The following is a 72,089-nucleotide window of genomic DNA, read 5'->3' as shown; positions in this document are numbered from 1 at the left end:
TCCCCGAGTCTGTGAGTGTGTGTATCCCCGAGTCTGTGAGTGGGTGTATCCCCGAGTCTGTGAGTGGGTGTATCCCCGAGTCTGTGAGTGGGTGTATCCCCGAGTCTGTGAGTGGGTGTATCCCCGAGTCTGTGAGTGTGTGTATCCCCGAGTCTGTGAGTGTGTGTATCCCTGAGTCTGTGAGTTTGTGTGTGTCTGAGTGTGTGTATCCCTGAGTCTGTGAGTGTGTCTAAGTGTGTGCCTGAGTTTGTGTGTGTGAGTTCTGTTGACCTGCCTTATAGGTGCAACTCCATGAGTAACCAACCCCCCACATGCAGTCACAGGCAAATGAAAATAAGAAAATAAATACATTTTCATTAACTGAACATTCTGCCTTCCACTGGTTTGAGGGATCATCTGATGATTATTTAGAAAAGGCTTGATGAGGCTTGATTCTGCATTATTTCAGGTCTTACACTATATTTGGCTTTGGGAATAAATACCTACATTTCTCCTCTCATTTTCCAGCTGCTCCTAGTTATTATTAATATTCGTAGTTGGACAGCTACCAGTAGTCACTTTAGCTACAATACAAGTGCTACTGTCTCACTTCATAATATACCTGCAGAAAAAATTTACACAACACAACAAAAACATAAGCAATAAATTATGTCTTATTTCTGCTGAGGCATATATTGATCAACCAAAAGAATGCTCTTTAAAGTGGGCATTCTCGCCATAGCCCTACATTTTTCTATCACAGAGTATACTCTATGACTAGGCATGCATGAGATTTGGCAGTTTGGCACAGCCCACACACAAAACACAAAGGGGTCCTGTTTCAAGATGGCAGCGCCTATGAAACACTTTTTACATATAGGATATTTTCTAATCTGTTTCGGATATAGACAAAAACAGCTGACTAAAGGGTTTAACTAAGGAGGGAAAGCTATATATTACTCATGTCTCAAGGTAAAGGTCCTCTTTAAGGCTATAATTTACACTTTGGTCAATGGAAAGTTTAACAACTCAGAGCTTATATAGTGAATAATGCACCTCCAAAGGCCAAGTGTTTTTATGCAGGTCATGGAACTCAAAGGGGACTTCTAATATCCTCATATTTTGCAACAGGAGGTACTTTATTTATTATAATACCAGTGAGTCATGTGACAGAAATGACATCCCTAAGCTCCAATTATAACGGATGACATCACTGAGCACAGTTTATAAGGATATAATTTACAGAATATTCATGGCTCTTGTGCATTGTATTAGAATTAAAAATTAAACACCAACTGAAAATTGTCTCACAAAGCTATAGTCTATAGGAGGGGTATGCAACCTTTTTCAACAGTGAGCAACATTCAGATGTAAAAAGAGTTGGGGAGCAACACAAGCATGGATCATGTTCTTGGGGTGCCAAATAAGGGCTGTGATTGGCCATTTGGCAGCCCATATGGATTGTCAACCTACATTGAGACTCTGTTTGGGAGTACATATGGTTTTTAGACAACTAAAACTTGCCTCCAAGCCTGGAATTCAAAAATAAGCACCTGCTTTGAGGCCACTGGGAGCAACATGTTGCTCATGAGCTACTGGTTGGGAATCACTGGTCTATAGTCTACTTAAAGCAGTAGGAAAGGTGAAATCACTGGGGGTGCCATGTTAAGCACCCGCAGTGATCACTTACCCCTGGCTGGTGCTCCTGTAAGAAGAAAATTGAACCAGCCTGGGATACTTCTGAGCAAGAATCAAAGAGCAAAATTGTCTTCTGTCACCAAGTTATGGAACATGCAGTAGAGCGGAAAAGGCGGCTTTTTAATTAAAGCCGTCAGAAGAAGCAGAAAGAAGATCGATTTGTTGCGCTCATTAAGAAATGCCTCAGGCTGATGCAGTAGCTATTTGGTAGCCCTATGTGGACCGACAGCCTACAGGATACTCTGTTTGGCCAAAGATCTGGTTCTTGTGCGCAACTTAAACTTGCCTCCAAGCCAGGCCACTGGGAGCGACATCCAAAGGGTTGGAGAAAGGGCGCGAATGGCCCGAAACAGGACGTGTATGGTAGTTAGCAAATAAATACTTTTTCACAACATTTTGCTTGGAAGTGCTCTCCTTGAACCAATTGTTTAAAGGTTGGAGAGAAACATGTTGTTCACGAGTCACTGGTTGGAGACCACTGTGCTAACAGGAACAACAGCCCAGGGTATCAGGTAGCCGATTATAATAATTGGGGGGAGGGGGGGCGGCTGTGCATAACATTTGGCACCCCAAGCAATCTCACTTTTCCTGTTCAGTACATTTTAAGATGAGCTAACCATCAAATATATACAATCACATAACTTGAGAATAGTGCTGTGTAGTTTTGTGTATATACTTGACTCTCACTGTACTAGAAACCCACCCCAGTACATTAACAATAACATTTTACAAATAACAAACAGCAAGGTAACAAAAATCCATACAAACGGTATTAATGTTTTCTTCATAAATGTAAAATATTTGCACTGAATTACAAATGATTCCTCTGTTTGTATTACAAGGACATCTCACCTTTGTCTCTGATCTTAACTTGCTGGTTTCTTCAACAGATGCCAGGATTTCTTCCCCTGAAACTAGTAAAAAGGGAAATAGGAGACACTGCGTGTTATTGACATATCACAGTAAAGTTGAAGGGGAGCTGAGAAAACAATCAGCAGATTACACAGGCAATCCTGGCTATTGGGCACCAGGTCATGTGTTCTAATCATTGCATCTTTGCAGAACCATTAACATACCACACAACCGACATCCACATTTCATTGTGATTGTGATTGCAGCTGCATATGTTCATGTATTTATTAAAACATACAAATTGTACACATTGTTAAAAACACTATTTGTAACAAAAGCAAGGAGCTACTTCCACAGTCAAACACAAACTCCTGAATTGACTGCATATTCTCACTCCACCATCTGCAAACTGATCTCAACTCCCTATAACATTCAATACTGTCATTGCTTTCCAGTTAGCCATAACAAGTGTGCAAATCTTGTTATTTAGAAAATAAAATGTTTCTTTTTTACATCAAGAGAATAGTTTGGGAGAAATTGGGGTAGGTTGAAACTACAGTGCAATGACTTTCCTCTTAATTCTACTCTTCTCATTGGCAGAGCCAGAGCTGGTCCTTCATAATATAATATATATATCCGAGATAATCGTGGTCTCACAATGAAGATCGGATCTTTTAGAAATCTCAAGATCTATGGCAGGCATTACTCTTCTCATTGGCAGAGCTGGTCCTTCAAAAACAGTCCCTCAGTGAAAAAACAGCGTTCAACGGACATTGATTACAGGTAATGCTAAAATGCACATAAAATATAAAACAAGTTAGGGACCGCCATTCGGGGTTTACCTTGACGTGGTTTGGTGGCTTATCAATTTTATGATCATAACTTTGTAACAAAATAACCCCTGTTTTGGGTACATATGCAATAGCATTTATTATACTTATATATATATATATATATACTTTAAAGCCTTTAGAGTGCTCCCACAACCCCCGTTTTGATATTGTATATTTAGCCAGGAGCTGTGGCATAGCTTCAGTGGTTGTAGCACCCCATACCCCCCCCTTTAAACTAGTGGTGATCCTATGCTTTAAAATTGGGCGTTTGTTTTGGGAATATCTCTCCTTTAAAAGCCTGATTGCTGGCTGGGGAGGATTTAGCCCTCAGTGAAAAAACAGCGTTCAACAGACATTGATTACAGGTAATGCTAAAATGCACATAAAATATAAAACAAGTTAGGGACCGCCATTCGGGGTTTACCTTGACGTGGTATGGTGGCTTATCAATTTTATGATCATAACTTTGTAACAAAATAACCCCTGTTTTGGGTACATATGCAATAGCATTTATTATACTTATATATATATATATATATATATATATATATATATATATATATATATACTTTAAAGCCTTTAGAGTGCTCCCACATACATATATATTTATATATATATTTTTTTTTTTTTTTTTAAATGTAATATTTCAGATGGTTTCTTACCTGGATCAATATTTCTGTTTTCAAGGATAATCATATTCTTTTCTAACCGCCGGTTTAATTCTTTGAGCTCATTTTCCAGCTCTGCTTGACGTTCAGTCATCACTTTAATAGTATCCTATCAAAAGTAAATTTGAACAGATTTATATGGAATGACATTTCCACAACTAAAAAAAGTTATATATTTATTAGTCAATAGCAATCCCATATTTGGTATGTTGGCAAAGTTTTTTTTTTTTTGAAAATAATCTTTATTCAATTTTCAAGGAAATACAGAAAGCAAAAAAAAAGGCAATGGAAAGAGAAGAAAAAAAAAAGACAGTTGGCAATATGACAATATCCAACAAAATGCAGTATAAACAGGGATACACATTACATCAGTACAGAGTCAGCATATCAAGTCAACATAGCCATAATGGAACAATTGCCCTAAGAAACTTCCCATGCCATGGAAAGAAGAAAGAAAACAAGGGACAGTAAAGATAGAGAGAAAAAAAAAAAGAGAAAGGCAAGGGAGAAAAAAAACAAAAGAAAAAAAAACCCAAAATATAGTCTCAACTCTTACAGCGAACCATCTCAAAGTAGTAACAGCCGTGGTGGTATACATTGTATAGGCTTGATATAGGTAAGGTGGTATTTAGGTCAAGGGCTGTTTTTTCTAATAAAGGGCGACAGGACTGGAGTCAAATAGTAAGTCCCCTATATCGGAGCCACGGGTCCCAGATCCCATTAAAAGTATCCATCTCGTCACTAGCCAGCATGGTAAGCTTCTCCATCACCATGTAACCATCTAATCTGGACTTAACCAAAGGTATATCAAGAGTAGGTGTTTTCCATGCTTTAGCTATAATTTGTTTGGCGGCCGAAAAAATACGGCATATCAATTTTTTCACATATTTATTACATCCTGTAATTCTGCCGTGAAGCAGCGCCACTGCAGGAAGCTTAGTTAAAGTGAGCCCTGTGATGCTAGTGATCATGGTATAAATACGTGTCCAATATCTAATTGCTTTGGGACAGGACCACCAGACATGTAGGTAAGATCCCACCTGTCCACATCCCCGAAAACAGGTGGGAGATGTAGCAGGATACCATGCGGAAATTTTCTCAGGGACCAGGTACCAACGTGACATAACCTTTTGAGAAGTTTCTTGAATCAAGATGTTGGCAAAGTTTTACTCCAGAGGCATAACCTCATGGGTCTGAGGCAAATTGGAGTTGCTTCAAATGGGGTTTGTTGCCTTCCTCTGGATCAGGGAAACAATCATACTTATGAACAGCAGGGGGAGCCCCCGTCTTACTTTCCAGCCATGCAGAACTGGCAGCTTTGTTTGTTTCCCTGTAGAGCAGTCGTCGGCTGTGTAGAGATTTGTATTGGATTTTATTTTGGCTTTACAACCCCTTTACTGTTTCCAACTGCAGCTGTATGGACAAAGATCAGGGATCCAGATTTAAACAGAAACTGGGATTATATTTGGAGGATTATTTCGCTGCAGCCACTGGTTCTGCAGAGCTGGAGGAATTTTGTATTAAACAATACAAAAACTCTACATTAGATTACATGACAACACAGGACCCAGTGCAGTCTGTATATTCTGATTATTAATCAGTCTTGCTGTATCGGCTTCTGGAAGATGTTATTTGACTTGACTTGACAAACATGTTTAACAAAGTTACAAGATGGTGACCCCCTGTGGCCAACTTTGAAAGCATAAATCATTTGTTTGATTAGGCTTGTGGTGCAGTAAGTTCATGTTTAGTATACAAAATAAAGCATTTCTAGCCTTATTCTATTTTAGGCTTTACTACCCCTTTAAAAGGTTGAACTTGATGGACGTGTTTTTTTTTCAACCTAACTTACTATGTATGTTACTATGTAGGTTACAGTGCTATGAGAAAAAAGGAAGTGTCTGTTTTATAATTCAAGTGGCATCCAACATGTGATAAAATGAATTTACAGAAACCAGGGATAAATCCTTCCTTCAAAGGATTACTTCTTTATATACACATACAACAGAGTTAATGGGAATGCCAACAACGTATGTATTATATCTGACCTGTGTGTTAGTCAGGTTGGCATGCAAGCTGACATTGGCTGCCTCCAAAAGCTGATTCCGGTCTCGCAGTTCTGCTTCCATCCTGTAGCGATTAGTGACACTGCAGAGAAAAGCGATCCATTAGGAATTAAGGAAAGCCAGTATCCCAAATTTTTAAAAATGATTTCCTTTTTCTCTTTATCTCCAAATGGCTCAATGGACCGTTGCCATTGTCGTGTACATGAACTCGGCAGGTTTTAGGTGATGAATATTCGAATTAGTAATGTTTTCATGGCCAAGATGTGATAAATCTCACATTCGAATAGGGGGATTAAAATTCAAATGTGAATTTTAACATTCGAAAATTTGAATTTACTATTCGACCATTGATAAATCGACCCCATAATGAATCCTTATTGGAAGCAAAACCAGCCTGCTGGGTTTATTTAATGTTTATATGATTTTCTAGTAGACTTATGGTATGAAGATCCAAATTATGGAAAGATCCGTCTGGAAAACCCCCAGGCCCGAGCATTCACATAACCCAGTCAATAACAGACTGAATGCTCTCTACATACAGTAGTGCCCAAGATTAATTAACATCCACTTAAAATGCAATAAAATGAAATTAATCTTACCCACGGGTTGGAGCAGAAGGTTTCTTAGAAGCAATGTTTTTTTTCCTATAATAAAAAAAAAAAATAGAGGATTTATTTTTTGTGTGTAGACATTTTCTGTGCTATTACATCAGGATAAATGGAAGCAGGGCCGACCGGCACTCAAACTGATCCCATAGGACCAGAGAAGATTACTTAAAATATATTTTATTATACAAAGTTAAAAAATGTGTATTCACTCCATCCGTCCTACTCGTTTCGCCTAAGTGGGTGCGAAACGCGTAGGGTGGATGGAGAGGATACACATTTTTTTAACTTTGTATAATAAAATATAATTTTAACTAATCCTTTGCTGTACCGCTCCCTAAAGCTGGGGGTCTGGGGCCACATTCGGACCACATTCACGATTTGGAGTCATTTACTAATAATTCTGGAGCACCATGTTTCACCTAACCATTGTATTACAACAGCTAGACCAGTGTTTTCCAAACCGAGAGGTGTGCAGCTGAGAGTGGGGAATGTCATAGTGGCCCATACATCAGGAGGAGAACATGGCTGAGAATCAAAAAGCTAAAACAAGGCATAAACTTATGGTTGACTTTCTGCATGGAGTCAATTGGCTGTTAAATGCAGAGAGAAGCAAGAAACTTTTGAAGACCAGTCAGTGCAATAAAACTCACAGCCAACTCTAACTGCAGTGGGGGCTTGAATAGGCTGGAAAATGGGTCTTTAGAATTTCTGGTTTCACACCTCCTTAGCTCAATACAAACGTATTACACATGGCAGGTACAGCCACTCTACTATTCATCTGGTTATATACAAAACTGCAGAACCACAGTTCCATAGGGAATGCTTTGCAGTGCACATAAAGTGGAATGGTGAAGGCCAATCAGCTGCATGGAACAGCTGTTATTTTAGAGGTGTGTGTGTGTGTGTGTAAAAATTGATTGCATTTAAACAAGCTAAAGTTATTAATGTCGATAAAATTATAAAGATCGCAGGGTTTATGGGTGGCTTATTGGGAGGGCAGTGACAGATAAAAGTGACAGGTGAAGATATAAGAGATTGAGAAATGTTTCTACTGTTGATAGTTCAGGGGATTCTCCATCTTCTGATTGTGACAGAAGATGGAAAACGGTGAATACCCCACCTGGAGGTCATGTGCAGGATCGTTTTTTGGAGATCCAAAGGGGAAAGGAAGCAAATCTGGTGGGGCGGTGGGGGCTCGCAGAGGCAGACCACCAAGGAAACAGACACTGTAATTTTTAATTTAAGTAGGCATGTGCTTACACAGGGTGAGGTATCTCTGCTCTCACGTGGTCTATCTTTTGTGCCAGTAAGTAAGAATGAAGCATTTCATTTGGAAGTGGATCAGTGTATATCTATATCTATATATTTTTAACATCTCTTTCGACTTTTTCAATTGATAATCACTGGGAAACCAACAGTGATTCTACAAGGGTGCTGTGACTTGGTGGGGGCTCAAATAGATCTCAAATATCAAAGGTAAATATCCTCTGACCTAGACTCTCTCAAATCAAAGCTAGATTTGCTGTATTAGTAAACTCATATTTGTATGATTTATTATTCGAATTACATTTGTGCAGGATTGTCATCGCACAGCAGGAACGTTAAACTCACCCATGACTAACTGCTTTAAACACACCAACATCAGGTGCACTGGCTGAGAATACAATGTTTGGATCCTTGTTGTAGAGAGGCAGAGTGGGTTTCGGAGGGCAAGGCTTTTTGGGACATGGTGCAGTTTGGTCTGTGAAAAAGAAAAAAGTAGAATAACTGTTGTGGTGAAGTCACACAGTCCTTCAAAATAAATACATTTCTCTATGCTTTTTTTTCAGTTGTCTATATAAACACACTGTAATTAAGAATTCTTTTTCAATTCCTTTTAATGTGAACTGCTATTATCTAATGCAGTGCTGTTTATCTGTATTGCAGATAATGGGCTAACGTTCTGACATGAAACTAAAACTAAATTACAATGTTTATGAAGCCAATAATTATGCTAATAAAAAAGCAGTCTTTGGCCCATAGGCCTCATGGCTTGGCTTGATCTGAAGACAGTTGCTACATTGCAGGGTGAATACCAGGCATCATATTGAGAAATATTTCATGCACGGATCAGTGCAGAACAGTGAAAATTAAAGCCGTTCATTTCCCAACCTCATTGTTCACCTTCAAACAACTAGTTGGTTTCAGATAGATCACCAGAAATAACTACTTTTTCCAATGACTTTCTATTTTCTATGTGTGACGGTTTTTCTAATATTGAAGTGTAAAGTGTCATTTCTCTCCTTCTGAAGCAGCTCTAGGAGGGGGGTCGCTGACCCTGTAAACTGTTCTAAATTGATACATTTAGTTGATACATTTCTTATCTTTGTCCCTGCTGAGCAGAATCTCGGAGTTTCATTACAGACAACTGTTAAGACTTGATACAATAGTTACTAATACTCCAGAGATGCTGCTGAGAAATGTATCAACTAAATGTTGCAAAATTGTAACAGTTTAGAGCAGGGGTCAGCAACCTTTACTTTGAAAAGAGCCATTTAGCCCGCTCTTCCACTAAAGAAAAATAGTCTGGAGCCGCAAAACATAACACAGCTTATAAACTTTTAAAGGTTTTAACCTTTTTTTAATTTTAACTGTTACAACAACAGAATACAACAAACAAAAATGTAGTGTGCATGTGTAGGCCTACATTGAAATAATTTAAACACTGAATATCCCTATTAAATGCTAGTATTCTCATCTGTTTAATGTGACTTCTGTTTCTGAAGCTCCATGCTCTATTTTCCCTATGTCGGGAAGATTTGACTTTGATCTTCACACAGGACTGTAGGCTCTCATTTCTTAAGTGGGAGTGATATTTGGATTTTCTGAAGTTCATGTTCGAGAAAACTTGCTTGCATATGTTGAGCCAAAGATGGACAGGACTTCAAATGCATACTTTTTCATGTACATATATACATGTCGGGAATGGCACTCCATGTTTCAAAAACATGTTTGTCGGGTTTGGGGAAGTTTTCAATATCATTCAACTTGTGCTCTTTAGCGAGAGTTCCCCTTCTGTTGAGTGATTTCTTCGAGATCCGCTGTCAGGCTTTTGAACTTGGACACCCATAACTATAGTCTTTATCCGCTATGTCGGCCAATTCAATTTCAAGATTGGGCTGACTTATCCTTGTGAATGCGGATATGTTCAGCAGGGATGGGTCGATGTTATGTCTTGAGTGTGCGACCCCCTGTCACTCGTGGGATGACTATACAGCCCTCACACTTGCTGGCGGCTTCCTGAGTGTGCTACCGTGGTAAGCTAACCATTAGCTTACAACAGTTGCACACTCAAGAAGCCGCTAGCAGGTGCGAAGGCTTTATAGACGACAAAGCCATAAGACGCCAAAGGCACAAGACCGAGCCACAGCAAGGAGGATAAAGAGCCGCATGAGGCTCTGGAGCCGCTGGTTGCAGACCCCTGGTTTAGAGTCTACACCTGAATTACTGAGCTGCCAGACTCAAACACCACAGACATTCACCTTTAAACTTAGATTTTGGAAAAAACTTAAAAAATAAATGATGGAAAGTAATTGAAAAAAGTCTTTATTTCTTGGGAACAATCTAAAAACAACGAAATTAAAAAAAATGTTTGGAAGGTGAACAACCCCTTTAAGTACTTTAAAGTCGCAGGTATACTTTTTTTTTCATATTACACCAGTTAATACTGCTGCTCCAACAGAATTCTGCACTGAAATCTTTTTTTTTTTTTAAAGGAGCAAACTGATATTTTTATATTTAATTTTGAAATTTGGCATGGAGCTAGACATATTGTCAGTTTCCAGGTGTCTTCAGGTCATGTGACTTGTGCTCAGATAAATTTCAATCACTCTTTACTTCTACACTGCAAGTTGGAGTGATATCACACCTCCCTCCCCCCCAGCAGCCCATCAACAGAACAATGACAGTTAACCAAATAGCAGCTGACACCTCTGCTGAAGGATTTGTTTGCATTGCTATTCTCTGATGAATGGACTAAAGGTGGCCATACACGGGCCGATAAAAGCTGCCGACAGACCGAGTCGGCAGTTTATTGGCCCGTGTATGGGGCCCCCCCCCGACGGGCTTTCTCGATCGGATGGGGTTAAAAATCCCGTCGGATCGCGGCTGCATCTGTTCGTTGATGCGGTCCCGTGATCCGCCCGCCCGTTTGCGAACGCTAAGATCCGATCGTTGGGCCCTAGGGCCCACGATCGGATCAGCCCGATATTGCCCACCTCAAGGTGGGCATATCGGAGGGAGATCCGCTCGTTTGGCGACATCGCCAAACGAGCGGATCTATCCATGTATGGCCACCTTAAATCTGTGCCTTGGATTTATAGATAATTATGTGGACTAAGAAAGGACTGCACCAGGTCAGAAATGCCAACATGTCTGGATATGGACTAAGGGTTGAGACACATTGGCAGATTCGGGGAGATTTAGTCGCCTAGCAACTAATCGCCTCTTCTACTGGGCGACAATCTCCCCGAACTGCCTTTACATGTCTTCCCGTCCACTATAATGAAAAGTTGCCTGCGCTAAAGAACACGCGGCACTTCGTTTTCCGAAGTCACCCAAAGTTTCTTCGTGAGGCAACTTCGGAAATCGATGCATATCGAGTGCATTGGCGCTGGTGTTTTCGCATTATAGCAGGCGGAAGGCAGTTCTGGGAGATGGTCGCCCAGAAGAGTAGCCAGGCGACTAAATCTAACCGAATCTGCCCGTGTGTCACAACCCTAAGAGATCATATGGAATTCCCCTGATTCTACACTCCAATAATTCAGCCCTAATTTATACTCGGCCTCTTTGACCCACATTTCTTATACCTTATCTGCTTGTCTCTTGCAGATCCCCTCGTAAATGACTTTTGACACCTGACACATAGATTGATATTTCTTTTTGTTTGTCATTTGACCTATGAGCTGAATGTTGTATATATACACCAGAGAACACCACTGATTCATTGTAATCAGCTTGAAAAAGTAACTCAAATGTTCTGAAAGCTTGCTATGATTATATTAGTTAGCCAATAAACGTATTTTTTTTTTATTTCAAAAGGGTTGCCCTGTAACATGTTTACTGGCTAACACGGTACAGCAACTTTACCTGCATTTGCATTAGTAAAAATCCCTAGTCCAACCTAGTGGTAGGCATGAGAATAGCACCAAAGAGGAAAACCCCTGCTATATTACAATGGGGAAGGAAATAAACAATAGCTGCCTCAAAGCAGCTCCATCCTGAAGTTCTGGCTGCTTCTCAAAGCTCAGGATCAGGCACAATGCATGGAGATGGCTGCCTCCACACTAATATTACAGCTAAGAAAAAATACATTTGTTGGTTCAAGAATACTATTTTAAACAGTAGAGTGAATTATTTGAAGTGTAAACATTGTAATTTAGAAAAAAAGTAAGCCATAAAAATCATGACAGAATTCCTTTAAACTTTCCTTCCAGAGGGTAGAGGAAGGGTGCGAGTAAGGGTAAAGGAAGGGTGCAGGTAAGGGTAAAAACAAATCAATCATTTGGTTCCCTATAATAAAATATGGATGTTGTTTAATTATAAGAATAGGCAGAACATCGCAAACATTATTTATTGTCTTAGTCCTAACGCATGTAGAGTTCAGCATACCACTGAGCAACTGAGATCGATGGGCGAATTTTTGCTCATAGTGAGCAACGAGTTCTGACTGTCAAGATAAGGGACCACCAAAGGGATTGGATGGGGGTGATAGCTTTTGAAATCCCATGTCAATTTCAATCAATGTTTACATTGCTCCCTCCTTCACTCAGACATCTGTATTAGTGATTTAGACCAAAACACCCTGCACTGAGAAACATAGTGGGGCCGAGCTGGCCCACCAGCTAATGTACAGAATGACATTCCAAGTTCTCAATCAGAATGAATGAGTTCTTTCGGTTTTAGCAAAATTCTTTCCACAATCTCTATTCATTCTTTGACCTGTCATTCAAACATCTGGCTGATACTATGTAAGTGAAAACTTAGCAACTAGCTTTAGTTTTTAATGTTGAATCGCAAAAACCCAAATGATTAAATTTATAAGCCAATAAAGACCAACTGCAACTTTCCACGGGTCTCACAAGCTTTATGCAGTTAGGTGCACAATATGTAAGGACATCTTCGGAAGTGAATACAAGTTTATACTTACCACTGATGTGTGTTTTTTCTGGATTATGTGCTCCTTGGGACTTGGGAACAGGAATTTTGGATTTGTCCATGCGTGCTTGTATCTGTTTCAAACCAAATGGAAGATTACGTAGAAGATTGTGAATGAAAATAGGTAAATTGAGACATAAAACAATTGCACTATTTGTGTTGCTCAGTTATGCATTTACCACACAGAACAGAATTTTGTCCCAGTTATGTTAGAAGTGTATGCAGCTGCAGAACTCTTGATCTTACAGATGTAAATGCTAAAAAGGCATTTTCTCCTTTGGCAAAAGAAAACACCAATTTGTCATGAGTTCTGTGAGGGCAACTGAATTTCTGGACTGAAATCGGACAGGCAGATGCCGTTTCTATCAACGCTCATACAACATGGGGCAGACTGATAATTTCTCTCCGCCAGTAGAGAAAAAATGCCTTGCCTGAAACTAGCCTTTAAGCTAAAGTACTTTATCAATATCCACAATATTACACTGAACACCAAATACAAACACAAAAGATTTGCCTGATTTTGCAGTGGTCAAAAGTTACACAATATTTCAGATTCATATTTGGTTCTGCCAGTTTGGAAGCTAAACTCTCCCCCTCTGAACTTGCCTTATACATAGGCATTTTTTTCAATTTCTATTATACAGCTTCTTTATGGTTCAGTAGAATTTAGAGTTCTGCATGAGTTCATTAAAGCAGGATGCAACCCCACTTACTGGCTTCTTCCCCATTCCAAACCTACAACCCAAATGTACACGCAGGAGGTTTACAGTACCAAGGACCTGATCGTTAAATTGGTCTGGGAGTTAGCCAGTTACAAAACAAAGCAGTTACTTCATTTGGAGGGAGGGCTAATTCCCCATATTAGAAACTGCAGGTTCCAGGCGATTAGGGGAATAAAGCAAAATACGACTACCCGACTGAGCCCATGACTAAAGGTGACCATACACTATAAGATCTACTTGTTTGGAGAGGTCGCCAAACGAGCGGATCTTTTCCCAATTTGCCCACCAATGGCAGGACGATATAGCGTTAATCCGAACGTTTGGCCCTAGAGCCAAACGATCATATCATACTAAAGATATAGGCCCCATTGGGTTATCAACTAGCCGATGCGATCCTCGATTGCAGGAAAAATCAAACCTGGCTGATTTTTGGCCTGATCTTGATCGGGGAGACCCCAGACACTGCCGAATCATTCTAAAGGACCGATAGAGTGCCTGTAGAGCAGGGATCCCCAACCTTTTGAACCCGTGAGCAACATTCAGAAGTAAAAGGAGTTGGGGAGCAACACTAGCAGGAAAAGTGTTCCTGGGGTGCCAAATAAGAGTTGTGATTGGCCATTTATTAGCCCCTATGTACATTGTCAACCTACATTGAGACTCTGTTTGGCAGTACATCTGGTTTTTATACAACCAAAACTTGTCTCCAAAGCCTGGAATTCAAAATTAAGCACCTGCTTTGAGGCCACTGGGAGCAACATACAAGGGGTTGGAGAGCAACATGTTGCTCACGAGCTGCTGGTTGGGGATCACTGCTGTAGAGCATGAAACGCGTAGGGCCAATGGAGGTGTATACGTTATAAAATGTTCTACAGATAAATATTATTTTACTTTATTTTTTTGGCCCTGTGGTTTCCTTGAGTGCCAGACGGCTTAATTTTTCTTATTGGTCTCATCTAGCATTTCCCTAAACTGAGGGTCTGGGGCTGGTGCATCTGGACCACTTTCTACATTTAGGGAGTTCTTGTGACATTTTTTTTTTTGTTTGATTGATGGCATTCCAGGGTTGCCAAATTGGGCTACTAATTTGAAGTCCAGGCGGGTTTTGAAACTACAAATTGCCAAGGTACTTTTTGGGCCTTTGGCTGGTTTTTACTTTGGAAACCAGCCAGTTTTTTCTTGCCTGTGTCAAGCCTGCGTCTCCCAATGCAAGTTGGGTAATGTAGTTTTTGTTCAACAATGTGCCTACTGCCAAGTTTATGTATGACTACATTACCCAGCATGCAATTGGACTGACTTGTGTAGAAGTTGGGAATTACCAGATTTTGGGCTCTGTAACTTTCCTGAATTTCAGACAATTTTGGGGCAAAAATCTGCAGGCCACCAAAATGTCTAGATGGTTGAATTGTTTTCCTAATATTTATTGAAATTGTATATGTATTCGGTCTTATGGTGCCCGTATACCTCCTGAGCCCCCCTTTGTAGTTATGGTTAAGGGGGCAAATCTTTCCCATTTTGCTCTACAGAAAAAAATGCAAATCAGTGCAATTTTTTATTTTTTAGACTTTTTTCACTGCACATGTGTTATTTTGGGCTACTTTTGAAGTGCTTCTGTGCTAGTTTTGGGCTGGTTTTGTAGCGGACTTTGGCTGGTTTTAAAAATTAGACCTGGCAACCCTATGGTAGCGTCTTAAGTGGGTCCATTTTTTGGAACCCGACCCGTACCCGGCAATCCGCGTACCCGGCAATCCGCATTCTTACCCGCTTGGACCCGCTACCCGACCTGCAAGTACCTTATCTGCAACCCGGACCCGCTGACCATCAAGAATCAGGAAGTGCTGTCATTGTAAACCAGAAGTGACATCATCGTAAGTAGGCGTGACCAGAAAAAAGGAGTAAAGATTGCTATTGAGAAGACCCGCGGCCCACAGAACTGCATTTATACCTGCACCTGGAACTTCTACCCACAACCCGCAGGGTACCGCAGGTTTTTGCGGGTAACCCACGGGTACCCGACCTGCTGCAGGACTCTACCCTACGGCCTTCTGTGGATGAGTAACCCAAGGCAGTGTTAGAGAGCTGATCTGAACTGCATGTGCAGCTTCTCTGTAAGTGAGGACAGTTATGAGGTAAATGATAGAGGTTAGAGTTCTTAATCCTAAAACCTGCAAAGTGACAATAAGGCACAGCGTATATTGACGAGTCTTCCTTATCAAAAACCATGATACCCGAATCCTCTGCAGAGACAACAACAGTGTCTGTGACAGGAGGGGTAGAACCACTCAATTGCCTCATCAGAAATGCATTCAACATCAAACTCTGAATTGAAGGGTGTACTGTATGTTCCAAAATTAGAGGGGAGCCTCCTATCAGTGAAATGTTTAACAAATGCAGGGTGCTCTGTTTATTTTAAAGGCAACTGTGGCTTGTTTTCTACTGGTCCAACAGGCAGGGCTCTAGTTAATGCAACTGTCCCTTCTGTGTCAAATTACAGTTTTTAATTATGGTCCATAAACACCAATAACCATGAGATTAGTGGCACCAAGGTGAAGCCCACCTGAATAACATCTTAGTTCCAGTGTCGGACTGGCCCACTGGGATATCAGGGAAACTCCCGGTGGGCCAGGTGTCAGTGGGCCTCTTGCTTTTAACCATTTGGCCTATTTCATGGTTATTCCCTATTTCTTTATGAGAAAAAAAAAAAAAGAGAGACTTAATGTTGGAAGTAAGTACATAAATATAAAAGACTAGGAGAATGAAGAGGTTGAGTGAGGAGAGGAGGAATAATAGTTTGTAAAGTGGGCCATTAGCCTAAGGTTTTCTGGTGGCCCCTGGTATCCCAGTCCGACACTGTTTAGTTCTGTTTATAAAGCCAGATCCTACAAAGCACTTATTTCTTTTCCCTGACAAAAACATGACACATAGCAACCTCTGCAACAATAACAAACACATATGATTATATCCCACAGCAGCAGCACGTGGCAATCTCTCCACACACACTCAGCACCTCCACGGCTGCAATTTACTGCATTGAAACAATATCCTACACCTTCCTTCCCATAAGCCACTGCAGCAAGTCACCCTCCCAGAATTCCACGCACCTCAGGCAATGTTAGGAGCAGTATAAACCCTCAGTCTTCCCTCCGGGCTCGCGAAGAAAACAAGCTGTCAGCTATAGGAGAGATGGGGATACATACATGGGAAGCATTCAGTTTCCAGGCTCATAAATCCGACCCGCCAGCTAATTCAAACTTAAACACGTCACTTCCGGGTGGGCGGAAAATTCTCTCGCTATGTTTTACACTAACAACAAGCGGGGGCAGGAAGCGAGGACTTCGCGCTTGTCGGGCTGGACTGACTGCGCATGCGCGAAACAGAAATGGGATACAGGCTACAGCAAAGCTGTCACTGTAGAGTAAATCGAGCCCTCCATGTGTTGAATTGTACTTGTTCTTTATCTGGCAGAACCTGTCCTCATTGAGCTAATGGACTTCCTTTGTTTGGGGTTGCCAGTTTTGTATCCCTGCTCTTATACGTTGTTACTAACGTATTTATGATCAGCCAACAATCTATTCAGCAGTACTGTAGAATCCATGTAGAAACTACATACAAAATACCAGCAACAATTAAATCCAGAGCTTACTAAAATCTGAAGGAAAAGGGACATGAGACACAATGTGTGGGGTGGGCAATATCAGGAGGGCATTTGGCAATATTCATGCCTAATTAATGGTGGCAATCATTTTTACTGACAAAATGCCAATGAGGTGGTGGCACTCGTAGTGCTATGGTGGGGTTCAGAGGGCATTTGACATGGGCCCAGGGCTATACTGGCAGTCTGTGGATTTTGGCAAATACCTGCAAAGCCAGGTCTGGGATTCAGAATAGGCCCTGGTATTCCAAGTACAATGAGGCCCAAACACCCTCACCAGTCCACTTAAAAGTGACTTCCAGGGGTGTAACTACAGAGGAAGCAGACCCTGTGGCTGCAGGGGGCCCAGGAGGTATAGGGGGCCCCATGAGGCCCAAATAATGGGCAATTTCAACATATAATGGTTAAATATGGCAACCTCTGGATATGTTTGGGGCCCTAAAATTAATTTGCTGTGGGGCCCAGTAACATCTAGTTACACCATTGGTGACTTCCTATGGCATCTTACAGCAGCCCCTCAGCCATTTGCCAGAAACCGCAGATTGCCAGTCTGCCCTGAGCAGAGATGTCAACTCCAATCCTATGTTTTAGTGAGTTGGTCGATTATGGGCTTCGTCTCCCATAGGGATGCACTGAATCCAGGATTCAGTTCGGGATTCAGCCTTTTTCAGCAGGATTCAGATTCGGCCGAATCCTTCTGCCCGGCCGAACCGAATACTAACCCTAATTTGCATATGCAAATTAGTGGTGGGAAGCGAAATCACGTGACTTTTTGAAGTAAAAAATGTTTTCCCCTTCCCACCCCAGATTTGCATATGCAAATTCGGGTTTGGTATTCAGCCTAATCTTTCATGAAGGATTCGGTGGTTCGGTCAAATCCAAAAAAGTGTATTCGGTAAAGCAGGAGGCGGAGTCTGGGTGGAGGTTGGGCGGAGTCCAGACAGGAAGTGGGTGGGAGGATGGGGACCAGAGTATGCTGGGCCCCTATGAAGATTTTTTTGCAGGAGGGCCCGGTGCACTCTAGTTATGCCACTGCATTCTCCTATCACTATTTAGCATTCACACGATTTTCTGCCAAAATCAGATGTGAGCATATGCAGAACATTTCAGTGACATCATGTAACTTACATCCATATTCAGGCCCAGATTTGTCACAAGGCTACCAAGGCCAGGGCCTAGGATGGCACATTTGTAGGGGTGGCATGCTGCCCAGCTGCATCTATATTTCAGGGTTCCTACAGGAAACCCGGAGCAGAGTTACAGTGGGAGCAGCAGACCGAGTGCATGAGTTTTCAATGTGAGCTGGTCTGTGCATGTGTCGGTGATATCGCACGTCAGGGGTAAGGGGTGCAAGATGCGCCTGGCTTAGGGGTGCCTTCTTTGCAAATCCAGCTCTGTCCATATTGTAGCAAATGAACCAGAATTCTTGCTTAATGCCTACCTACCTTGAAGCCTACCAGTATCTCTGGGTTAAAATATGTAACACTGTACATTTTTGGAAATATTTAGATACACGTCATTGACATGTAATAGCAAATGCGGTTGGAAACAGACACAGCTCCTTTAAGTTAAACCTTTTGTTTTAAATGAATCCTGCTTAATTGTTAGTTGATCCAGCTTTGGCCCTTCAGCTGTTGTTGACATACAACATTCAGGATCCTACCCTCCTACATTCTTCTTATTTTTTTTGTTTCATTTTTCTGTTGAATCTCCTTGCCAGACCCACAACCACCATACTATTATAGCATATATATATATACAGGTATATATATAAGTTTTTAATAAGGAAAGATAAAAGAATAAATATATGATTTTTTTAAGAGAAATTTTATTGTTCAAAAAAATTACAAAGATTATCAATCCTGCCCCCAATTTCCTTTCCTCTCCTCACCGGGACTTAACAATGAATTACAAAGGTATTTCAGAGAAACTGGTAACTTGGGGAAAGTCAGAGAGAATTAGGAATGTATGAGCGGATGGTGATAATAAGGGATCTGTGATATCCCAAACTGAAGAAAGCTGTCTTACTTCTTTCCATGCCTTCTAAATCATATGGAATTTTTGCGGCTTACAGAGACCTGAGAATCTCTATCCAGTCAATGATTTTATTGCAGTGAATCTTGTAGGTGTGTATAATCACTTTCTGGTCAGGGTTATTTAACCTGGAAATATTACAGGACAAGAGACTCGAAAAATACCACTGCAACTGGAGAACATGCTCCACCACTTACACCCTGATTTAGTAGCAAATTATTGTAATTTTTATCTTTACACTTTTTTCAGCTTTTGACCTTGAATTTAAGTTTTAGTAGGAATCAACTTCTCCTGTATATTGAATTCTCCTAAATATTGAATTCCCACATGGGGCGGTGCAGTTAGATACAATCTTCCTTTAATTAAGTGTGGGAGGACACTTAATTGATATTGTTTTTTGTTCTTAAAATTTCTGTGCAGCCAGCACACCCTTTCTCTTGGCATAAGACACTTATTCCCTCACACGTGGTGCTGGGCCCACTTCTCCTTCTGTCTGGGTATTTAAGCATTAATACAATATAATGAGATGTCTGTGATATAATCACAGAGAATAAAATACGTTTAAGCATGTATATTTTTAAGTGTTAAGATGCCCATCAACTATAAGGGGCTTTTTTCTCCAACATTGTGATGCAATAGCTTTGCAATATTCAAGTTTTCAAACAATATGGTAACTCATTTTTCAGTAACCCATACATGGATTTCACAGTCCCCCTACAAAGGTAAGGTCAAACTGTGCTTCCCGAAGCTGCTGTTATGGCACCTATGTAAGCAGCACATGGCCCCAAAATTGTGTGCCTTTTTTGGATGGACTCTCTGAAACCTCAACTTGATCGAATTGTCACTGCAACAACTCTAATTTATCGGATGAAAACCAGTGCAGAGTTTTTTGAGTTTTCCTCTTTAAAAACTAGATCAGAATTCGAGGTTTTATAAATACGCCCCATAATCACTGAGTGCAGCTAAAATGAAGTCAGTGAGGAAAGTGTATAATGTACTGTTAAAATGTGTAGGACAAGAATACCATTAGGCGCAAAAAGATGCTGCACAGGTGCCTTTATTCATGGAATAAAGGCACCTGTGCAGCATCTTTTTGCGCCTAATGGTATTCTTGTCCTACACATTTGAATATTGGATTTATGCTGTGGATGGAAGCTGGGATTAAAGATACCTAAAGGAATTACTTCAAATGGTGACTATACCAGTTCATGTGATTGCCTATAATGTACTGTTGTCATGCACTGGTAAAACTGCTGTGTTTGCTTCAGAACAGTGTCGGACTGGCCCGGCGGGACACCGGGAAAAAACCCGGTGGGCCCCGACCCTCGTGGGCCCCCGCCGGGCCAGACCCCCTCTAATAGTATAAAAAAATTTTAAAAAGTTTTCGGCGATGCGCATCGCATCACCGCTTGCGCATGCGTATCGGCGCTTGCGCGCCGAGAAGTGCGCTCGCGCATGCGCGCAGTAGGGGGGCGGGGGCCCTGGACCAGCAGTCCCGGTGGGCCCCGGTCCCCCCAGTCCGACCCTGCTTCAGAAAGACCACTATAGTTTATATAAGCAAGCTGCTGTGTAGCAATGGGGCAGCCATTCAAGGCTCCGTTGTATTCTATAATAGAGCTTATCTGTTATATGCTAAATAACCTGTGCCTTTTCTCCTTTTTCAGCTTAAATGGCTGTCCCCATGGCTACATAGCAGCTTGTTTATATAAACTATAGTTGTCTTTCTAAAGCAAACACATTACTTTTTCCAATGCAGGGCAACAGTACATTATATTTTAATTACTTTAAATGCTTTTTTTCTTGGTGTTACTGTTCCTTAATTACATTTTCTGGCATCATTTAACCTACACATGGCCATTGATGATGCATAAATCAGTTCCATAGTATATCCCAAATGGCAGAAGAACTGGCAGGTTATATATTTTTCTGAAAATAAATTTTAGGATAGCACATTTGACAATTTCAGATAAAAGTGCATTTTAAAAACAGACAAGGAAACCACATTTCTGGAAAATGGTCACAAAAGACATTAAAGAGCATTGCCTAACAAAGTTGATCTATTCTGTTAATTATATACAAGAGACAGCTAGTAACCACCATGATATCAAGAGCAATAATGATTGTACCTAGCTGCAGAAGTGCATATTGTTTATCGATATTGGATCGATTATGGAAACCCTTTCTTCCAATTTAGCTTCTCATAGAAATCAGTGAAAAAAGTTGCGTTGGGGACAGTATGGGCAAAAATGTTAGGGATGGGATGTATACCATTGTATAATTTTTTTTCAGCACAGTAAGGCCTTATGTGCAAACATTGTCACACATTAGGGGGTACGCACAAAAACATGTACATTGTACAGTATCATAAAATTCATACACCGCATCACTCAAATAATAATTGTCACTTTAAAAAAAAGAAATTGTGTTAAATGCTTGTATCACATACAATTTGTGATTGTTTTATTAACGAGAATAATATCTTAACACTAACAGGCATTTTTATTTTTAAAAAACTATGGCTTATTATAACAAAGACTGATTTATTATAGTTAAAGATACTCATCTCCGTAAAGGAGGTTGGTTCCTTTACTGTCTGTTCATTCCACTTGTACGCTGAATAGTGTCATTCTGAGTATGTGGTTTGGCCACACAGATGAAAGGCCAGATTGCCAATGAATGAACCAAACAATGAATATGCCACTTCTGGGTCATCTTATAAGTGTGGGAAGCATCTAGAGGCCAAATTGTGGGACTATGCACAATTAATTGCATAATAAATGCAACTTTTTCGACAGTTGTGCCCTGTTTTACTATAATTTACTGTTTAAAATTTTACAGGTGACCCCCACACTTAGCAACTTATCTTTTTAAGATTTTGTGTACAGATGTGCTGCTCCTGTACTTATCCTCTATACAAGTTACTTGACTTGTTCTCTACTCTTATCTAAGTGAAAATACAATATATTTAACACTTCAAACTTACTAGGAAATCCAAAAATGTCAGCGTTACATTCTTGACTCTTCCCCATTAGAAGTAGATTCCCAGGATAATTACAGCACTTCCCCAAGTTCATAAAAAGATGATGTCGAACGGACATACAATATGTTGGGGGTGACCAAGTTGCTGGGGCAGTGTGAGCTCTTTTAACACATGTGGACAACTGGATTTACCAAATCCTTTAACTAAATTCTACATTCTCAGTTGTATTTTAGTTATGCCGGCTTTCAAATGAAATAACGAGAACTTACAATTGCCAGTGCTCATTAAACAACAAAAACAGAACATGGATGTGGCTACTGACATATTTTCAAGCATGCTGTTTTTTTTACTTTTTTTATGCAAAATTAACGATCAGAATAATTTCCATGGTTCATTGGACTAGATGTGCTTTTTCGTGTATTGACTTTTGAGCAATTTGGTTTTGCATCTGAAAGCTGTCTTGATCATACATTGCTACAAAGGTCTTTCCATAAGTAAAAATAATGCTGTTATGTATTACACACGTGATTATGACTTAAACATATATTTGCTTACACATAATTAAAATCTGCTAAATGTTTAAAGAGGTATCTAGCCACAAATATCTAAATATAGTATTAGCTACAAAAATTAAACAAATGAATAAAGTATTTGCATCATCCTCCTGCTATACAATTTTGCTGTTTCATATGAGTAAAACCAGATTTATGCAAAATAAAACTGAGATTAAGTTCCAGTTTATGTAAAAAAAAACACAAAACAAAAAAAAAAAAACCTTCAGACATTTCTCAAGGCAAAAGTTCAGCTAATATAGCCAGAATTATATTCATTTGGCCTCTTTATCCAGACGTCAGGCATATCTGGTTTACTGTTTGGTAGAACAACAGAGTTTTCACTGCCTTGCCTTGATTGGACTTTCCATGACGTGCAGGCCTGTCTTGAAGAAGCTGAATCAAACACCGTTTCCTTAAGAGCCAGTCTTAGTGTTTCTCTTTTGCCATTCAAGTGACCCCTTTCATCATGGCATGGGGAATTGGGGACATCAAGAAAATCAGGAGAGCAGCTCGTTGTTTCGGCCAACTTTGAACTCTGCTCAAGCTCACTAAGACATGTTTCATTTGAATCAAGGACATCAAACGAGCTACCCATAGAACAAAGGCACCTGGAATATTCGTACATTTGAATGCTTTTATTTTCAGAATAGAGCACTGTCTGTATTTCACTGTTTGGCTGTATTGGACAGTGCATATTGCCTTCTTGGTTATGGTCAACTACTGAACCATTCCAGTTCTTGCTGTTCATATTTTGGCAGATGCAGCTTCTGCAAGATCCTTCTTGTGCTTCTGTCTCATTGTCAAAGCTACTCTGTCTGTATGGGGATGAGGTTTGCAAAGCTGGGCAATCACTAAATACTGCTTGGTGGGTAATGGTGTTGGCCTCTAACGCTTCGGATTCTGCATTCTGAGTGTGGTGGCTTCCAAGCTTGGGGTATTTATATTCTGAGATTTGGATATCCTCAGACACCATAGATGGTCGTTTGGAGAGTTTACTAGTGCATGTGCTGTTATCAAAACTGTCACTGAGGTTCCTAGCTAAAGGCTGAAGCTCATATTGTTCATTGTCCGTGTTGGAATCTTGCATTTTCCGTATTCTGTTATGCTTCTCTTTTCCACTACAAACAAAAGTACCATTTAATCTTGAGTCATTTGGATATTCTTTAAACGCATTGGCACAGGGCCATATTATCTGTCCACAGTTCATCTCTGGTCCGAAAAAACAGCACAGTGACTGGAAAAAGAAAGTGGCAAATCCACAGCTTATGCATTTTATCATTATTATAAAAATGCCCAGTTTCCTGTAGGCCAGGACAGTAGCAGGCAGCATTATTATCCCAGCAGAAAACATAGTGGAAGCCCCCATAGCTGTGGCACAACTCATTTGTTTTAAAGAAAATGCTACTCTGCTTAGGCGGTCTGGATGTGGGCAAAGGTGGTATGAAATACAGTAATTGACTGTAAAGTCAACAGAAAGACCAACAGCTGCTGAAATAAGTAGAGATTCTATTACATTCAGCTGCCATTCTAACAGAACCAAAAGTCCAGTTGTGACCAAAACAGATCCTCCGATTGCAGTTACACCAAAGAGACTAAGGAAGACATTCCATGTAGTAAGCAGAAGAACCACAAAGGAAATTGCAATGGAAAAGCTGGTTACCACCATAAGTTCAGTACTTAGGGTGTGCTGAAGATTATAAAGTGAAAGTTTGCTTGTAAACCACCCATTCTGTAGACCTAAGGGGGCATTCTTCACTTCATTCATCAGCCACTGGTTTAAAGTGTTGTAAAATGTCTTGGTTTTGCTGTAGTTGAAGCTATAATGATACACAGTCTGAAATTCCAAAACCAAGGCTGTTAGGTTACCATCTGCATCAAATCTGGGACCAATATCATACGTTTCTGTTCCATCATCCCCTTGTTCTCTCACCATCATTTTTATACAGTGAAGAAGTATGTCACTCCTATAGGGAAATGTAACATGATTGCAACAAAGGTTAAGGTTTTGGTCTGTTTGTGAACACTGTCGGCTTTCCATCCACCTGTGGAAGTCTTCCATGAAGCAGATGTTTGGTTTCCTGTCTTGGTCGGAGTAATAAAAGCTTTGGTTTTTCACCTTATGGCACAATTCCATGAGCCAATTCTGATCCCCAGCATTTCTAATAGTAAATGTAGCATCTGTAACCAGTGTTCCGTTGGCTTTTGGATTAAGATGGTCACTGTTATCAAGTGGTTTAATGCCCCAAATTAGAGTAATAGGCATGTGTTGTCCTTCACCATGCTCTGAACGATCAAACATAAACTGGTGGCAGTATTCGGCATCATACCTCTCAAAGGGATGGCTGAGTCGAAAAACTTGAAGAGATGATATCTCAGAAGAGGGTAAACTCAGTTTTGGACTCATGCAAGCAATATATGCACCACCTGCAGCTAGGGCTGCAAACCAACAAATCCAGATGTATCGAAACTTTATTACCCCGCAGGGAAGGAGCTTCTCAAAGAGAAGTTTTGAGGTTTCAGATAAGGTGCTCTGGAGACCTTTCAACTTTTGGCAGAAGGAAAGCAAGTGTCTTTTATGTGTGCTGCTGTTCCAAAATTCTTCAGATTTATAAGAGCAGTTTACCGCTATGTACCGTTCATATACAACAATGGTGGCAGGGAGCCAGGTTATCATGAATATCATATTCACCAACACCGAAGAACCCATATAGATAGAAAAGCAACGTACAGAGGTGATGCTGCTCATATATGTGGCATAAAATGCAGCTGCCATGGTAAAGCAAGACACTATCATAAGATATCCAAAGTGATGCATAGTATGGCTCACCCACTGCATTAGCCCAGCCGCAGAGTGCTGAATTTTGCTAAGGTTCCATAGATCAAAGAAAACAAAGGCATGGTTGGCACAGATGCTGCTGAGAAGGATAACTGCCATCAAGTTAACAAAGGGGAAAAAAGTCAGTCTGAAAATCAGCTTGTATAAGAAAAACGAGATCAATAGGGAGCCAATCACAGATATCATGATCATAAAGGTTATGAAAACAGAACGCAGGTAAAAATAAATGCTTAGAAAAATAGCTATTATCGCCAAAACAGGATACACAGTATCTAAGACAAGATAGTGTTGAAAAAGTTTCTGCTTTAGCCCCAAGTCCATTCCCGTAATGGCTGTGTAGTTATCAAAGAGATCCCAGGACTCCAGATTGTCTAAGTATATGTTCATCATGGATGACCCCTTTTTGGCTGGCAAAAATAACAAGCTGTACTTTAATGATGGAACTTGATAACCTGTTGTTTGGGGACTCAAAAAGTCTCTGTCGAGCAGAAAGTGAAGCAACTGATAAACTGCACTGGATCGAACACATTTTTCTGGCACTTTGGCACAATGTGAGTGCTTCAATCTCTCTGACCTGGGGCCTATGCATGAATGGGTAAGAGTGCCTCTATGGTAGTCTGGTGCACAGGAGCGTAGAAGAGTCAGCGTATGAGAAATATCAGACTGTGTGATTTCCATGCATGATGATCGATTGTAAAGGACTGCAATGTAGTTGCCAAGAGACCAGCTGGGACAGCATTCTTTTGTATGGCCACGCTCACAAAATTCTGTGAAGCTGGGGTGGGAACGGATCTGCAGTTAAAAAAACAAAAAACAATCAGTGACGTTAAAAAATTGCATCTGTTTTGTTCATGTGCGCATCGTACCAAATATCACATTAAGCATGGAAAAAGTATAGGGGTCATTTTTGATGTGGAAGACTGGGTGCAAAGTACACAGTGTTGGACTGGCCCACCGGGATACCAGGAAAACTACCGGTGGGCCCAGGTGTCAGTGGGGCCTCCTGCTTCTAAACATTTGGCCTATTTCATGGTCATTCCCTATTTCTATGAGAATAAAGAGGCTAAATAGATGGAATAATAGGTTATAGTATGTAAAGAAAAGAGAATAGGAGAAAAGAGGTTGAGTAAGGAAAGGAAGAAAATAATACTTAGAGTGGGCCGCTGGTCTAAAGGTTTTTGGGTGGGCCCCTGGCCTTAGGGTTTTTGGGTGGGCCCCTGGTGTCCCAGTCCGACACTGAAAGTACAGCACTGTGCACCCTGCCTTTCAGCCTAAATGAATTGCTGTAGGTCTCTGTGCTGCAGTTGCCCACATGGATATATCCCTACCTGCATTCAGCAATCAGGGGCAGGCGAGAGGCATAGGCATACCCCCTACCTGCCCCAAATTGCACGTTATTCAGGCACTCAAGTAAGGGAGTGGTGGCAGAGGCCGACAGTGCACTCTGCACCTCGCACTGGACTTTTTTCTGGCACAAGGTTGCGAAGCGTAGATGGAACCTGGAGAAAACACTCTCTGCATGAGCACTAAGGGGTACATTATTGCAACCCTTAGTGCTCTTGCCCCTTGTTTGGGGTCTTGGTAAATGACACCTTAGGATATTTGCATCCCACCCACATTGGTTAGGTAGGCACAGTGCTTTACTTGTACAAAATGGTCTGTTCTCGTTGCATTACAAGCTTAGAGCATTGCAATTTAATACAATTTGCCATTCCTGTTAGATTGTTGCTCTGCACTGAGATGCCACTGACAACAAAGGACTGGGAAAGTATAAGGACCTAAAACAAGCTTGGTTTATTACACAGTTACAGTAATATCACACAGAGTGAAAATCATATCTGAATTGTTGTAGAATAACAACTTGCCTATAAAACAATAAAAACAAATCAGTGAGTTATTGGGCACAATAAAAAGATTCACATGTGCCATGTTTTTTTCATGTTATAGGATCTTGACTTTTTCTACCCTCTTTTCCTTCTACGTAAACCTCCTTTACACCAATGCAAAAATTATTGTGTGTCATTGTGCGTTTTCCCTAGACCCACCGGATTATTTAGTTACCTGTTTGGCTTTTGGCCGTAACCCTAAAATTTCTGAAATGCTGAGAATTGTATTTCGACAGCAGCTGGCTTGCCAAATGAACAACACGTCTTCTTTTGGCTAAAAGCAAAGTTGCAATTATCTTCCAATGAGAATTAACACTTTGATGCTACTACCAATTAAATACTAACCTTTTCATTTTCCATGCGACACATGGATTGGATTGCCTGCAGATTCCACAAACTCCCTGCTGTTTTAGACATGAACACGAGTTGCGAATAGCTCTTTTCTGTAAAAGGTGAATCAGTGTTAATTTATCTAGAGCCCCCTTATAGCAGAGACTGTGGCAAAGTCTGCATCTAAGCCTAACACACATTTGTACCCCTTGAATTGTTCTATGTCAACTTTGGCATCTTACTGTGCAATCCTTCATACATCTGCTTCCAAAAACAGTGTCTTCACAAATTCATCTGTACAGTATTGCATACCTTCCAACTGTCCTGTTTTTAGAGGGACAGTCCCTCTTCTGACAGCTCAACCTGCAGTCCCTCATTTGAACTAAAAAGTCCAGTTTTTCTCTGCACTGAACAGCCAGAAAAAGAAACAGTTTCTAACTTAATTGGCTTTTAGCAGAGAGCCCAGAACAGCCACAGCTGCTTATAAGATACTTTTGTAACAATTTCAAGATAAGCAAAGAAGTAATTGTAACAAGATAACAGGTCCCTTGGGAAATGTTAGGCTCACATCTTAAAGGATAATTTACCTTCATTAGCAAAACTGTAATAACTGAAAAAACACACAGGAATATGTTCAAACTTTCATAACCTGCCAAATGAACATGTTAATTAGGGGGTGTGGCCACAAAAATGGGAGTGGTCAAAAAAATCGCAGCACTACGCATGCCAACTTTTTGTCCCTCTTTTTATTTCCAAAATGTTGGGAGGTATTGTTATCTCTGCTTACCAACAGGCTGGTGACTAATGAAAGCAATCAAATCAAGTATTTTTTATTAACTGTTATTTTGGATAAAGGTTTGTATGGTTAACTTTTTTGGTCTAATTTTTGATAGATTTTTCAGTCTTAGGTGCTAAGTAGCAAAGTTTGGTTTGGTTGTGCAAGTTTGCCAAAGCTGCTTTAAGGTGGCCATACACGGAGAGATCCGCTCGTTTAGCGATGTCGCCAGACTAGCAGACCTCTCCACGATATGCCTTGAGGTGGGCAATATCGGGCTGATCCGATTGTGGGCCCTAGGACCCAACAATCGTATTCTAACGGATGGTAACGGGCGGTCGGATCGGGGGACTGCATCAACGAATGGAGGGCCCCATACACAGGCAAATAAGCTGCCGACTCTGTCTGTCGGCATCTTTTATCGGCCTGTGTATGGCCACCTTTACTCTGCAGTTAAAATCCCCTCAGTTTGAGGTTGGTGGGGTTCGATTAGTGCACCTGAACAGACCGTAGATGTAGAACCCCTGCTTAAGCAGTTTTGAGCAAATTGCCACTTAAGAGGATTGTGTTAGAACACTAGTGCAACAAATTGCAACACTGAGGTTGATTGACAGTAGTGACAGTAGTATGGATTTGCGGCAAATTTCCATGTTTCGACACCCACGAATAAATTCACTAAACTGCTGCAAAAATTCGCCCGCAAAAAATTTGCTGCAACAAAAAAAATTTTAGTGTCAGAATTCGGACGCCCATTGACTTTAATGCATTTTGACAAAATAGTCGCGTGTACAAAAATTGTCGTTTGCATCAAAATTATTTTAACGCCCATTGACTTTAATGCATTTTTCACAGTTTCAATAATTTTTTCATGACAGATTCGCCCATCACTTATTGACAGTCTCGAGAGGAGTCTCTTCCTCACTAAGCATGACTTAGCAGGATCAGATAGTTTAGGGGGAACAGAACAGCAACAGAATAATGAGGCAGTTAGTTGGGTTACAGATAGAAAATCTAGTGTGGGTAAGAGGGAGGCTGCTCTGGGGTTTATACATCCCAACAATGTGAAGAAGATGGCAGTGTGAACTCTAGACTGGCAAGTCTAGTTGAGGCTGATCTCTCTAACACCCGGGAGACCAGTTTCTCTAGCAGTGGTGGGGAGGAGAGCAGAGCTAGGCCATAACAGATTGTGGTTATGGGTATTCAATTATTAGGAAAGTGGATATGGTAATCTGTCATCAAGATTGCAACAACTGAACAGTTTGCTGTCTTTCTGGTGCCAGGGTTCGGCATGTGGATGATCGTGTTGATAAATTATTGGGTGGGGCTGGGCATGACCCATCTGTCTTATTACATATTGGTACTAATGACAAAATAAATGGTAGATGGAGGACATTAACAAATGAGTTTAACGATCTACCCTCGAAGATTAAGGGAAGGTCTTCCAATGTAATTCTTTTAGAAATATTGCCTGTGTCATTTGCAAGATGATGAGGACAGCGGGGTTTAGGGAGTTAAATTTTTGGCTAAAGTCATGGTGTAGGAAGGAAGGGTTTGGGTTCCTAGAGCACTGGGCTGATTTTCCCTTAGAGTACAATCTATAAAGTTGTGACGGATTGCACCTCAATAGAAGGGGGTCCACTGTGCTCGGAGAATGAATCACTAATAGGTTGGAGGAGTGTTTAAACTAAGCATGAGGGGGGGAGGTGCGTGAGCTAGAGTATTATGGGGAAGCTAGGGTAGACTGGGCAGTGGAATTAGTTATCACTCCTCATGGGGAAGAATGAGGGGGACATACAGTTTACCAGCTATGGAGGACCCTCTGTTACAAGAAACACAGGCTAATAGTAACTTTCAATGTAATTCAACATTAAATAATGTAAATGTCAGAGGGAAAAGTAGTAACCTCCGCTATATGCTGGAAAATGCATGTGTTTGTCAGGAAAATGGGAGAGCTAGAGTTAATTGCATGTGCCAAAAACGATGATATAATTGGTATTACTGAGACCTGGTGGGATGAAACCTGTGACTGGGCTGTCAATTTAAATGGCTACACTTTTTTTAGGAGGGACAGAGGAATTAAAAAGGATGGAGGATTTTGTCTTTATGTAAAACCTGAATTAAAGCTGTGCTCTAAAGAAATAACCATGGGTGGCACTGGGGGGGGTGAGATCCCTTTGGGTTGGGATTTCAACTGGGCAAAAAGCACAAAGAAAATGATCACAGGATTAAACACAGAAGAAAAATTATATGTCTTTAAAATGCTGCTTAATTAATATACATATTCCCCTTGTAAGCAAGGAACGTTGTCGCAAAGCAAAACCTTTTGTGGTTTTACTTGTTGGTTTCAAGGCTGGTAAGAAAAGACATGCTTTTAAGGCTTTTAAGTTAGCTGGGACATTTGAATCATTTGTCAGGTATAAGGAGGCAAATAATATAATGAATTATGCAAAAAAGCTATAAGACAAAGTAAAATTGATATGGAAAAGGGCATTGCAGCAAGGAGTAAAATGAACCCAAAATTATTTTTTAAAATATGTAAATAGTACAAAAATTAAGTAGGATGGGGGACAATTGTTGTCAGACAGGGGTCAGTTAATTGGTGAGAACAGAGATAAAGCAGAGATTCTGAACTATTTTTCTGTCTACACAAATGAGGAATCAAGCAATGAAGGTTTCCTTCTAAATAGTCCAAATTCTTTAATTCAATAAATGATGCGTGGTTCATGCAAGGGGAATAAACAAAATGACTAGGAACAGATGGTATTCATCCCAGGGTACTAAACAAGCTTAGCTCTCTGTTTGCCAAACCTCTTTACTTTTTCAGGATTTTTCAGTCTGGCACAGTGCTGAGAGACTGGCGAATTGCTATTGTGTAGCCACTATTCAAAAAGGGATCCAGTTCTCAGCCTCAAAGCTGTAGGCCGGTTAGTCTGACGTCAGTGGTAGGAAAGCTTTTCGAAGGGGTATTAAGGGATAAAATAATTGACTACATCGCAAATCATAATGCTATGAGTGCCAGCATGTCTTTATGCGTAATAGATCTTGCCAAACAAATTAAATTGCCTTTTATGAGTACGTGAGCAGGAACCTCGACTCTGCAATGGCAGTGGATGTGATCTACTTAGATGTTGATGAAGCATTTGATACAGTACCACACAGAAGGTTAATGGTTACATTAATATTGGCCTGGAAACATAGTATTTGTAGTAGGATAGAGAACTGGCTTAAGAATAAATTACAAACAGTGGTGGTAAATGAAAAACATTTTCTGATTGGAACAATGTTGTCAGTGGAGTACCACAGGGCTCTGTACTTGGTCCTTTGCTTTTCAACTTGTTTATTAATGACCTGGAGGTGGGCATTGAAAGTACTGTTTCCTGATGATACTAAATTGTGCAGAACTATAAGTTTTGTGCAGGACGTTACCACATTGCAGAATGATTTGACTAGATCTGAAAACTGAGCAGCAACTCAGTGCCATTATGTGGCTACTAAAGCAAATAAAGTTCTGTCTTGCATAAAAAAGGGAATTAACTCAAGGGATGAAAACATAATTATGCTGCTTTATAAGTCATTGGTAAGGCCTTACTTGGAGTATGCAGTGCAGTTTTGGACTCTGGTCCTTAAAAATTATATAAATGAGCTGGAGAGAGTGCAGAGTTGAACTAAACTGGCTAAGGGGATGGAGGATTAAAACTATGAGGGTAGATTGTCAAGGTTGGCGTTGTTTACTCTGGAGAAATGATGCTTGCGAGGGGACATGATTACACTTTATAAGTACATTAGAGTGCATTATAGACTGCTTTAAATATCAAAATTTCTGGGAGATAGGAACCAGTAAATCCTCTAGTTTCATGCTAGGGTCCTCTAGTGACCAAACATGTGGTGGCCATGTGGGGACATTTTTTGATACTTTTTAACATGTATTAATAAACTATATTTTTTTACTACAAACATGCATGCTCTTGGGATTGTTTTCTTGAATTTTGACATTATAGACTGCTAGCAGGATATCTATTTTTCTATAAAAATGGAGCTTCGGACCAGTGGCCACCCCTTCAGACTAGAAGAAAAGAAGTTTCATTTGGAGCAGCGTAGATAGTTCTTCACAGTGAGAACAGTGAGATTGTAGAATGCACTGCTGGGTGATGTTGTGATGTCTGACTCTGTTAATGCTTTTAAGAGGGGCTTGGATGATTTCTTCGACAAGCATAATATCCAAGACTATTGTGATAGTAAAATCTATTCGGTGTGTGTAAGTATGTGTTCATTTGGAGGGGTTGAACTTGATGGACGTTGGTCTTTTTTCAACCCAACTTAACTATGTAACTATGTGAATGGGTTTTTGTCAGGTTGTTCAGGTGCATGCCCTTTGTTATTCCCTTTATAATCTGTCAGTTTATTGTGTAAATATGTCTTCTTGTGCAGAGACAAAACAGAACAGTATTTATATCATGCCTAATGGTTTAACAATAGGGACAGTAGACCTAGGACATACTGTGGGCACAGGAGTATAGAGGGCCTATGTTGGTTGTAACTGATGCATACTTATTGCATTATTATTATGTTTGCCAAACAGATCGTCATGGTGAAAGGTAGACAGATATAAAGATCAGGAAGGAAAGCTTTTAGGGGCGGCATGCCACCCGCCCACCCACATTCTAATTTTTTCAGAAGCTCTGGGATGTGCAGGTGATTTGACAGCTCTTTAAATCTCCTGCATTCCTAATCCCCAGTGCTCCAGCAGAAACCTGTGTAGGTGCAAACTCGTGGGGAGGGGGTCAAGGAGCAGTCACAGGACCCTCTGGCCTAGGGGCGTCTGAATCAGAAATCCAGCCATGGTGGTCTTCTTACCTGGAGGACCACAGAAAAATCCATCTACTCCATCTTCTTGTTCAACCATGCGGCGGTTCCTAGTTTGATCTTTTCTGCCTTGAATCAGTTTTTCATTTCCTCGGTTGAGGTCCGTTTCATCCAGGCTGACAAGAAAGGGTTAACACAAAGATGAGTCTTGGTTGTTGGCCAAAGGAATATTGCATGACTTTACTATATTGTTTGGAGAAACAGACATGTTAGGGATGCAAATTCAATTAATTCATAGTAGGGGTCATTTACTTAAAGGAATGCAGTGTGGAAAGTGCACAAATCAGCCATTTTATTGCACTTTGCACACTGCCATTCTCCATGACTGAATTGCTGCTGGTGTCTGCACTACGTTTCAGAGCACAGAGAACTGCAGCTATTCCCTTGAATACAGAGCTGCCTAGATTAAGCAGCGCTGTATTCATGAGGGGTGGGTGGTGGGAGAATATAGGCCCACACTCCCATCCCGTTACTTGCACATTATTCAGATGCACAACTTAGTAAGCAAGAGGGGACACTGTCTCTGTCGCAAGTAGGATGTAAATGACCACTGGGGGGCATGCTTCTGCGGGGCACTCAAAAATGAGCCCCAATATATATTAGGATTTTTGTTATGATTACCTGACACTTATGAGGCTACTGTTTCATATATTATATGTAAGTAAAAGCCAAATCAGTTGAGATTAATATTTATTGAGATGTTGAAGGGCCATATCCAGTCCTGGTCTGGTATATCCTCTGTCTACAGCTTATGTACTTTCAGCCCTTTGTCCCACGCCACCCTACATATATAATTAAGTTTAGACTCAATTCTATATCTGGCGAAGTTGCGCTCTGGCGAATAGACGTAACTACGCAAATTCACTAAGATGCGGATTTTACTGAACGTTACCTCTTGCGCCAGACTTGCCTTCACCACCTCAGACCAGGCGAAGTGCAATAGAGTAAATAGGAGTTCCTAAAAAAATAGCTGAAATTTTTTCTAAGTCCCAAAAAATGCTAGCGTCTTTTTCAGGGTGATAGGCTGAACAATAGAGTAAAATTTTTGTTGGGGTAACCCGCTTCCCCCCTACATTTCCTAACATATGGAACATAAACTATACACTGGGCTCATGTGTAGGGCAATATAACAACTTTATTTTATTTTATTAAGGTTCCCTGGGCTTGTGTAGTGTAATGTATTTGCTGTAAAACATATACGTCCATTCAACTTTAACTTCCCGCCATATGCAAATTGGCCAACGCTAGCGCAACTTCGCTTTGCGCAGTAACACTAGCGCAACTTCGCCAGCATTCAACACCCAGGACGCAAGTTCGAATTTTAGCGAATTAGCGTTGTCCTGGCGAATCTACGCATGCCGAAGTGTTGCGCTGTGAGCGAAGCCATCACTGGCGAATTTTCAGAGGTTAGTGAATTTGCCCCTTAGTTTCCCAGCAAAGACAGGTCTGTTAATCAGTTACCTTGTCTTACATTGTACCAAGAGTCTGAGAATAGACAGGGGCAAACAAGAACTACTTGCAATAGCAATAATTATACAGGTACAAATTTTTTTTTTATTAGATTATTTGCATTGACATTCCCTTTAAATGCCGACAATAATCTAACGGTAATCTACAAACAGTAATCTTCTACCTGATTTTCTCACTATGAGGATAGACAGACAGTGCTTTTTTATATCCAGTGTTGATCTGCATGTTCCTCCAGGTTATTAACTTTCTCCCGATTTCTGTACCTCTGGGTTCAAATCCCTGTAACACATAAAGAGTTCATTAACGTATGTACCAATTAAAAACTGTAACACAATAAGCACCCCCAGAACTAGAAACAGGGTACAAGGAATTGGATATTGTATGAATTAACCATCCCATACCGCCCAACATTTTGGAAATAAAAAGAGGGACAAGGTTTTGCTGCAAACATTTTTGACTATGCCCATTTTGTGGCCACACCCCTAATAACCATGCCCATTTTACAAAATTTGGCAAGTTATGGAAAGTTTGAACACATTTCTGGGGGTTTTAGGGTCAGGTGTGTTATTACAGTTTTGCTAATAAAGGTGAATTGCCCTTTATGCAGCAAGTCACAGTTTTATATTAGTTACAATTGGTTTTTTTTCTTATCTTAAATTGTAACAAATGCATCTAAGTGCCTCTGCCACTATCTAAAAAAGATATAGGACATGGCAAGATTATTTTTTTTGCACAATTTTTGTACAGTCTATAGAACATGTCACCAAAGTGACCCATATACAGCAATGTCTAGCGGGATTAAGACCAAAATATCAAAACTACCAAATTATATAACTGCATCTTGCAAGACTGAAACCATGCCAGTTAATGTTGTACAGCTATTTGTGTCTGCAGTGAAAATAAACGTAAGTCATTTAAAGCCATTTCAAATCTTAGAGTAAATCAGAAAATGTTTATCTGTAATTATTCACTGAAGATTCCATATCCCTGTTTAATATACAATACACCCTGAATTGACATCCTATATATTTTGGGGATTTTGATTCCCCAAAATTGACTTAGATTTCCGCGGTCTAAAACAGGGAAGCAGATTTTCCTTTTTTCCCCTGGATTTAAAGTTTTTCCAGAATTCACGCCGCTTTGATGCCGCCCCCTGGGAAACGTAAAATCACATTTGTACTGTGGTTCTGAAATTTGCCCCATAAAAGTTCCAGTAAATATACAGTATGGTATAATTTATTAGTCATCAATATTTTTTACAAGCATTATTTATGAGTGCAGCTAATAAAACAGCTAATAGATTGAGCTGCTGGAATATTTTTGGATTCCCTGGGTCCTTGTATAATAAATCAGTCTCTTATGTAATATTAATGATTGCTTTTTAACAATGAAATTATTGTCTGAACTATTCTAATTTACTCACTTGGCTGAATTCACACATATTAAACTAGATAAAAGGGCAAATCATTTGCATTAATTATATATTAACATTTCCAGTGGTTTTTAAAGTTATTTGTAAATGTTATTATTACTGAAAGCAGTATTTGTCTGCATACTATGGACTGACTACATATATTATTTCAGTAACCAGCTCCCCAACAGTTCCGTTCCTACAGTGCCTTGCATGTTCTGTGTTTAACAGACCTGTGAAGAAGGCAAGAATCTGAGATTAGAGCAAAATATCTCAGTGACTCTTTGGGTGTTTATGCTCTTTAATTTCCCAAAATTATCTCTCAAAACCTGCTTTCTGCTTTGAGAAGTAATTCTTTCTCATTGGAAGATCAGTAATATCTGGATACCTGGGAATACTGGGAAAAAACCCGGTGGGCAATCGGTCAATAGCTAGCAGCAAATTATCCAAAGGCACACAGAGCACTTCCATATTAAACGTGCAAAGTGTTCCTTGCTTGCATCAGCTCTGTGTGCCTTTGGATAATTTGCTGCTAGATATTGGATTTGAGGTTGCCGGACCTCTACCATTGTGCACCAGACAGCACTGAACTAATTATTGATAAGGGTGTGCGAGAGCCAGGTTCGTATTGCATATAATCTGGTCAATAGGACTGGATGTGTCTCACTTCATGACTGACCCAGGTTTCTGCTGTCAAAAGAGGAGGCAGAGTGGCTGCAACAATATAAACAACAATACAACATCATTAGTGGGGCTGGGACGGTGCAAGGAGATCAAGGAGCAATTAGAATGATGGCAAATACAGACTGCCAGCTGCCTGTGGCCTGCCTCTGGGGGAAATTGACCCAAACCTGCCCAACCCATGCTCTGTTGGTTTCATGCCAACCTGATCATCACTAGTTTGTAATACATTGGGGGGATGCTTGATAGAGGATGCATTTTCTCATATAGTTGACCTCTAGGTATGTGTCCGAGCCAAAGCAAAAACACAGCCCAAAGCAAGTCCCCTATATCTGCCCCTCTGCCTCTGGAAGGCAACTCTTTTGCCAGCTGCCACCTTTCCCCTCTACTCCTCCTCTTACCCACACTCACAGCTTCAGCAAGAACTGGAGTTAGAAAAGGCATATGCCAGGGATTTAGGAACCCCCCCCCCCCCGCTGTTGTGCTTTAGTTATGTGCCTTTTCTGCCTACCCTAATTTACATCACTGGCAAGATTCTCCAGCTTGGTCTAAACTGAAAAGTTGGCCAGATCTCGATTGGGCAGGTTAAAATATCCCGTCGGATCCCATATTAGATGCATTATGATCGCCCACTTCAATATGGGCATATCGGGGAGAGATCCACTCGTTAGGCAACATCGCCAAACGAGCGGATCTCTACGTCTATGGCCAACTTTAGTATATCTGCTTCATGGGTACAGGGTCAATATTTGCCATAAAATCATCAGGGCCAACCTTTGTGGTGTTTGAATTGTACTCAAGATGAACAGGAAAATGGATATTATTATGAAATATTGGATATATGTATATGATACCCAGGACTGCACATCAGTCAGTATTCACTCTTCCTGTATATGTACAAGCACAAAAAAACCCAAGACATCATTTAATTACAGTCTCATTAGAATATGTTGTATATGGTTTAATCCAGCCAGGGAAAACTCACCATCAGAGGTTCTGAGAAGTCTGGCATTTGTCCGACCAGGAGCCCAGCCAGAGTACATATGACTATTAGAAGCAAACAGATTGCCAAGACTGGTAGTGGCCATTCAGTGATCAGCTGAGAATAACTACAGAGAAAGATTAGAGGTATGAGCTTAGTATTAAGGATGGATGAATTTGACCTGTTTCGTTTCGCCAAAAATTCTTTTTTTTGACGCGCGTCTTTTTCTTTTGACGCACAACGCCATACAAGTCTATGGGCGCAGGGTCGGACTGGGGGGTCCGGGGCCCACCGGGACTGGTGTCCAGGGCCCCCCTCTGGCCCCGCTACCTACTTGTTCGGCGAATCCCTGCTCGGCGCATCGCGCATGCGCAAACGGCGCGCATGCGCAAACGGAAACGGCGCTCGGCGCGCATGCGCAAACGGCGCTACTATGCGCCGATTTTTTTTTTATTATTTTTAAAAAACAGTTTGGGAGAGGGGGACTGGCCCGGCGGGGCCCACTAGGGTCGGGGCCCACCGGGTATTTTCCCGGTATCCCGCCGGGCCAGTCCGACACTGTATGGGCGTTATTTTTGCAGCGAAACAAGGCGAAAAAATTCGCCCATCCCTACTTAGTATATTAGAGATGAAAAAATGAATACTTATACCAGACACATTCACACGTTCCTGTGTTTCAAGCTCAGAATTTTCAAACTAGCACTGCTGATTTCCCAGCATGCTTTATTCTTTATGGTCTAGAGTGACCATGTGGTAGAAAACCTCCTGGCGTAACGCCTAATTGTAAAGGCCAATGACAGTATGCAATTATGCAAGCATTATAAGAGTTTTTTTACTAGGTCCTTTCCATTTATCAGAAAGAGATGCCAAATGTATACCTCTGTACCTCCTGCAATAGCAACGGGAGCAGCAATGACTTGATGTGCTTGCTTTGCATTGAGAAATCATGAGTCAGGTCGCTAATCTGACAAGCTTGACACTCCCTATTGATCTGTAAATAATTACAGCAAAAAACAGCAAAGGGTGTTTATTCTCATTTCTATATGCTACACCCCATCCCTTGGTAAAATGTAAATCCTATAAACCAGGAGTGCCCATACTTTAATAAGGTGAGGTCTACTTTTAGTAATGTTGTCCCATTATGATCTACATCCATAAAAGCATTGTTAGCATTCTGTTCCATGGAAAATATTACTTAAATACTGATTTATGGGAAAATGTATATTGCTATATTTAATAAACAACTATTTCTTATGTAAATTTAACATAATTAAAGTCTTAAAACAGGAGGGTGATTTAGATAAGTTGTTTGTTGACAGTGTCTTGAGATCTATTGATCACCAGCTAAAGGTCTACTGGAAGATCCCGATCTACCTTTTGGGCACCCCTGCTATAAGCCCTGGACTCATCAGTCTAGGCAAGATTAGTATTAGAGAGAATTATCTCAGTGACTCTTTGGGTGTTTATACACTTGAGTTGCCCAAGGTGATCTCACAAAAATGTCTTGCCGCTTTGACGAAAAATTCTTTCTAAAGGTCCCACAATAGGATCAGCCCGATATCACCCACTTCAAGGGGGGCATATCGGGAAGAGATACGCTCTTTAGGCAAGGTTTGTACTGTATGTACGTATGTATGCCAGCTTTATTGGTGGACAAGTAATTGGAGGGCCTCTAACCAAAACCTTCAGGACTCATCACTGCTAAAAATGAAAAACTATATGTATATCTGATTATATAGCATGCAGTTACTGACATTTTGGGGTCAGAAGGGATATTCCCTTACTGGTTTTGATGACAGTTGGACAGCTAAAATCCTAGGGGACTATTTGCCTGATGGATGAACAAATAAGGCTTTACAATGGCTAAACTGACTTATGCCTTATATTTCAGCTTCAGTTAATACTGATCTGTTTCCTAGAAGGCTTCTATTGATTTACTGTCTACAGACCTATTTCCCCCAGTAAATGGTATAATAAGAATAAATTCCTCCACTGGGGTATAGAGGGCAGGATCAGTGTATAATTATTGCTAATCATTTGGCCTTCCTATGATCACTTGCTATAAGAATGCACAGAAAAGAAGTGTGCTAATGTGTTAAGCATCCAGCATTGAAAACAGTCAGCTACTTTTAACCTTGGGCCGGCACAGGTCCTGGACAGCTGCAAGGGATCCCTGGATAAGCAGTGAAGATTGCAGAGCCTAACAATTTGGCACCCACCCAACAAATTTCAATTTATTTTCCTTTAAACAAAGTAAGCATCTGAAATGCCTGTGGTCTTAGACTTGGCACAGTTTCCTTATGCCAGAACAGCTTTTTCTACTTCTCCTTGTATCTCTGACAAGACTGAGCCTGTTAAATGACTGGTTATATATTGGATGTGGTGCGCTCTTGTTTGCCTTGTTTTTCATGGGAGTCCATGGGCGATTACTCTCACTAATTGATGTAAAACTGGGTGTATGAGCATCATTTTGTATTGAAGTGCTCCATGCATAGATCTTCTAGTTCCTATGTGTTAATTGGCTATAGCATGGATACCCAACCTTTTGAACCTGTGAGCAACATTCAGATGTAAAAGGAGTTGGGGAGCAACACAAGCATGAAAAATGCTCTTGGGGTGCCAAATAAGTTTTGTGATTGGCCATTTGGTAGCCCCTATGTGGATTGTCAACCTACATTGCGGCTCTGTTTAGCAGTGCACCTGGTTTTTATACAACCAAAACTTGCCTCCAAGCCTGGAATTCAAAAATAAGCACCTGCTTTGAGGCCACTAGGAGCAACATCCAAGGGGTTGGAGAGCATCATGTTGCTCACAAGCTACTGGTTGGGGATCACTGGGCTATAGGTTGATCAAGTTGGTTTCACACAATTGTATTAAGAAATTACATGGTAGTAAGACACTTCTAAAAACTACACCAGTTTCTCACCTTGGTTACATTTTTTTTCTTATTATTTAAGACATTCTTAAAATTTCTGGATATTCTGTTTTATCCAACCCAATAGCAAATATGGATATGTTAAAAAGAAACATTTCAGGTAGAAAGATACCAATATTCACCACTAAGGGATGCACCGTTCATTTACTGGCTGGGTTAGTCTTTTAATTTTGCATATGTCAATTAGAATGGTTTCCTTGGCAGAATGGAATGATTACATAAGCACTGACAAAATCTAGGCTGAACTGGTATTTGAATGATGCCTAACGATTGGTTTTACTGGCAGAACAGAATGAATACATACTGTACCTTTGTGGCATCCTCAGGCATTTGCTGTCGCTTGGCACAAGAAATGAAACAATAATTAATGCTTTATAGGAATGTATGTCAAAGGAATTAACCAGCTGTTACATTTAATCATAAAACTCTAACCACATGTTGTAAGAGAACGTCTATGCCCACGTCTATGAATAAGAGATATCAAGAGTGACATTGACTACATATAGGAAATGCCAAATGCTTTAGAGCATGTAATAGTTGGTTAGTCCTAAACTGGGCATACAAGAATAAATCTGTTAGTTTTGCAAGGTCACAAAATAACCATATATTTTATTCCATCCTCCAACATGGTGGGCCATATAAGTTTGATCTGATGGGTTGGCCAACTATTGGATTGTAATAGTGTCCTATTATTGGCATGGTCACAAAATTACCATATATTTACATGATTTCACCACCAACACTAGGTTGGCCCCAGGCCAACTATTGAATCATAATAGGGTCCTAAGCAAGATTTTTGGGAGAGCACTGCAGGCCCATTTCTAAAAACATTTTAAAATGTTGCGACTTTGAGAAACAGTCTCCAAAAATCCAATCTAAAGTCTAAAATAGAATAATGCTAGAAATGCTGTATTTTGTATACTAAACATAAACATGAACTTACTGCGCTAGAAGCCTAATTAAACAAATGATTTATGTTTTCAAAGTTGGCCGCAGTTTGTTAAACATCTTTGCAAGACCAAGACCGTGCACATGCTCAGTGTGGTCTGGGCTTCAGTTGGGAGGTTAAGTTTAGGGATTGTCATAAATTATCAAAACAGCCAAAGTCAAATAATATCTGCCATAGAAGCCAATACAGCAACACTGATTAATAATCAGAATATGCAGACTGCACTGGGTCTGTGGATACGAATCTCTACACGGTCACCGGCTGCTCTACAGGGAAACAAACAAAGCTGCTCGAGTTCTGGGAAGTAATGTGGGGAGGGCTCTTCTCTGCCGTCTGAAAGTATGATTGTTTCCCTGCAGAGCATTAAGGGATCGTCTGAACTTTCCTATCTGCAGCAGTGAGAGCAAGTATATCGAAGGGAGAATTTCACTGCATACAGTCAGGTTTCTTATAAAAACAGTAAACATTTTTTGATTAAAGTATAATGGAGATAGATTTTCCGTTTCATTAAAGAAAGTAAAAATGGGATTTTATGTTTTTGCCTTTACTTACATCCCCTTTAAGAATTCAAATTCGACTATTCGCCACCTTAAACCTGTGGAGTTCATGTAAAATTCGTTCAAGTTATAGATATTCGATTTTTTTTTATAAATAACCCCCCAGTCAAATTTCGAGTATATTCAAATTTAATAGAGTTTAAAAAACACGAAAATACAACCTTCAATAAATGTGCCTCCCCATCTTACATAAACTCAAACTAAAGGAACAAATGGTAATGATCTTATATTGTCTGTAAGAGTCTGTAAGTACAGATGTTCTAGCCTCTTGCTTAAAGGAAAACTATACCCCCAAAATTAATACTTCAGCAACAGATAGTTTATATCATATGAAGTGGCGAATTAAAGAATCTTAACATATATTTAAGTAAATCTTGCCCTTTTACATCTCTTGCCTTGAACCACCATTTTGTGATGGTCTGTGTGCTGTCTCAGAGATCACCTGACCAGAAATACTGCAGCTCTAACTGTAACAGGAAGAAGTGTTGAAGCAAAAGACAGAACTCTGTCTGTTAATTGGCTCATGTGACCTAGCAAATATAGTTTGTTTGGTATGTTTATGTGCACAGTGAATCATATGATCCCAGGGGACAGCCCTTATTTTTTAAAATGGCAATTTTCTATTTATGATTACCCAATGGCACATACTATTAATAAAGTATATTATTATGAAAATGGTTTTACATATGAGCTGTTTTATGCAATATCTTTTTATAGAGAACTACGTTGTTTGGGGGGTATAGTTTTCTTTTCACATTAAGATTCTTCTTCACTGTAGTTAATCTAATGTATGTTTTACTGTACAGAAAAAAAGTACCTGACAGAGACAACATGGTGCTGCGTTGGCTGACCAGTTCTCTGCTCGCTAGCCCAGGGCTTCCATAGACATTCTGTAGTTTGATGGAAAGTTTCAGATGGAACACTTCCGCCGGAGTGCTGGGAACGCAGTGTTCCTCTCTCTTCATGGCCTGGCAGTTGAGGGGTAAGGTAGTTTGTTTTGCACTCTTGATGGTTACATTGGCAACACTTCGGATTCTGGTGTATGTCCCCTGAGTGAGACGCCACCTCTCCATTGGATCTTTCCAAAGTTGGTTGGTGGCAGAAATTAGATGAAGGCAATTTGTCTCGCACAAAGCTTGGTGACTCTTGCAGCAAATTATGCTGAACCTCCTGCACAATTCCAGAAGTCTGGTTGTAATCCACACAATGTTCACCATCCACGAGCAGCCTGTAAGGGAAGATCATATAAATCAATGGAGAAGTCCCAAAGATATCCTCATCTGCACTGGGTTTCGTGCAATAATACGAAGATTTTGTGGTTTTCGGGCAAAAAAACCCCAATTTTTTTGGGTGGAAAATCCAAAAATTAGAGCAATTCCAATTTTTGTACAATTTTCACAATATTTTCGAGTTTTTTCCTGCACTGGAATTTTGGGAAAAATATATTGATAAATAAGGGGAAATAACTTGTGCGGATTTGGTTGGAGTATATTTCAGAAAATAATGAGATAAATTTGGATTTTGATAAATATCCCCTTAGTGTAAAACCAGAAGCTGGTATAAACCTCTGCTTAGTGTTGCCAAAGGTTATTCACAAGATATTTTTGTGTTATCATATAACACTGAAAACACCCCTTTATCATTTGTAAAGCTTGTCCTTGTATTGATATAAGAATAAAGACACAGGCTTCATTGTTGACAACTGCTCCCAATAGTCTGTTAAGATGTCGACTGCCAATTTTCCTGTGGGTACCAACAATGAGTATAAAGGAACAGTTCAGTCTAAAAATAAAAACAGGGTTAATAGATTGGCTGTGCAAAATAAAAAATGTTTCTAATATATTTAGTTAGGCAAAAATTTAATGTATAAAGGCTGAAGTGAGCAGATGTCTAACATAGAACAGAATACAAGTTCCTGCTTTTCAGCTCTTTAACTCTGAGTTAGTGAGTGACATTAATGGGGGCCACATGGGACATAATTGTTCAGTGAGTTTCTAATTAATCCTTAGCATTCAGCTCAAATGCAAAAGAAACAGTGATGACCCATGTGGCCCCCCCAAGTCACTGATTGGTTACTGCCTGGTAACCAATCAGTGGAAACCAAGAGAGCTGAAAAGCAGGAAGTAGTGTTCTGGCTATTATATTAGACATCCAGTAACTCCAGTCTTTATACATTACATTTTTGGCTAACTAACTTTATTAGAAACATTTTTTATTTTGCACAGTCTCTTTATTTACACAGTTTTTATTTTTACACCGAACAATTCTTTTAAGGAGACCAATATCTGTAAAGTGGCCTGTGGTTTTACTCTACATAGATCACATTTATTTTAAAGAACCAGTTTACCCCCTTGAGCAACAGGAGTGCAATGAATATAAATTTTGCTAAAAATATATTTTTGCCTGCTGTTTTGATCAGGGATAATGTGTATTATTTTGTTATTTCTTGAGCAAACACGGAGTAGCTTTAAGAGATTATTATTAATTATTTTTATAATTATTTTTTATTATTATTAATTATTTTTGTATTAAATATGTTGTTCATATATTTGAGCTGATTGTTTATTATTTACAGCAGAAGGACCCAATCTTGTTTCCAGGCCATAGCCTTGCCATACAGGTTCTGTATGGTTAGAGGTGTGTGTAATGTGTGTTTTGTATGTATGTAGGTGTAACTTTATTATAAAAGTGATGTTAAGGAGTCACAGCGCTGTACAGTACATAAAAGTACAATAAATATAAAAGTATATATGGTGGAGACAAACAGAATCATAGGACAAAGAGCTTAAGTGCTATGTGGTAAGAGACGTAGTGGGAAGGAGGTCCCTGCCCCGTAGAGCTTACAGTCTTATTTTGGGGGGAAAGGCATGGTAAACTATTTAGCAAACTCTAACCTCATTCTTCAGTTGCAGTAGCAGAGACTTACTCTTTACTTAATGAGATTGGGAAGAAGTATTATTTTATGACATCCCAGCGGCTAAACTCTTTGCAAACAAACAAAATGCAGAAAGTAAAACCAACATTTCCGAAGCAATTTTAGCTCAGGGTAGCCTGCTGGCACATAACTGAATTTGTCTTGCTAAACCATCAGCTTATCGGCATGATATCAGCTTGAAATCTGTGTTCCTTCATTAACAAACTGAGTACAAATACCGTATGTCACCGGCACTGAACAAATGTAGAAACAGCATAATCCCTTTCCCTGGGGCAGTACATCCAGTCCTAAAACACAGACAGAGAAAATCTAGAAAGAATTCATTAATGAAAAGGCAATTTAACATCCATTTGGTTCTGGGGGACATTTATCTGTCTTATTTATTGCTAATGCGGCTACAACACGATACACAGCTGGCATCAATACCCGGCTTTTAATCTGCTGGTTTGGAAGCAAACTGTTTGTCAAATCCTCTCTGCTCAATAACAGTAAAGCAGAAGCTTCTGTGCATTAATACCCATGTAATTCTCCCAGTCCTTTAGCCTAATTTCTGTCCAAATAAATCTGGAAACTATTTTTGCCAAGCTAGGCTGTCCTTCGGGGTACACACTTTAAGGAGCTGATTTAACAATGCTTGAATTTTTATTTTTTTTAAGTTTCTTTTCGCTAATATACCTTGCTTTTTTTGTTATTTATTAAGCTCAAAAAAGCATGAAAAACTCGAAAGTAAAATTTCGGCATCTAAAAGCTTGCAAGGTCATGTAGAAGGTCATGGAAGGTGTCCTAGCCAAAAATTAAACTATTTATTCAATTTTTTTGTCATTGTAAACTCGCTAAAAATAATGAGTGAAATACGAATTTGAGGTATTGGAGTTTTTTCAATGAGTTTATTCAATTAAGTTTTTTTAATATTCAATTTTTTTTAAAATAAACAAACATTAAAGGTTTTTTTAATTATCAGTTTATTCAAAGTAGAAAAAACCTCTACAAGTACACACATTTTGATAAATAGGCCTCCAAGAGTTAATGAACTGCCCCATAGCCATCATATGAGTGGGGCATAAGCCTTCCCTTATTCATGACTGGAGCAATGGAGATTGGTGCACAGGAAATTAAAAAAATTATTGTATCTCCAGCGCATCCCAATGAGGGTTTGGTTGGGCAGCATGCCACCCCCCTAAAATCCTGCCGCCCTAGGCCCGGGCCTAGGTGGCCTTTCCACAAATCCGGGCCTGGTAGTGACTGACTGGCCGTGGGAACAATCTTGAGCTCAGTAAAAAATAAATAAGCTTTTTATTTAGTTATATTTTGTGCTGCTGAATAGCACCTAGGAATTCTAAATGCAGCTCAACAACAAGAAGTAAGTAATATTAGGGCAACTGTATTCAGTGCCATTGCCTTTTAAAAGATGAACTCTCACTATCCCTGCAATCTAATTCTTCTATCCAAACACGTATTGTAATAGTGGGTACCACTGGGGCACCAAGCCCACTTCCTTTTATTGTTGGAGCCTTGCCTGATAACGCTACACAGCTTTTCTGGTAGCTCTCCATCTGTTGGCCCACAACACAGAATTCCCTGGGCCCCCAGTATCAGAGGAAATGCAGATATCAAAATAATAAATAGTTTATTATGTAACACGTATATATTTCAATTATTTCAATTATGAATGCCTAGCACATGGCCCTCCAATTGTCGAACTGTAGTTCACCCTGTCAATGTCTGCTTTTCAATCTCTTGACTAGCTCAGGAAGGAATACTTTCAATTCCATTATTTCTTGGGTCACCTATTGTGGTCTCACACAGTCATTTATAGTAGTCCTATAGGAGCTGCAAGTCGAAACATTTTTTTTAACTTCAGTATAAGACTTTTATAACATACATACATCATCTTCCAATTAAGTTCCTATATGATTATGATATATATATATATATATATATATATATATATATATATATATATATATATATATATATATATATATATATATATATATTATTTTAGCACTTTAGGCTACCCAGCTACTTGTTGTTTGCTCCTCTGATTATTAATGATTTACTGCTCTCTATTTCTCTCCACATGTTTGCTTTCTAAATGAAATATTGATTGTACTGATATTACTCTTTGCACACAAGCACAGTGCAGAAAAAACAGTAGTTAGAATTAAAGTGTGATTATTGCACTTATGGCCTATGGCAGTTGTCCAGCAGCATTTTTCATGCCCCATAATACAGTTGTCCAGGTAATAATACACAAGAGCCATGAATATCTAGGAATTATATCCTTATAAACCGTGTATCGTGATGTCATCTGTTATAATTGTTGTTTAGTGATGTCATTTCTGATATTTGTCATTTATAAAAATTAATGGACCACTTTTATAAGATATGAAGATATAAGAAGCCACCCCAGAATGGGCGCATTATTCTCTATATAATAAGGATACCAGTTAATAGTTCACTATATATTCTTAAAACAGCAATTCAAAGGCAAGCCATCAATTCTGCAAATTGCTAACATATTTATTGCAGTCTTAGTTGCCTGCGATAAATCTTCACTACTGCGGGCTACTAATCAACGCTTATGCCATCTCACATTCACTTGCCGGTGGGAAAGCATTTTGGGGAGATTAGTTGCCCGCAGTAGTGAAGATTTATCGCAGGCGACTAAATCTCCCTGTGCACCACCACCACTAGTAATGTAATAAAAGGCACAAAGATCAACCAAGGTCTAGTAACCCATAGCAACTTATATTTATTGTCAAACTGCTGACCAGTAAATGCTATCTCCTAATAGGTTGCTATGGGTTACATTGCCAGTAGGGTTGGAACTAGGGGTAGACAGGGCCTAGGGTGGGATGCAAATAGAAGAGGGGGATGGTGGTCAGTTAAATTTCAACTAATTGTGTCCAATTCCTTTACGGTTGCTCTGTTCTGCAACTGCTACATGCAACCCAAAATTGAAGAAGGAAAAGGAACTCCAGCAGAATTACTGCAAATAAACTTTAATTCTGAGTGGTGGCAAACACGACATGTTTCAGGTTCAATACCCTTTATCAAGTGATCACATGATCAGGCCTGGACTGGCAATCTGTGTGATCAGGCCTGGACTGGCAATCTGTGGGTTCTGGCAAATGCCAGAGGCTGCTGTATGGTTCAATAGAAAGTTACCATATAGTGGGCTTGTAGGGGGCTGTTTGGGCCTCTGTGTACTTGGCATGGCCTATTTTGACTCCCAGTCCAGACCTGCACATGATAAAGGGTATTGTACCTGAAACATGTATTGTGAGAGCCCTGTACATAGCTATGAACCCCCCAGTGATATCAGGGGGCCAAAAAGGGAGCCTACACTGCTATTCGTTTTCAGTGACTCTTACCCTTTAAAAAAAGAAAGATCCTTTTCAAAATAGCAAGCTAAAGCAAGCCAACAATCCTGTGCCTAGCAACGCTTTATGTGACCGGCTCATTTAACCAGACATGTGTGAACAGTGTAATCAGGATCCTTCCTGTGGACCAAAATAAACATAGCTTACAGAACAGAAGCTATATTGAGCTCTAAATGTACATCATTTGGCAAATAAAAGGCTTTAACAACTAGGGAGAAAAACATTAGATAACTATTATGATGCTTTCATTGGATTTAAATGGCTTTGTGACGTTTTTTTACAGTTCACGAGATTCACAAACGGAAGGAACCATGGACACTGACTCACAGTCCATGTAAGCAGATACTATGACTCCTTACTATAAGCTGAGTGTGATTGATTCTCATTCTCATCTATTGTGCTGCAGATGGCTGGCTAATGTCCTTATTGGTACTGTTCCAGTGCTTGAGTAGATTGCTTGAGTAGATGAGGACAAATTGGAAGAATTAGAGAGGCTTGCAACAAATGTGCTGAAAGTCATCGGAAAAGAGAGTGGTTGGCATGGTGGCATAAGGCTTAGCTCTCCTGCATTAAAGCACCGGGATCTAGAATTACCCATATTTACATGGCTCTCTCCTTAACCAATTGGTACATGTGCAATAGTCTATGCAGACGTGACAATTGGATCAGAAAGGGATATCCCGCCTTAGATTCACCACCAGATATTTCAGCAAGTATTAGCAGCAAGAAGTCCTCTGCACTCAACCCATTTTATATATATATATATATATATTGAAAAATGTCCTCCGCTTTAGACAAAACAGGGATTGTTTGTCCATTTATTGCAATATATTTAAGCTGGCCAATTACATTAAAGTCATTCCTGGTATGGCCAGTCCTACATTTACTTTCATCTGATTCATTAAGAATTCTACTGCTTCATTATACATTTAACACAGGGACAAAGTTTCACCTGCAACTTAACTTGCTTTCAAGACCAAAACACCCAAACCTGGTTGACCTTTTATTGGCCACAACTGGGATCACCTGACTATAGCTGGAAAGGGTGGGAGCTGCAACATGGAGATGGCCACTACTCCTGTATAAACTATAGCAAAAAAGGGAAAGTTGTTTGGCCACCCCCAAACCTGCAGGGCCGGATTTACATAGTGGGCACCCCTAGGCCCACTGCCTTTCGTCGCCCCTGTCCCCTCCACTTTATTCGTGCAAATTTTTATCATCTGGACTGGAGCAATGGGTATTGGCGCATGGGAAATTTAAAAAATTATTGTATCCCCAGTGTTCTTGAACCAATGTGGGTGTGGTTGGGCAGCATGCCGCCCCCCTAAAATCCTGCCACCCTAGGCCCGAGCCTAGGTGGACTTTCCACAAATCCGGGCCCGCAGGTGTCTATAAAGAAAATACAGCTCTAGCTGGGGTCATAATAATTGCTTGGGCTCTATCTGTATTTTCACCCCATATCTGTCTGGGTTTCCTCCGCATTCCCTTTTTTCCTTCAGCACTCCAATAAACATAAAGACAGATAACACTCCCCCTAGTGTGTTATGTGACAGGGACCTTTTTTGTAAGTTCCACTGGGGCAGCTGCTAAACTTGTCAGCACTCTATAAGTAATAATGTAATTATATATTATATAAATAATAAATGCCACACAGGAATCATTTGCCTAGCTCAGATTTGGTGTGTAGCATGAGCAATGTGAATAAGAAGGCTTTCTCTGCATAAATGAAGACAACTCAGACCTTATGTGATGACTGTATGAGGTTTTATTCATATACTATATCAGCAGCTTTCACTATACTAGCTTCATTAAGAGTAACTCAATTATAATAATAATGAAGCAAGGAACCTATATCTCCAATCGCTGTACTTTGAATGTAATACTATGGAATACTTCCCACCCTCTTCTAGTAAAATGCAGTATAACTCCTTTTCTTTATAAACTTGCAATGTAGCAGAATATCTTGCACCTCACGCCAATCTGTGCTCTTCAAAAATCCTTTTAATTTATACTGTTTTGTCTTCAGATCAAACAAATTATCTTTATTTATTTATTTTGCATTATTCACCCAGAGCCTGAACTTGCTTTGATCAAACCTAAAACCAAACCCTGTTGTGTATACATTAAAAAGTAGATTAACTTGAAACAGCAGACCTACTCGGTCTGTGCCCAGAGGCCCAAATCCAGACATACTCAGCCTGCTTTTGAATCATGTGATGGTACAACACAAATTCAATTATCCACACAGGCCGATTATGAATTCATATCACATTAGAACTTTATCAGTGTCTTGATTGAAAGAGAGTTTATGTTCTGCATTCTTGTGGTATGCATATCTTTGTATCCTTTGCAAATAATAAGGTACGTTGTGTTATATATATAATGTACTAAATAATTTGCATTGAATCATAGACATAGCTAGAGGCCTAGTATCTCTATTGCAAAGTTGGGCACAGCCTGCTATTTCTGTGCCACCGAAGACCTGTCCATATTGGCTACCTGTATCTTAACCTCATCCCCATATTTTATTTTATTGATTTTATTTTATTCCCCCTCATGTGGTGTTGTGGATTGGCCCCTTAATTCCCTTTCTTTTATTCTCTTGTAGGGATGCACTGAATCCACTATCTTGGATTCGGCCGAACCCCCCGAATCCTTCGCGAAAGATACGACCAAATACCGAATCCGAATCCAAATTAGGGGTGGGAAGAGGACATTTTTTTACTTGTTTACCTTGTTTTGTGAAAAAAAGTCACTTGATTTCCCTCATTCCCCCACTAATTTGCATATGCAAATTAGCATTTGGATTCAGTTCGGCCAGGCAGAAGGATTCAGCCGAATCCGAATCCTGCTGAAAAAGACCGAAATTCTGGATTTGGTGCATCCCTATTCTCTTGTGAAAATGTATTTTAAAAGGCTTCATTCATGAAGCCTGTGGAAAAAAGTGCAAGAGCATTAAAGGGCGCAAGAGAGCCCATTTTGCACCCAAAAAACCCAGTGGGGTCAACTACATACCCCCCCACCCTCACCAATACAACTCTGGTGCAGTGAATGCTGTATTAGCTGCAGGTCTTTCCACTCCAAAACAAAATGCAAAGGTCAGCAACTTTTTCAAACACATCCAAATGCAGTTTGCAAAATGCCAGTTGTGTTCACTTTGCAAAGGAGGCCTTGTATCCATAGGGGAATAGGCATCCACACAATACATAGCCATACACGCATCCTAGTTACACATTGTCAACAGAAATGATTTTATTTGGTCTATAAACAGTAGCTATAGACAACCGTAGCTAGAATAATATACTTTCTTGTCAGAGCAGGTTGCGAAAAATGCTTTTCATCTAGAAAAGAATGACTGTTTACGAATCTAACTGGATATTTTTCATTAAATATGTCAGGCATTTTACGAGAATTTTATAGTTGGACGATTTTATGGGTAGAGATTGTACAGTATTCTGTTAATAAATCTAGAACTATTATTATCCTTTTATTTCCGACATATTGCATCAGAGACACATAGATAATAATCCCTTCTTTACTGTCAAGGCCATAAATGCTTTGCAGAACTGATATAAAAGGACTAAGCTGGATATGACTGGTAATGTGTGCCCTTGTAGGATCTGTGTCTCTATGGGGCAAATTCACTAAGATTCGTAGTTGCGCCAGGCGTAACTTCGCCGCACTTCGCCACACTTCACCAGGCTTAGTTTCGCCAGCGCTTCGCAAATTCACTAAAATCCGAAGTTGCTCTCAGGGGTAGCGTAAGGTTGCGAAGTTGCGCTAGCGTTGATTCGCTAAGTAAAGCGAAGTTACGCTAGCGAAGGCTAATTTGCATACGGCGCCAAATTCAAATTTCAATGGAGGAATACGTATCAGCACTTCAAATGCCTAGAAAACCTTCAAAACATCAAATAAAATTTTTATTTTGCCCTACACATGTGCCCACTGTCTAGGTAAGTTGCCATGAGTCAGGAAATGTAGGGGGGAAGGAGGGGAGCCCCAAAGAAAATTTTCGATCTTTTTCAGCCTATCACCCATAATGTAGAAAACACGCCAGCGTTTTTTGGGACTTAGAAAAAATTTTGACTTTTTTTGAAGCAATCCCTATCTACGAATTTGCGTAGTTACGTCGCTAGCGAAACTTCGCCAGGCGTAAGGGTGCGAAGTAACACTAGCGAAACTACGCCAGCGTTCGTTAGTGAATTTGCGCAGTAACTAAAATGCCAAACGCTAGCGAAGTAACGCTAGCATTTGGCGCTTCGTTGCTTAGTGAATTTGCCCCTATGTCTTAAATTCCATGTTCATCTGTACAGGCCAGTACCAAATATGCATTTATTCATGAGTTATATAAATTTTATAATTGAGAAGTTGGAAGGAAAACAAATTTAATTCTCACATAGTATTACAGGGTTAAAACGGCCAATGGGAAGTAAATTCTGAGCTTTCAGGGTTGGACTATGTGATATTAAGGGTTGTCTACAAATGCAACTGTACTAAAATTGACACAATGGAGACAACTAATTGATGCAATTCATTAAGGAACTTCTTCTGATGAATGGTGAACTGCACCTATTGACCTATGGGGCACCCTTGAGCCACTGCCACCCTGAACCTGGTAGGTTGCTGCACCAGATTTTTACAGAGTAAATCAGTTGCAAATGCCAGAATGCTAGACACAGACAAGACAATTTGCATCAAAACTCAAGCACAATTCAGTCAATTTTAATGCACCTGGTGTAAATGATGGACTCAGCTTGGAGTACAACCATAATTATGAGGGCAAAATGCTGCATTATGGGAAAAACATTCCACTTTGCACACAGCGCTAGCGTTCATAAATGACCCCTATTGTCTAATAAAGCAGAGGGTTCCTAAATTTTTATTGCAGCCTGAAATGCTGAGAGCCTTGTTTACTAATTGAATTGAAATTTGGATGTGAATGCTAATCAGTCTTGAAAACTCCCATAACTATAGCAGGAAAATGTTACAGTAACTCATAGATTTGTGTGATTGTTTGGGGAGCTAAAGGGAGCCTGACCGAATGTTGGACCTCAGAGGAGGCTTGAGCTTTAAAATGCACTAGCATGATATACTCATCATTCCAAGAGGTATGACTTGTATCTATATTTTGCAAGGTTTAGTCTGAGGGGGCCTGTGTTAACAAGCATTGATTGTATAAAGGTAGACGTGTTGAGAGACAGGCATTAAAGTTTAGTAATGCTCTTAATATTACTGAAGTTTATGAGGCAATAAAGTGTAAGAAGTAAATAACTCATTGGGATGTTTCTTCTATGCGAAGAGGGTCCCCACGATGACCCCTTGCCCTAATTGCTCAAAATGGGCTTCCACTCCCCCAAACCTAGGCCCAAAGTTGAGTGGTAAGGTTGGAGATGCCTGAGCGACACTGTAACTGCCAACCCCTGCTGCACAGTTTTGCATTTCCAGCAGGGGACCAAGGACCCGTTTAGGCGCCAATAGTTGGAGAGGGTGAGGGTGAGCATCACTAACCCACATAAGGAACATGATGGACAGGTGCCTTTTTCCACCCACAGATGAAAAAGAGAAGGAAAGCTACCAAGGCAGTTTATTTCCAATAGATTAGTCACAACAGTGCAAGCTAGAACACCATTTTATTATTTAGAATGCTTTTCCATACCTAAGTAAACAGCTGTAGGCATTCTCTCTGTTTGTTTAGGATAGCAGCTGCCATATTAGCTTACTGTGATATCACTTCCTGCCTGAGGGGAGAAGGGAGGGAGAGAGGAGCAAACTGAGCATGCTCAAGCCTAAGCCCTAGAGGTTTAAGATGAAAACAGGAAGTCTGATACTGAGGCCCATGTGTACACAATAGAAGGTAAGAAATGTGGTGTTTCTTTTGACAGAGGACTCTAGTTTTAACATTTCCTTTTCATTTAAACAATTCTCCAAGTGTTGGCCAGAATAAATAACCAAAGCAAACACTAAACTAGAGTAGAACCAGAACCACGGCTAGGCAGAATAGGCATATGCTTAGAGTGCCTATGTTCTATAGTCCTATATTTTTTTAGTAGACAGTTTAATTTCTATGCAGAGACAGCTGATGCATGGTTGTGCACATTAACCCTGGGGCTGCTTCTGTCAAGGAGAGCACCCAAGCACTTGTTTGGATTTACCAAACAGTAATTTTGAATTACACAACTCTCTTACACGGGAAAACCCTCGTTTTTTGTCAGAAAGCCAATATAATCAAGTAGTTGTGCCAAATCTTTCTAATATTAAAATTGCTGTTTAATTTCTAGGAGCACAGAAACATAATGCTTCTTTCTCTTCCCAGACACCATATACTGCACATGCAGTATACACATCAAGGCAAGCTGTAGTTGGTCTGCATTGTAAATATTTTTATGTTTTTGTTGCTTGAAATGTAAACTCTTCTCTGGGTGCTCAGGGTTAATTATCCTAACAACCAATGAGCAGTTTAAAATTAAAATAAAAGATATGTAAATTAGGCTTAAAAAGCTGCGCAGCCAGTCTAGTCTTTGTTTGCCGAGGTCAATGCCAGCAACCATACAGCATACAGTATTTTCCCTTGCAGTCTGAAGGCAGAATAGTAACACTAATAAATCAATAACCATCCAAAACACAATAATGAAGATCATTCGCAAGGCTATGCCATCGATTATATACTAAGCATTAGTGTAAAAGTGAACTTCCCCTTTAAGTTCTTTGATGGTTAGGGGATCCATTGCAAAATTGATCCCCTAACGATCATAGAGCTTAAAGGGGAAGTTCACTTTTACACTAATGCCTAGTATGTAATCAATGGAAATTCATTTTTATACAGGTGAAGTATACTGAAGCATTAGATTGGAGGAACTGCAGCCTCCCTGATGTTGGACTACAACTCCCAGCATTCTCTGAGCTCCTGTATTAGGAAGTTGGCCCCAAATAATAACAAATAATGGCAAACCTGCTCTACGTTTTTCTTTTATAAACAACACCCTGATATCCCCTTTTTAATTCTCTCCCCGGTGCCTACCCTTGAGCCACTGGATGTGATTGGAACAGGACACACACACAGGTAAGGGCAATGTTGATTAATGATGAAAGCTACACGATGGGTTGCACATAACGAACACAAGGGATGAAAGCAGAAGGAATAGAGCTGTTTATTGATACATATAATGCATATCTTATCATTTATACAGTACAATGCATGGGGTGAATGATGATTCCATAAATGGAGGAGATGTGGAATGGAAGACACTGATGAGTTCTGGCAGGGGGGTGGTTCATGCAAATGTAGGGTGTCTCTTGGCTACCTTGGTTTCTCCCTTTGGTTGCCTCCTGTACTGCTGCCAGCAGTTTGCTCTGCGGTGCAATGGCGCTTGTTCATGGTGATGCCAATTCAGGGTGAAGCTTTAATCCAACAGAGAGAAAAAGGAGGGCAGGCAGCTTGGCAAACCCTAACAATGTCTTCGAGGAATGTGAAGGCAGGAGCGAAGCAGCCAGGAAGGTTCTGACACCTGCCAGGATTTCCTTGCGGCGGCTGCTGGGAGCTGTCCAGCCTGTAGTGGTGCTGAACCCTATCCAGCCTGCTGAACTAAAGCCGGGACAAGCTGCTGCGCTTCCCAGCTTCATAGAACATCCGGCTGATACTGGCTACGGACTGTGCTCATCCCTGCAAGGCTGAAATGATAAACAGAGCATGCGCAGAACTCACTGTCTCAACTGTATTACAATAAACCAATAGCTGATCGCAGGGGCAGAAACTGCACCAGTCCACTTGCTAAGCTCCCCACAGAGACAGAGCTCTCTCCTCCAATAGGAGTCTGCAATAACATCATGCAGCCAATCACAGGACTCAGCCTACACAGCACTGCCAACAGACTCCTTAGGAGCTGCTAGGAGAGCAGGGAGTGGGGATTAATATGATTATAGGGATGTACATGTAGCCCTATATAAGATTGTTATATTCATTAGCATAGTAGTTTATATTGGACACAAGGCTTTGTTAGGGTCAGACACTGGTTTATTTGCCTGTATTCCTTTCATACTCTCCTACTCAGCTTGCTGTTTTGCTTTTAGACCTTCTTATTTTCTTATGTCCTCTCCATAATTCTGGTTATCATCAAGAATGACTGATACCATGTGGATGTTCATGTTAGAATATATTTTTCATATAGTACATACATTAGTATGGACCTCGAAAAAACAAGCAGTGATAGAGTGCAGCCAGGGGTCGGGCAGGTTCGGGCTGGTTACCACAATTAAATCTTCGGGTAGGACCTCTCACTGCCAACAATTTATAAACTTGCACCTGCCCCACCCCTTTCATGATGTCACCATGGGGTGGGTCTATAAATAGAGGGGACAGAGCAGGCTGGGTTGAGGCTCCGCAACAGAACTTGTGGTCAGTAACGTAACTAGAGGGGAGTGGGCCCTGGTGCGGGACGCATAGCCGGGCCCCCTGCCCTCCTCCATATGTGATTTACGGCCCGGATTTCAGTGGCGCGCGAGCTGCCGGGGGGCCCTGAGGGGGTGCAGGCCCTGGCCCGCTCGCACCCCCTGCTCCCCCGGTAGTTCCGCCACTGCTTGTGGTCCTGAATGACCAATACGTTTGTTTTATTACCAATATGAATTTATGTAGCTTAGTTACCTTCATGTACCAGGGAATCATTAAACGCTTTGTGGATAATAAATTACTGGATAATAAATTCCATGCATTTAACTGAAAAAATCAAAAAGAATAAAAAAAAAACAAAAAGCAAACTTCAGATTGTCTTGGAATACCATTGCCTACATCATACTAAAAGTACCATTTGCTGAAGACATCCGCTGATCAGTTCTTCCAATACAGTATCACCAGAACTAGATGACCGTCGGTTTATGTGTAAAGGTCACTGAATCATTGTTTGAGACTATTGCATGCTTGTGCAAATGCATTATATTTGATTGGCCAAGGAGGAAAGATTGAGCGCCTAAAGGGTGTATTGTGTCATTGGCCATCCTGGAACATAAAACACATTGAAATCCATAGTCACGTCCATGTTGCATGTTGGGCCATTCTGCAAGCCACAAAGTAATTATTTTTTGCATTACCACAACTGCAACAAATACTTGCTTTACTGGGCAGTTTAAGTGTATTAACTTGTTATTTGAAGAAAAATTATATACACCAAAAAAGGTGTAACCCTAAGTTGTCATTTTAATATTCTGGTGCTAATATCTAAAGCCCTGTTATTTCTGTTTGATATTCAGGCACACCCTTTTATATAGGGACAAACACAATCTAGCCAAATACTGGTTTGTTCAGTGAGGCTGATTTGGAGATGGCACTGGCTAGGCAGATGCTGTAGCAGCTATACAGTCAGTTTGGCTGTTATCTATCTGAGCTACCTATGTATCGAACATTAATTTGGGTACAAGTAATTAGATTGATACACCACAGGGCACATTTATTTAGCTCGAATGAAGGAATAGAATAAAAAATACTTCGAATTTCAAAGCATTTTTTTGGCTACTTCAACTTCGAATCGAACGATTCAAACTAAAAATCGTTCGACTATTCGACCATTCGCTAGTCGAAGTACTGTCTCTTTAAAAAAAACTTGACCACCTACTTCGCCACCTAAAACCTACCGAACCTCAATGTTAGCCTATGGGGAAGGTCACCATAGGCTTTCTAGCCAATTTGTGATCAAAGGAAAATCGTTCGATCGATGGATTAAAATCCTTGGAATCGTTCGATTCGAAGGATTAAATCGTTCGATCGAACGAATAGCGCTAAATCCTTCGACTTCGATATTCGAAGTCGAAGGATTTAACTTTGACGGTCGAATGTCAAGGGTTAATTAAGCATCGATATTCGACCCTAAGTAAATGTGCCCCCACAACTTTGTGGTTCACCTTTAAGTTCAACTTTAAGGGGCCGATTCACAAAGGGCCGAATATCGAGGGTTAATTAACCCTCGATATTCGACTGGGAATTAAAATCCTTCGACTTCGAATATCGAAGTCGAAGGATTTTAGCGCAAATAGTGCAATCGAAGGATTATTCCTTTGATCGAACGATTAAATCCTTAGAATCGAACGATTCGAAGGATTTAAATCCAACAATCGAAGGAATATCCTTCGATCAAAAAAACTTAGGAAAGCCTATGGGGACCTTCCCCATAGGCTAACATTGAGTTCGGTAGCTTTTAGATGGCGAACTAGGGGGTCGAAGATTTTTCTTAAAGAGACAGTACTTCGACTTTCGAACGGTCAAATTGTCGAACGAATTTTAGTTCAAATCCTTCGATTTGAAGTCGTAGTCGAAGGTCGTAGTAGCCCATTCGATGGTCGAAGTAGCCCAAAAAACACTTCGAAATTCGAAGTTTTTTTACTTTGAATCCTTCACTCGAAGTTAGTAAATCGGCCCCTAAGTATTTTATAGAATGATTAGTTCTATGCAATCTTTCAATTGGTCTTCATTGTTTATTTCTTATAGTTTTTACATTATTTGCCTTCCTCTTCAGACTCTTTCCAGCTTTCAAATAAGGGTCACTCCTCCTTCTATTCAGGGCCTCACCTATTCATATTCCCTCTAATAAACAAATGCATTTTATTGCTACTTTTTATTACTCCTCTTTCTATTCAGGCCCTCTCCTAGCCATATTCCAGTCTCTTATCCAAATTAGTGTGTGGTTGCTAGGGTAATTTGGACTCTAGCAACCAGATTGCTGAAATTGCAAATTGTTGAATGAAAAGCTAAATATTTATAAAATCACAAATAATAAAAAAATCAAAATGCCTTCCATTTCTAGCTACCATAAGACTAAATGCATCAGAATAAAGCATTGTTTCCCAGTCAACAAAGCCCCTTGTTAGCAACTCTTACTTTTTACATGGTGTGCAACATTTATTTACCAAACTACAAGTTATTTGGAGAAAAGACTGAACTTGATGATTGTGTGTCTTCTTTCAATCCCATTTACTATGCCACTATGTAGCAAATGGCAATTTGATAAGAGCAGATTTGTGTGAATAACATTTTTGTGGAGTAGTTCAGCATTCTAGAAAACTTTCCACCCTCCTGCCAACCAGTTCACATGTCTTTCCTATTTTCTTAGTTATTATTATTCACCTTATCCTAATTATTCTGATCTCATCCTGACACTCTTGCTTATCTTGCTTATTCCCATTCAAGGGAATTTTTTTTGTTTTGTTTTTTTAATGTATAAAAGGCAATAACATACAACAAAGTTTCTTATGCAGGAATGACAGTATGATTTTATTGAGAGGAGGAGTTACAACTATTACCACAGAGAGGTGTGGATTATACAGCACAGTATGTCATAATCAACAAAATACAGAGGTTTTCAGGTCATGGACTCTGGATCTCTAATATTTGTCCTTTCCTTGTTTAAAGCAATAAGAAGTTTCTTTCCCTTGGCTCTGCCCTTTATCTGATTGTTGTTGAGTGCTACTTTGTTGGCTAGTGGTTTGGCCTTGTTGCCCAGTCCCTTGTTGTTGAAAGACACTGCCTTGGCCCTGCTGTTGACTGCTTTGTGTCTGACCACTGCTTTGTGTCTGACCACTGCTTTGTGTCTGACCACTGTTTTGGGTCTGACCACTGCTCTGGGCCTGTTGTCCTCGAGTCTGCACTTGTTGACCACTGCTCTGGGTCTGACCAGTGCTCTGGGTCTGACCACTGCTTTGGGTCTGGCCACTGCTCTGGGCCTGTTGTCCTCGAGTCTGCACTTGTTGTTGACCACTGCCTTGGCCCTGCTGTTGACCGCTTTGTGTCTGACCACTGCTTTGTGTCTGACCACTGTTTTGGGTCTGACCACTGCTCTGGGCCTGTTGTCCTCGAGTCTGCACTTGTTGACCACTGCTCTGGTTCTGACCACTGCTCTGGGTCTGACCACTGCTCTGGGTCTGACCACTGCTTTGTGTCTGACCACTGCTCTGGGTCTGACCACTGCTTTGGGTCTGACCACTGCTCTGGGTCTGACCACTGCTCTGTTGAGCTCTAGTCTGCACTTGACTACTGGTTTGGGTCTGACCAGTGCCCTGTTGAGTCTGCCCTTGCTGTTGACTAGTTTGGGTCTGCTGTCCACTTCCCTGGCCCTGCCCTTGCTTCTGGCACACCCCACTTGAACCCCCAGTTCCCTGGGTCTGCTGCACACTAGTTTGCTGCTTCCCATCATGCTTTTCTTCTTTGTGCTTTTCTTCATTTCCCTTTGGGGGCTTCACATCTTGTACTGGTGGAGTCTATAAATAAAAAGAAATAGATGGTTTACACTTTGCACTTTGCTAATAAGCTTCTCATACAAATCAAAATAAATCTTATACGGGTGTTATAGCTTGTTCCCTAGAATACATTTATATCCTAACCTGTTATGGGTCACTATATATAAAGAAGAAGGAGTAGATATATAAAAGTACAGTATATACCTTATTATATACAATGTATGTGCTTATAAATTTTAGGCATGTTTACCCTGAACATCTGCTTTAATGGATATCAACAGAATGCATTTAACCATATATGGATTGGAAAGTAGTAAAGATAGTAACACATTAGCTAATAACAAATTATTAGTCAATATGAAGGCCCAGGGAAAATTGTAACTTACTCTTTGCACTTGCTACTGATAGTATGCTTTGTACAGATATCTAACCTGCAGCCCCTTAACAAACAATCTTGGACTTTAACTGTTTTGTGTGTGTATTCTACTTACCAAGACTTGCTTGTTGCCGGAAGGCTAAAACCAAAAAAAAAATATATATATGTGTTTACTATTTATACTGAAATACTGTCCATTTTACCATTCTCCAACCATTTGCTTTGTACATTTACACAGTTATAGTACATAAGATTTAATGAACATCATTGATTGAATGTTGAGTCTATTACAGATTTTATTGAACTCTCTTAGTCCCCATACAGATCAAGCCAGGTTTGTGTCTAGAAAAAGAGACTATGCAGCACTTATACTGCAATACAGCAAAATGAGCACAAGAGGTAGCAATTTTTTGCCCCTCCCTCCCCATTTCTGGAGACTATGAGCATGCTTCTAAAGACATTACACTCAGCACACATCATGTGTTGAACTTTTTGGCATTGTCTTGCCACACCATCCATATATATAGAGAGAGAGAGAGAGAGAGAGAGAGAGAGAGAGAGAGAGAGAGAGAGAGAGAGAGAGAGAGAGAGAGATAGATAGATAGATGAGAGATAGATAGGAAACCAGCTTGTCTAATGTTTGCAGAAATAAAATTACCATCATTCCCCCCAACTTAACTTGCATTTCATATTTAGTAGCAGCAAGAGAAGAGAAACATTGAATACTGTTATCCAGAAATCATCTTACCTTCTTGGAGGAAGTTGGGGCTGCAAAGTAAAAAAAAATATATATGTTTAGATAATTGAACTGCAAACAACTTGAACCTGAACCAATAACTGTAATGGTGTACTAGATTTAGATCAAAACAACTGCAAATGAATTCTTACCTCCTTCCATTGCTGAGTTTGGGTTTGAGGTTCTTTACAATAGAACAGATAAGATAGACCTGAGGATAGAAGAAAATTATTTTCTGCTATTAGGTTGCAAATTAAGCTATTTACAGAATGATGGTGCTTTTCCTGTAGTAGAATCTTTACCAAACATGTAGTAGAACACATTGCATATAAAAGGAAGTGATATCAGCCTGTATTTATACTTTTGAGTGTTTTTATTATTATATAACTCTGAAGAATTCACACTATGTAGAATGAATAAAGTGTATTATACCCTTATTTTAAACTATACCTCCTACAGTTCCTCCTGGATACTAATAGCCCTACTGCTCCTACAGGCATAATCTCAACCTACTGTATTTGCAAACCCACAGCCACAGTCCTTTACCAGAGACTATTATCCCCACTGTTACTATAGGCACAATCTCTTCCTACTATACCTGCTATCCCACAGTCCCTTCCCAGAGACTATTATCCCACTGTTACTATAGACACCATCTCTCCCTACTATACCTGCTATCTCACAGCCTCAGTCCCTTCCCGGAGACTATTATCCCACTGTTACTATAGGCACCATCTCTCCCTACTATACCTGCTATCCCACAGTCACACTCCCTTCCCAGAGACTATTATCCCCACTGCTACTATAGGCACCATCTCTCTCTACTATACCTGCTATCCCACAGTCACACTCCCTTCCCAGAGACTATTATCCCACTGTTACTATAGGCACCATCTGTCCCTACTATACCTACTATCCCACAGTCACAGTCCCTTCCCAGAGACTATTATCCCACTGTTACTATAGGCACCATCTGTCCCTACTATACCTGCTATCCCACAGTCACACTCCCTTCCCAGAGACTATTATCCCACTGTTACTATAGGCACCATCTCTCCCTACTATACCTGATATCCCACAGTCACAGTCCCTTCCCAAAGACTATTATCCCACTGCTACTATAGGCACCATCTCTCCCTACTATACCTGCTATCCCACAGTCCCTTCCCAGAGACTATTATCCCACTGTTACTATAGGCACCATCTCTCCCTACTATACCTGCTATCCCACAGTCCCTTCCCAGAGACTATTATCCCACTGTTACTATAGGCACCATCTGTCCCTACTATACCTGCTATCCCACAGTCACAGTCCCTTCCCAGAGACTATTATCCCACTGTTACTATAAACCAATTTATCAATTTGGCACATTATAAATAAACATGATTACTATTAATAAATGAGTTGTGCAAATAAGTGGTATTCTAAACCATTGTTTGAAGAGGTTACATTACACATTAATGGAACTCTTATTTTTACTTTAAGACACATATATTATATATGTTTAGCTGCTGGTCACTAGTCAGATGGGACAGTCCAACGTCACACTGTGACCACAGTTGGATAGGAAGGTCTGCCTTATCATCTGTTTGATGCTGTTGTGTATCATCATGTTTGTAGTTTAATTGAATTGAATTAAGGAACAGTTTACAGAGACACTGCAAATGATCTGGCTTTTCATCTCATAAAATGGGTGTCTCAAATGGGTTTCTCATATACCTACTCCATACTTTATTATAATTGATACTTATGTCATCACTTTTTTTATGACATTGGTAGTCTGTATGTGAGCAAAATAGTTATTAAATATAAGCTGCTTATTCTCTGGTTTTATGAGCTGACACTCTGTTTATATAGGGCAGATATGAATCCTACTTTCCCTTACGTAACAGGTGCAGCTCCCCAGCTTCTGCTTAACCCCCAGCACCCCTTATCCTCTACCGAAGATAAGGGGTGTCTTTCTATTGACATATGATAGTTGCCTTCAGTTAAGGGTTCAACTTTAATTGTCCCAAGTAATAACAGTTTTTAAACAAAGTGGCACAATAACCGCAAATGGAATCTTAGATAAGGCACATTCCTAAAAGAGTTAATATTAGAAAGACATTTAAATGGAGTTGTTCACCTTTGACTTAACTTTTAGGGGCAGATGTATCAATGGTCGAATTTCGAGGGGTTAAATCCCTCGAAATTCGACTGGGGAATAGAATCGAATAGGCAATTTGGGCGAATTTACGCGCTGGCGAATAGTCGAATTGGCGAATATTCGCCAGGCGAAAAGGCGCCGATCGAATATTCGCTCGAAGGATTTTCGTTCGATCGAATGCCTTTTTATTCGATCAAAAACGTGGAAAACAAGTCTATGGGACTTTCCCATAGGCTTTTAAAGCAATTCGGTAGGTTTTAGGTGCCGAAGTAGGCAGTCGAAGTATTTTTAAAAGAGACAGTACTTCGATTATCGAATGGGCGAATATTCGCAGCGTTTTTGCGCTCGATCCAGTACTTCGACTATCGAATGGCGAATAGTCGCAGCGTTTTTGCGCTCAATCTATTCGAATCATTCTACTCAGGCGAATTTATGCCAATACGATAGTCGAGGAGGACAAAAAAACACTCGAAATTCGAAGTTTTTTCATTCGAATCCTTCACTCGAGCTTGATGAATCGGCCCCTTAGTATGATGTAGAGAGTGATACTCTGAGACAATTTTCAATTGATTTTCATTTTTTATAGTTTGTGGTTTTTGAATTATTTAGTTTTTTATTCAGCAGCTCTCCAGCTTGCATTTTTTTTTTTAGCAATTTGGTTGCTACTGTCCAAATTACCATATCAACCATGCATTGATTTGAATAAGAGACTGGAATATTAATAGAAAAGGCCTGAATAGAAAGATTAGTAACAAAAAAAAGCAATAACAATGAATTTGTAGCCTTACAGAGCATTCGTGTTTTAGATGGGGTCAGTGACCCCCCATTTGAAAGCTGGAAAGAGTCAAAAGAAGAAGGCAAATAATTAAAATACTATGTAAAAGAAAAATAAAGGCCAGTTGAGAAGTTGCTTAGAATTAGCCATTCTATAACAAACTAAAAGTTAAATTAAAGGCGATGCACCATTTAATGGATATCAGGAAAATTGCCTTGGTCTACGAAATGTAAGAAGTAAGATTCAGTGAGGGATTTCAATGACCATAAAAAGGGAAGTGGTTTATTCAAATCCATGCATGGTTACTATGGGAATTCAGACCAGGATGCTGATATTGCAAATTGGAGAGCTGCTGAATAAAAAGCTAAATAACACATAAATAATAAAAAATGGAAACAAACATATTAGGCCTGGACTCTTTGCCTAAATCAAGCTGCCCATTTTTGTCTAGTCAAGGCCATAATAATGGTCCTCTGTGTCCAGTATAAATATAGTAAATGCTGTGTTTATTTATCCCAAAGTTGATTGAACCATTTTTGCCCAATTGACCCCACAGCTACAGCAGAACTGGTGTTTGTTTGGTTATGAGTTTCTTTTTGGTCACTCTTGAGTGGAATTTACATTATAATCTAGTGTTAGGGTCAATAGAGAGAGATCATGTTGAAAACAACAGTGATAATAAAAATTCAAGCAGCCATTCAAGCTTCTCAATGAAATACAGGTAATATTCTTGGCTTGAAAGAAGCGCCATATGTAAAGATAAGCCCCAATGCAAGTTACTTAGATTCCTATACTATATAATAAAATAAGTTACTTAGATTCCTATATGATAAAATAGACATAGAAGTCAGTATACACAGCATTGCTATTCAATCTAAAAGACAAAGCAATATGGTTTCATCTTATGACCATTGCATGGCTCTACTTGTATAGGCACACAGGCTAGAGATACAAGGATGGACTTACCTTTAGGAGTCGGCAGTAGACTTTGAGTTTAGTGGACCAATATCTTCCTATTTATTCTGTTTTGAGTGGGTGTATTACTCTAGTGCCTAACCACTATGGCATTCTGCCTATTAAAGGTGTGCCCAGTATGGGCTTAGCAACATAAATATTAAGTAGCAGCAGATATAGAAAGAAAAACAATTATATTTCCAAGGTATGAACAGATTACTCTGTTTAATAACAGTAATTGCCTTAATAAGATAATGACTGTGATTATTCCAGTTGTGCATAAAGTTTCATCCTTTAAAGTGATATAACATTTTAATTAAGATGCCTAACGAAGGTAGGAATGCAGAGGGGTCAGTGCGGCTGTATTGTAAATGAGTTTAGAAAATACATAAACCAATGACATTTGAGCTCTCCAAAACCCTCTGCAAGGTGATTCAGAGAAAGAAATCCAGAACAGGCCTGCTGTCATTTCCTCCCTAACCCCAAAATAGCAAAGCAACAGCTCACTGCATGAAACACAGGTGATTTTATTCAACAAAAATAACTATTTACAATATACACAAGTCATACAATCATTTATATCATCACCAGAAAAATAATATCACCTCTCATACTTGTAAATTCCACAACATGATTGTCCAAAAGACCAAAGTTACCATTTATTTTCTGATTTTAAAACCCTTTCCTTCCAGTCTTAATAAGGACTCCATCCCAGCAATGGGACATTTTGCACATAACCACTAGAAGGCTATTAGCAAGAGGGGCACTTTTCACCACGGCATTTACACTTAGGGGCCCATTCACTAAGTTCGAGTGAAGGAATAGAAGGAAAAATACTCGAATTTCGAGTAGTTTTTTTGTGCTCCTCGACTATCGAATTGGCGTAGATTCGCCTGAGTAGAATGATTCGAATAGATCGAGCGCAAAAACGCCCATTCGATAGTCGAAGTACTGTCTCTTTTAAAAATACTTCGACTGCCTACTTCGCCACCTAAAACCTACCGAATTGCTTTAAAAGCCTATGGGAAAGTCCCATAGGCTTGTTTTCTTAGTTTTTGATCGAATAAAAAGGCATTCGATCGATCATTCGATCGAATGAAAATCCTTCGATCGAATATTCGATCGTGCGACTATTTTGATCAGATTTGATCAGAGTTTGTAGCAGAAAATATTGAGATAAATTCAGACTTTGATAAATAACCCCCTATGTGTTCTAGCACCATCCCTTAAACCCCTTTCCATCTTTGATGTGATTAGTTGCTTGGTATTTCAGCAAAGTTCCATGACTTGTTTATTTACTTACGGAATCTTAGCTGCAGGTTCCAGTTAACTCTGCAATGGAGTCCATGTTTATAGGTCAATTACATTGGCAACAAAAAAATGTAAAACAGGGTGATGGTATGCGCAAAAGGTACTTGCATCATACCTCCTCCTTAGCAACTTGTGGCAAGCGACGGTTTTGCCTTTTCAAACAAACTGCCTGCATGGACACAAGGGAACCCTGGAACTACCTTCAACCTGGACCTGGCGGGATGCCAGTATTTCTCTTAGTGGGCTGGTTTCATAGCTACAACAGGCTAGTGCCAAGTGAATCTTATACTAATTGCACAGGGAAATTCAGTAAAAAATATGGTGTGTATGATTTACCTAACTCAGCAATAATTTGCATTCATATTGGAGCATTGTGTCTGTGAAGGTTCTCATTCATCCAGGTCATGGTATATCTATAGTAATATGTCAGATCAACTGTATTTGCCATATATATATATTATATATATATTGTAACTAAAAGTGTCTTTTTTACTAGTTACAGTTCAGCTGTGCAAAAATAGGTTTCTCTTGGGGTTCTATATTGGAGTGCTGGGGTTAAACTTTGTGTAATTTGTTTATCAAGCCTCACCCACGTGCACCCAATAAAAAGGGATGAGCTGCAGTTTATTGTGTTTTATTTTATATATATATATATATATATATATATATATATATATATACAGTATACTATATATATATACTATATATATACTATATATATATATATACTGTATATATACTGTATATATATATATATATAAATTTATATATATACATATATACAATATATATGTATGTACTGTATATGTGTATATATATATATATATATATATATATATATATATATATTTCAAAATGAACCATCACTCCAATTATTTTACAATCAATTTATTGAGTCATCACTCGTGTATCCAACGTTTCGGGCCTTGTTGGGGCCTTTATCCTTGAAAGGCCCCAACGAGGGCCGAAACGTTGGATACACGAGTGATGACTCAATAAATTGATTGGAAAATAATTGGAGTGATGGTCCATTTTGAAAATTATACAAGCACCCACCATTGGAGAAAGAGTGCGGGTACTTTATGAATCACTATATATATATATATATATATATATATATATATATATATATATATAGATAAAGCAACAAAAACCGCACTCACAGGACTTTTGAAGGTGCAAAATCAAAAAATATTTATTTCAACGTTTCGGCTATTCACTTAAGCCGTCATCAGGAAGTGAAAAAAATATTGAGATAAATTCAGACTTTGATAAATAACCCCCTATGTGTTCTAGCACCATCCCTTAAACCCCTTTCCATCTTTGATGTGATTAGTTGCTTGGTATTTCAGCAAAGTTCCATGACTTGTTTATTTTTTTTTTTCACTTCCTGATGACGGCTTAAGTGAATAGCCGAAACGTTGAAATAAATATTTTTTGATTTTGCACCTTCAAAAGTCCTGTGAGTGCGGTTTTTGTTGCTTTATCTATGATTTATTATAACCAGCACCTAGGCAGTAACAATTGTTATGTGTGCACCAGATTTTGGTCTTTATATATATATATATATATATATATATATATATATAACATCAAAAGCCTTCTTACATAACTATAGAAGCTAATGAGATTCATTTGCATGAAAACGTCTCTTAAAACCACTCTGGCACTCTGTAATCAATGCATTGGGTGTAATACATTCCTTCACATGATTTGTAGAGAGACATTCAGTGTTGGACGTGGTAAGAATTAAAGGGTTAACCGAAACTGATGGGGGGTACAAGTGCTCAAGCCCCAGACCTTCAGCTCGGGGAGGCAAACAAATGTGCATATATGTAATAGTAGGCTGACACAAACCGCACCACACTCCAATGCTTGTTGCAGTTAAAAAAATGTCATTTAGCAAAAAACATCTTAAAAGTGCCTTACCCATTTTGTGCCTTGTGGGCACAAAAGTCATAGTTATACATTCCTTCTTTTTTAATATCCATTCCTTCCTAGCAATGTAATAAACAATTATATGTTGTTGTTTTTTATTCCTCGGGGGGTGGGGGGGGGTTATTGAATAAAACTGGCTAAGGCTAATTTCCTGGGTGCTGTCATACTTTCTTAAATAGATGTATGGGATCTATTATCCAGAATGCTTTGGGACCTGGAGTTTACCAGTTAAGGGATCTTTCTGTAATTTTTGATCTCCATATAATACATTTTCTAAAAATCCTTTAAACATTTAATACCGTGGGGGCGTGGTCTGGATGGCAACCTAGCAAGACGTGCGCGCTAGGTGCTCTGCACTTACTTCATCCTGAACTTTACTCTAAGCTACTCTGAAAGGCTGCAAGAGGCTCATTCTCTCTTCCCCAACACTCTTTGGACTGCACAGACGAGGATATGGGGAAAAATACCCAGAAGGTGCGCTCAGAGGCCGCTTCCAAGTTGGAACAATTTGCGCGGCAGCAGGCCCAAGATGGCGGCGGGCCCTCGCGAAGTCCCGCGCACCAACCCTCATTGGATCAGCCGTCAGACACTGATGCACTAGAAGTTGACCCGCAGCCAGCCCCTACACCGTCTGACCTAATGACGGCTATTTTGCAATGTCAGACCACCTTGACTACCACCTTTACTTGCAAGATTGCAGAGCTGCGGGTGGATCTCTCCCTGATTAAGTAGGATTTACAAAATGTCCGCGAGCGCACCGGCAGAGCCGAAAACAGAATCGGTGATCTAGAGGACCGCACTGCCTCTCTACCAGAGGATCTGAGGCTTCTGCGCCGCCAGGTGCAGGCCAACACAGACCGCCTTGATGATATGGAGAACAGGCTGCGTAGGTCTAACGTTAGAGTGGTTGGTCTGCCGGAGCGGAGCGAAGGGTCCACCCCTGAACAGTTTGCGGAGGCCTGGCTCAGGGATCTCCTAGGCCCGGCTACCTTCTCGGCACACTTTGTGGTGGAAAGGGCGCACCGTGTCCCTACTAGGCCTGGCCCACCCGGAGCGCCACCACGCCCTTTCCTGATCAAGCTACTGAATTACAGGGACCGGGACGCAGCCCTAAGGGAGGCTCGGAACAGGGAATCCCTACAATACTCGGGGGCCCGTATATCGTTATACCCTGACTTCTCCGCTGCAGTGCAGAAGAAAAGAGGCTCCTTTATTGAAGTCAAGAGGAAACTGAGAGATCTGGGCCTCAAATACGCAATGCTGTTCCCGGCCAAGCTGAAAGTGATGGAGGGTGACAGATCCCTGTTCTTTGACCACCCAGCGGGTGCCCATGAGTGGCTGAAAGCCAGGCCCGGTGGGAACCGCCCGCCTCGAGATCCGTGAGTACCCGTTTCATTGCAACATGGCTGCGTAGGCCTCACTGCTGCCCATGTCCTTCTACCCCCACTTTTCATCCGGATATGCATAGGGTTTCCCTCTCTCACGGTGGTGCCCTGCGGGCCCCACTTTTACCGCACAGAGTTGCGACGCAGTCGCTAGAAACGGCTCCTTGTGCGACCAGCCCTTTCTGCACTACTGCCAGTATTTGGAGCCTGGATGTCTAACATCTTAGATGCTGTGCTGCCATCACGCTCTAGAGGCTCTGAACCCTTGCTGCATCCACGCCGCTGGCTCTACCTAAAAAGACCCCGGGCCCCTGAGCTAGGCGCTTTTCCTGCTTTCCGGATGTGACACTTTCCCAGTTGAACGGCCTGCTGAGAGTACCGGAGGCCTCCTAGTTCATTACCTCCCCTTTCCAGCACGCGATAAAGCCGTTGCGGCCTGTCACTCTGCTTTACCCAGGCTTCTATGGAGCCCGTCATAATGTGAGCACCTAGAGGCTTTTCTCTATTTACAACGCCCTTGTTCGACGAAGGACTAGAGACTGGAACTGCTTTGACCACGTTCTGAGTTAGAATTTTCTTCCGTTATGGGATACAGGTATCCCCAAGTTGGGGGGGGGATGCGGGGAGGGGGGATAATGTGGGTGATATGTATGTATTTTTCTTTCCTTTCTCTTTTCTCTTTTCTTTCTCTCTTCTGGGAGCAGGTACTGAATGTCATGCTTATGTCTTCTTTAGGTAAATGCTCTGATGTGCACGCACCGTGGGGGCGACCTGCCTTGGGCCTGAAACCCATGGTTGTTTGCCACACTTTACAAGACGATACGGGGCCTCTGGGTAGCGGCTCCCGAGTAGGGACCCCCCACCGGTGCTGGTTTATTCTATACAGTAACCTATGTCTGTAAAATTCACGGTGTTGTCCTGGAATACCCGGGGGCTAAATAATAAGATAAAACGCTCTGTAGTGATGGGCCAGCTTCGGAAATCTGGAGCAGACATAATCTTGCTTCAAGAAACACATCTTATAGGTCAGCGAGTGCTAGCTTTGAAACGTAACTGGGTAGCGGCTGTATATCACTCTGAATACTCTACCTACTCAAGAGGTGTGGCGGTTTTAATTAGAAAATCCCTTAATTTTGTGTTGGAACGGGTGATCACCGATCGGATGGGCAGATATGTCATTGTTAAATGCAGATTGAATTGCCTGCTGTACATTTTAGTGACTGTATATATCCCCCCCCCCCCCCGCAGACACTACTCTCCTTAATGATATTCTCCAAAAAGTGGCCACCCTTGGACCCTATCCTACTATTTGGGGTGGTGACTTTAATATGGTATCCGACCCTGGCCTAGATAGGCTAAAGCCAAGTGTTAATGACTCCCAGGCATTTGGAAACTGGCTAGATTCCGCACACTATGT

The 72,089-nt window shown here is 40.3% G+C and overlaps 3 protein-coding genes across 6 annotated transcripts in view; all 3 read right to left on the bottom strand.

Annotated features, from left to right (window-relative positions):
* The window catches only part of LOC108699258 (small kinetochore-associated protein), a 22,409-nt gene extending 5,502 nt beyond the window's left edge, over positions 1 to 16,907 (bottom strand). For 2 of the 3 annotated variants that reach the window (XM_018231233.2, XM_018231235.2), the window contains exons 1-7: positions 16,720 to 16,899; positions 12,892 to 12,973; positions 8,316 to 8,445; positions 6,696 to 6,740; positions 6,079 to 6,178; positions 4,025 to 4,139; positions 2,530 to 2,591 (exon numbers count right to left, since the gene is read on the bottom strand). In XM_018231233.2, coding sequence (XP_018086722.1) covers positions 2,530 to 2,591; positions 4,025 to 4,139; positions 6,079 to 6,178; positions 6,696 to 6,740; positions 8,316 to 8,445; positions 12,892 to 12,961 — 522 coding nt within the window. In that variant the 5' untranslated portion in view covers positions 12,962 to 12,973; positions 16,720 to 16,899. Of the gene's footprint in view, positions 1 to 2,529; positions 2,592 to 4,024; positions 4,140 to 6,078; positions 6,179 to 6,695; positions 6,741 to 8,315; positions 8,446 to 12,891; positions 12,974 to 16,719 lie in introns of all 3 variants that reach the window. The other variant, XM_018231234.2, reaches the window with a different exon arrangement.
* A 4,054-nt stretch (positions 16,908 to 20,961) lies between these two features.
* On the bottom strand, positions 20,962 to 56,488 carry disp2.L (dispatched RND transporter family member 2 L homeolog). 2 transcript variants are annotated; one of them, XR_005963549.1, is made up of 9 exons: positions 56,136 to 56,488; positions 43,331 to 43,741; positions 41,317 to 41,346; positions 38,076 to 38,199; positions 35,162 to 35,277; positions 33,520 to 33,644; positions 27,906 to 28,003; positions 21,088 to 26,466; positions 20,962 to 21,000 (listed from the first exon to the last, which is right to left on the bottom strand). XR_005963549.1 is itself a non-coding variant. In XM_018231232.2 (8 exons), the coding sequence occupies exons 1-8, from the start codon at positions 56,207 to 56,209 to the stop codon at positions 23,086 to 23,088; spliced, it is 4,359 nt and encodes a 1,452-aa protein (XP_018086721.1). In that variant the 5' UTR covers positions 56,210 to 56,488; the 3' UTR covers positions 21,052 to 23,085. The 2 variants fall into 2 exon arrangements, 1 of the variants encoding a protein (XP_018086721.1); XM_018231232.2 differs by lacking the exon at positions 20,962 to 21,000 and having other exon boundaries at positions 21,052 to 26,466.
* A 3,579-nt stretch (positions 56,489 to 60,067) lies between these two features.
* On the bottom strand, positions 60,068 to 66,092 carry LOC108699558 (glutenin, high molecular weight subunit DX5). The gene is made up of 5 exons (XM_018231645.2): positions 66,051 to 66,092; positions 62,315 to 62,373; positions 62,175 to 62,194; positions 61,542 to 61,565; positions 60,068 to 61,071 (listed from the first exon to the last, which is right to left on the bottom strand). The coding sequence occupies exons 2-5, from the start codon at positions 62,322 to 62,324 to the stop codon at positions 60,199 to 60,201; spliced, it is 927 nt and encodes a 308-aa protein (XP_018087134.1). The 5' UTR covers positions 62,325 to 62,373; positions 66,051 to 66,092; the 3' UTR covers positions 60,068 to 60,198.
* Positions 66,093 to 72,089: the final 5,997 nt, after the last annotated feature.

This window comes from Xenopus laevis, chromosome 8L, assembly GCF_017654675.1.
Source record: "Xenopus laevis strain J_2021 chromosome 8L, Xenopus_laevis_v10.1, whole genome shotgun sequence".
In the NCBI taxonomy this organism is placed as follows: Eukaryota; Metazoa; Chordata; class Amphibia; order Anura; family Pipidae; genus Xenopus; species Xenopus laevis.
This window is presented reverse-complemented; position numbering and strand designations above follow the sequence as displayed.

What these genes read in the sequence shown, in the direction of transcription:
- disp2.L (XM_018231232.2), bottom strand. Translation starts at nt 56,209, where the DNA reads ATGAACAAGCGCCATTGCACCGCAGAGCAAACTGCTGGCAGCAGTACA. An exon ending in TGCCTGAGGATGCCACAAAG is followed by an intron (nt 38,200 to 41,316) that starts GTACAGTATGTA and finishes CTTTCTCTGTAG; the next exon opens with TTATTCTCAGCTGATCACTG. An exon ending in GTCGCATGGAAAATGAAAAG is followed by an intron (nt 26,467 to 27,905) that starts GTTAGTATTTAA and finishes TTTTAACTGCAG; the next exon opens with ATCCGTTCCCACCCCAGCTT.
- LOC108699558 (XM_018231645.2), bottom strand. An exon ending in CCCCAACTTCCTCCAAGAAG is followed by an intron (nt 61,566 to 62,174) that starts GTAAGATGATTT and finishes TTTTGGTTTTAG; the next exon opens with CCTTCCGGCAACAAGCAAGT. An exon ending in CCGGCAACAAGCAAGTCTTG is followed by an intron (nt 61,072 to 61,541) that starts GTAAGTAGAATA and finishes TTTTATTTATAG; the next exon opens with ACTCCACCAGTACAAGATGT.